The sequence below is a fragment of the Arvicola amphibius genome, chromosome 9 (assembly GCF_903992535.2).
Source record: "Arvicola amphibius chromosome 9, mArvAmp1.2, whole genome shotgun sequence".
In the NCBI taxonomy this organism is placed as follows: Eukaryota; Metazoa; Chordata; class Mammalia; order Rodentia; family Cricetidae; genus Arvicola; species Arvicola amphibius.
Window position 1 is genome coordinate 95,583,512 of NC_052055.2, and position 59,194 is coordinate 95,642,705.

Sequence of the window (59,194 nt, forward strand, 5' to 3'; positions counted from 1 at the left end):
ACGCTTGTACACCAAGGCTGAGCACCAGGTCTCTGTGGTCAGTCTAGAACCCTTGAACTGGGATGGCTTTCTTCTCCCCTGGCACCATGTTTTTTTTACCTGTGACCCCACATGTTGGCCTTTCTTTGGTGGCAGAGCTCTCCATTTCATTGCCAGGAGTCAGGTGCTCTATGCCCTTCTGCTGTGGAACTTTCTAGATCTATGATCCTTTCTCAAGAACATGGCTCTTTCCTAGCCCTGCTCCAGCTGTATTACCATACTTACCCGGTCATCCCCACCATCAGTGTCCCAGGGTTATAGTGAGAATGGTCCTGTCATCATAGGCTCCTCTACATGTGGGTTGCCTTGGGCATTTGAGTGGTCAGAACACTGTACTGCATTCCTTCCTCAGGCTTCAGAAGAGGAGGGACCACTTCCCGAGTGCTTGTGTGGTGGGCAAGTGGGAGGTTCCTAGTCCTGGATCCAGAATGAGGTCACCCAGAGATGAAAGCAGGTAGTTCAGACCACACTAGGGACTGTGCTACAGAGTCTGGACTCTGAAAACTGTCAAAACTTTAGGGCAGTTCTAAAGAATGGCCTGGGAGGAAGCCCTGGCTCAGCTTAACCTCTTTGACATTCTAGCTCTTGTGGGTGGCTGTCCTGTCCTTTGCTCTGTACCATAAACTCAATTGTCCACCCATCTGCCTGTCCATCCATCCTTTCTTCCTTTACCTACTCTAACAAACTTCTTTAGATTTTGGTCTCATACGTGGGTTCTCAATGCGACTGATAAAAATCAGCAAGTCCAGGCTTGGCAGAAGCTCCCTGGGGAATTGGGAACCAAAAAGAGCCCCAGAACATCTGGTTTCTTAATCATGACCTGTCTCCCAGTGGACAGCATATGAGCAGGAGAACAAGGCACACACGCTTAGCTCAGTTCTGAACCTCCCAATAAGGCCCCACATTCCTCTCTTGGAAGAGAGTCCATGTAGAAGCAAGCATCACGCAAGGGGAGCAAGTTCGACTTACTCAAAAGCTAAGCATCTTGCAGCTGTCTCTAGCAATTGTGCCACGGTTTTTCGGTTCCTGTTCTGTTGTTTGTTTCTGTAGCACCTCTTGCCTGGAATGCAGAACCAGGAGAGGTTGGGATGTGGCTTTGAAGTTGGAGTACTGCTGAGCTATCTCTTCGGCGTCCAGACTCTAGGAAATGGGACCGGAGTCTTTACTTATTTATTTTTAAAGATTTATTTATTTATTATGTATCTAGTGTTCTGCCTGCATGTGTGCCTACAGGCCAGAAGAGGGCACCAGATCTCATTACAAGTGGTTGTGAACCACCATGTGGTTGCTGAGAATTAAACTCAGGACCTCTGGAAGAGCAGCCAGTGCTCTTAACCTCTCAGACATCTCTCCAGTCCCCCTACAAGAGCCTTTAAAGAGCACTGTTCACACTCCTGTTCCCCGTGTTCATACCGTGGGGCATTTGTGCTAGAGCCCAGTAGTCTTTCTCTTATGCTTTCAAAAAAGAGGTTTAATAGACAGGTGGCAGTCAACAAGTGTTTATTGGATGCACATACGCATGAACAATGAGGTTTCTGCCCTGAGAGGAAGAGCGAGCTTTTCATTGGCCGTGGGCACCTCTGCAAAGGCTGGGGTCAGGCTCCATCCGGCACTTCACCTGCATCTTCTTGCAGCATCTGTGCTTCCTATGATGGTGATTCTGCTTTCCTTCTTCAGCTCTGGTTGGAGTGTAGGCAAGTTGAGCCCAGGCTCGAGGGTTGCTTATCTTTGCCTCTCAGAACTCGTCCTGTAAGATTTACCAGAGTAAGGACAAGGGACGGGCTCATGTAAAAGCATTGAGGAAGAAGAGAAGAGCTGCAAATGGTCCCCATGATCATATCACTGCCGTGACACAGGAAGAAGGCTGGAAGACACAAACGCCCTCTGACCTGACACACTTCTTCTGAGGAAGCTGACAGATCCGCAGGTCTCTGGTGAGGGATGCAGCCTGTGGGGGATGGGAATGGCCAGCTGAACCAATCAGATACTCGCCTGTGACTCTGAACACTTGAAGAGAGTGAGGGAGGGACACCAATACAACTGTCGAGTGCACCCTAGTCTCACTGTTCCGGGCTGGGTTTGTTTGTGGTAGAGCATCACACTTTCCTGGTCTATTAGGTGACAGCATCTCTTTCCTTCCTCTTTATCCCCCTTTTTCAGCTTCTCTCGTAGGGTAGCTGGAGTGCTCTCTCTAGCCCACATCTGATAGCATCATGCTTCTGCTTCAGACCCCCGAATGTCTGCCTCATGCCCATAGTCTAAATGCCCTAGCTAAGATGATTGCTGTGGAATAGTAGCTGAAGATGTGTTACACTCGTTTAAGCTGTAGAACATTTGTTTAATGATGCAAAGATGTGTTGCATTCTTTTATGTTGCATTTGTTTAACTCTGTGAAGCTGTGTTACTTTGCCTGTCTACACACCTGATTGGCCTAATAAAAAGCTGAGTGGCCCATAGCTAGGCAGGAGAGAGAAATAGGTGGGGCTGGTAGGCACAGAGAATAAATAGGAGAAATCTAGAAAAAAAGGAGTGAGGAGAGAGAATAAGAGGAGAGGAGGATGACAGGGGCCAGTCACACAGCCACACAGCCACACAGCCACACAGTCACACAGCCACACAGCCACACAGTCACACAGCCACACAGCCACACAGTCACACAGCCACACAGCCACACAGCCAGCCACAGAGTAAGATGGAAAGAAAGACATACAGAATAAAGAAAGGTAAAAAGCTCAGAGGTAAAATGTAGTTAAAGTGAAACGGGATAATTTAAATTAGAAAAGCTGGCCAGAAACAAGCCAAGATAAGACCAGGCACTCATAAGTAAGAATAAATCTCTGTGTATTTATTTGGGAGCTAGGTGATAGACCCCCCCCCCCACAAAAAGAGTTTTTTAAAAAAAACAAACCTAACTACAGATGACTTTTTACTTATTCATCTCGTGTATTTGGTCCACTCTGTTTCTTTTAGGATGTAAGATTCCAGGAGAGTTTGCTGCTGCTCTTTCAGCTTGCAGAAGACAATTTGCCACAAAGTCAACATTAGAAAATACTGAATGTGTAGATCAGTTCTCAGCTCTTTGACTTCATCTCTTGCCACAGTGCCGTTCTCTCCTCCAGCCTGTGGCTAGCCATAGACACTGGCACTTCCCCTGGGGTCTCCATTCTTTCTTGTGCTGGGGCCTTGGAAAATGTATTTCTTGCATCTGGAAAGTCATGGACCATTCTGAACCATTCTGTCCATTGACTGATTCCCCATTCCTGTTCATGGTCTACCTGGGAGGTCTTTCTGGATCTGCTTCCATCAATGGACAGAATGGTCTTCTTATTGGGTTTCAGAGCACCAAGCAGCCTCCTCGGCTTGTACTGGTTAATTTTCTTGTCACTGAGACCTCAGACAAACAAGACGAAGAAGGAAATGTGTCAGAGAGAGTCAGCCCACAGTCATTTTGCCCTGTGGACTTTGGCAGACATGGTGGCTGCGAGAGGGAAGGGAGGGGAGAGAGCGGTCCACTTCATGGCCCAGGAAGATGCAGATAAAGCAAAAGTAAGCAGCCAGGGATAGTATATTCCCTAGGAACCCAGGGATTTATGCCCTCCAGCTAGGTCTACTACCTGAAGTTTCTCCAAGCTCTCAATATAATGCCACCAGCTGGGACCAAGACTTCAAAATATGAGCCGTGGACAACACTCAGTTCATAGCAAAGTTAGAATAGTTTCCCTTTATTGAACTGACAGTGGCAGAACCTAACTTTTATTATATAATGCTAGAGGCCATGTTTCTTTTTATGTTTTTCTTTTACATTTTTTCTTTCTTTCTTATTTTATTTTTTGAGTTAGGGTCTTTCTGTGTCATAGCCCAGGCTAGTCTTGAACTTGTGATCTTCCTGAGTGCTGGGACGGTAGGCATGTATCAGCAGCCTCGTCATGTTTACCTATACATATATCTGTGTCTATCTACTTGTACATGGTGTTCATGTATGTGTGAGTGAATATATGTGTTCAGATGCACATGTGTTTGTATGTGTATGTATGTAAGGGTCAGAGGTCAAACTTGGGTGTTGGTTCTTAGGAACCATCCACCGTGTGCTCCCATACTTGGTTCCTGTCCCATTACTCTTCACCTAATTCCTTCGAGACAGTGTCTCTCAATGAACCTGACGTAAGCAGTCAGCCAGCAAGCCCCAGCGATCCTCCTGCCTCTGCCCTCCACAACTCTATGGTTACTGGTGGGTACATGCCCATGCAAGCTTTTTCTGTGGGTGCTGGAGAGTCAAACTCAGGTCCTCATGCCTCCACAGCAAATACTCTTTCTCATTGGACTATATCCTTGGTCCCTGGATTGTTTTTGTAGGCAGGGTCTCTTGCTTCCACCTGGGTCTTGCAGATTGGGCTAAACTGTCTAGCTAGCTATCCCTAGGAATCCGCTGTCTTCAGCTTCCCAACACTGGGACTAAAAATGTGTACCGTCATGCCAGGCTTCCTACATGAGTCGGAAGTTGGGGTGGGGTGTGGGGGGGAAGACTTGATCCAAAGTCCTCATCCTTGCACGGCAAACCCTTGGCTGACTGGGCTGTTGCCTTGATCCCAGATACTGTATTCTTTGCACCTACATATGCTCTGAGGGCACCAACATTACTTGTGGTCTTGTTTCTCTGCTGGACTGTGAGCTTCTTGAGGTTGGGGATTTATCTTACACACCTTTGGACTGTACTTGCTGACTGACTATGTTTAGTGAGTTCTAAGCACTCAACAGCCGTGAATGGATGAACAAACAGAGGGTGGTGTAAGGTTCTAAGGTTCTAGGTTAAAAACCCTGTCTTCTGCTTCCATGTCAATGCAGGATGCTTGGCACTGGATGGCATGTCTATACTGTAAGCCCCTGTGAAAAGATCCATTATCCCTGTATGGACAGGAGAGTGCCACAGGTTTTATAACGTCAAAGATGTGTACAAGCATGAATAAATGAATGAACGAGACATGGCAGACATGGGGGATTTATATTTAGAGAGCTACCAGAGTTTGTTCCCTGTGATAGAGATGTGAGTCCTCTTTCAGGAAACCACCGCTCCCCAGAAGTCAGTCTCTCCCTCTTTCATAGCTAAGCTCCAACCTTTGCTGCCTGTAAGTCCTTCATGTCATTGCAAAAGGAAATTCCCAATCTTCCCTTTTCTTTTTAGACTGAACATATCTCTCAGTGGAGTTGGGGATGCCAGGGAGTCTGCTCTAAGCAGGGCGGGTAGCATTTCCCAGTCACCTCTGGCATGGTTCTAAGTGTTTTTTTGTTCTCTGGACTCAGGGTTTCCTGTTGAAAGGGTCCGAGAGAGAATCACAGTTGGGCACGGAGCACTTGTTGAGCTCTGACTAAATACAGCCTGTGATTAAGTCCTTCAGACTCTAAAGAAAATGTTTTTAGGAGATTCCTTTGGGAGTCATGCCAAGTGCGAGCGCACTTTTCTCGGTAAACATTTGGACTGGCCCGACTTTCTGAGTCAGCTCGTTCTCAGCATGCCCATCCTGAGGAAATTCGGGATACTGATCTTCAAAGCCTAAAGTGGGAGTCAATTTCAGACATCTCCTGGAGATAACGGACCCGATAAGACAGTTCATGCTGCTGCTGTTTTCTGTTTGTGTGTATTGGCCTCTTGATTTAAGGCTTTAAATAAAAATTTCCAGCAACAGACTTGAAATGTCAGCCTGTCAAGAGAAAATACTCAAAGGAATTTTCCATCACCTTTCTGGGTCCCTAGTGTCCCCTAAATCCAGGCCATGTGGGGGCGGACTGGAAGTGACACAGGGAGCATTTTGCCTACAGGTGACAACTCTGACATAGATTGCTTTAATCACATTTTCACCCCCTCTAATAACCAAGACTAATTCTCGAAGCAGAATGGGCATCAGTGTGAGTAGGAGGCCATGTTGGTCAAGGATTGGGAGAAATGTGTCTGTGGGCCTTGTGGTTTTCCAGCAGCAAGGAGTGGGCGGAACAACATCACAGAAGGCAGGTGCTTTCCCCCAGGCTGCATGAACGACATCTTTAGATCAAGGTCTGTAGCAGTTAGGGATTGGTAACAGCAGGTAACAGAAGATGGAGCAGAGTCACTTAAAAGTCAGTCCTGCCAGTTTCTCTCCCGCCACTGGGCACTCAGCAGCTTAGCCATGCCAGGGCTGTGGCTGCTCTCAGTTTTGGTCTTTTCCTTCAAGCCATAGGGGAACTGTTGGGGTGTCATGGAATCTATACTGGAGACACATAATGGGACAATGGAACCTCTACTTTGACTGTTTCAAAAGGCCTCTGCCTCAGTTCCCAGCAGACTTCTGCTTACGTATCGCTGATGAGAACTGTCTCTCAGGGCTCACTTCCCCCAAAGGAGCATAGGAATGTCATACTTAATCTCTCCTGTTCACTTTTTCTCCCTACCATCTTTTCTGAAGGCCACTGATTTTCCAACTACTTATAGGCTAGCTTTCTAGTTTTCAAGTACAGATCAATAATCTTTTTAGGGCCATCTACAAGGCATAGCACTCTGTTTTCTTGGCCTATCATTAGTCCCTATGAAATGTACTGTAAGGACTCTTTGTGTAGCCTGTATACGTGTTGGGTGTTATGATAACCTAGAGATGATTGCGATGTGGAAAGCTCCCTGGGGCTGTATGTGAAGACAGCAGGTGTTGCAGGACCACATGGCTTCCAATATGTCCTTCTGCTCTCACCATTCAGTTGATGATCCCCAGGCTGGCTCCCAGACTGACCTTCATTCTCTTGAAGCAACTTCTTTTCCCATGAGGCCATTATTTTGAAAGTTATGGGGTGTCCAGTGTTCCTGATTTTGGGGAGTGGTGAATCTGGGGCAGGGCTAGATGTCAGACCTGTGAGTGGCTCACCAACTTTAGGGGACTTAAGGATGCAATGGCAATGGGGTGATACAGACACCCTGGAGTTCCTGTTATGCCAGGAAGTAGGGAAGTAGAGGAAGGAAGAAAAAGGAAGGGGAGGGAAGGAGAGGGAAAGGGAGGGAAGGATAAGATAGAACAATGAAAGACAAAAGGAGATCAAAGAAGAAACACAGACCCAGACACATGCACACAGAGACAGAGAATGCACAAGCAAGCCTAAACATGTTAACTGTACTACACACACACACACACACACACACAGAGAGAGATAGAGAGAGACAGAGACAGAGAGAGAGAGACAGAGAGAGAGACAGAGAGACAGAGAGAGACAGAGAGAGAGAGAGAGAGAGAGAGAGAGAGAGAGAGAGAGAGAGAGAGTAAAGAGTCACCACAATGTTAAGTGAGGCAGAGCAGGGAGAAGTGACTCAGAGGAGGAGGGAGGCAAGAGAGAGGATGAAGCCAGTGCATGTATCACAGAAGAAAGAACGTCCCATTCATTTGTCCACTCATTCATTCATTTACTCATTCACAAAATACAAATGTTTCCTCCCTTGACTCCCTTGCCCCAGGGAAGGGGCCTGTCCTGTGTTCTGCCTATGTCTCCCTGGGGACAAAGATAACAGAATGACCCTAAAATGGAAACTGTGAGGAAGAAGAATGTGGTGCGTATTAAGTATAATCAATGACCTCCTCTTGAGGCCAGAGCATGTTCAAAGATGAGTGAGTGGTCTGTGTGTGTATGTGTGTGTGGGGGGAGATTCCGATGAGAAGCAAGAGGCTGAGCAGTGCACAGGGCTCCTGGGGACGGCTGACAGGGTATGGGAAAGGCAAATACCCTGGCTGTCTGAAAATGATATCCCTGAGAGGCATTTTTTAAAGGGAAACAAAAGAATGGATCTGGGGGGAGGTGAAGTAGGGGGAGTGGGACTGGGAGAAGTAGAGGGAGGGAAAACTGTGGTTGGGATGCAATGTGTAAGAGGAAAGGGAGGGAGGGAGAGAGAGAGAGAGAGAGAGAGAGAGAGAGAGAGAGAGAGAGAGAGAGAGAGAGAGAGAGAACAGAGATTGGGATAACTGCCTGTGGCATGAGGCTCGGTGCCAGTTATTTTTCATATTTGGACTTTTCTTATGCCTAGAGCAATGTTCCCTTAGCTCTAGTGCTCTGGATGCTGGTAGCCATGAGAGCGGCAATCCTGGGAAGCAGGAGAAAGGAAGACAGGTGAATGGGCCTGAATGGAGGGTGGTTAAGGGTGACAGATGGGGGTCTTCAACCATGGCAGTGAAGCTCTTGTCTACAGGTATTTTCTGGACACTGCAGTTGGCCCTCAGCGACCCTCAGTCATCAGAGATTCATAGACACATAGATTGTCCTCACACACACACATCATAGACTCAGCCAAGGACAGAGGAACAGGTGGGACCATCTGTGATACATACTGAGCATGTGCAGTGTTTGGTTGTTGTCGTTATTCCCCAAACTCTACAAAGTGACAGCTGTATGACAGCTGTAGCAGGCCTAGATGCTAGGTGCTGCGGTCATCTTGAGACAATCATGTCCAGAGGCTGTCTGCACATCAGTCTTCTTATGGCCAGCGCTCGAGCAGCTGGGGAGTTTGATGTCCACGCCATGGCAGGGTGGCTGCTGGAAAAAATCTCAGATACTCAGAGATGGTTTTATGTTGAGGGCCTCCCCAATTTTTTTCAAAGACACGGACAAAGAAACAGTGGCGGGCCCTTGAAACACCTGCCGTGGATGGAATATTTGTTGTATAGCTGAGGGTCAGGAACCTTTAGCCTCTTGTCCAAATTTCCTTGGCCAGTTAATGACTGACTGAACTGTGGCTACGGAATTCACATTCTTGCCATGATACTCTGAAGACCTCATCACTGTATTAAAACAAGATTACAAAAATGTAACGAGACACCCATGGACATTAACATCAACATTGCTGTGGTATTCTCCTGATAGTCATTGGTTCTTCTAGCCACAGAAGTGTTGGTAAAATTTCAGCTCTGCTGCAGTACTTAAAGAAGGGGGCGCCACGTCATTGGGGTTAATGGACCAGGCTAGTATTCCTCCCAAGCCTAGATTAGTGAGAGGGGTATCAGAAAGACACTATGGTAAGTTAGTGTTCTAATCACAATACTGATCGGATGATTATAACCAGGATATAAAGATGCCCACATATCTCTTGCTACTTCTTCAGTGAAGACGCAGGCACAGGCCCTGAGCATTGTCTCCTCAGCACCACAGATGCATACATAGACAAACTCACAGGCACACACAGAGACACATAGAGACATACACGGACACAGACACACAGATAAACATGCAAACACATGTGAACTCATGAGTGCATGAGCGAGTGAGCAAGAACACACACACACACACACACACACACACACACAAAGTGAACTATAAATCTCCTTCCCTTAATTCTGGTCTGGATTCAATGACTTGCTTGACCAATAAAAAGAGATAGATGTAACTCTGTAGGAGTTCCCAGCTATGTCCACAGGAATCTACAAAGTATAGGACCCAGGCCTCTCTAGTATAACAGTGGTTCTTGGAGTCTCAAGTGACCCCTGAAGATAGCAGTCGGTCAGAGGCTCCATGACGGGGAGGCCCCACTCAGTGCCACCAAGTTCCAGGTCAGCACCTCAGCCAACCTTCCAACTGTCCTCACAGTGCCAACTATATGAGAGGTCCTCCAGATGTCACCCTTTTGTAGCCGAGAGCTCCCAAGTGACCACTGTTGATGCCACACAGAATGGATGAATCAAGCGGGCTGAGACCTGCCCAATTACTGATCCAGAGAAATGAGAGGTTAATAGCGGTCTTGTTAAGCCCGAAGCTTCCTGGTGGTTATTTAACAGTAGGTAAATACAACGTGGCCCCACTTTCTCTACTCATTGCCACAACACACTTGTTAGGAAGATATAGACAGTCTTTACATTTATGATAAATGCTGGGTGGAAACAGCTATTTGGACTAAGTTCTGAAGATCAGACGTTTAAAAACCATTGGGGGAGTTTGTAAGTCTCTCTAAACTATGTCAGGACTTACTTATTTACTATTTTGCTGTGCTGCAGACAGCATTTCTGGCAGCATGCCCTCAAGGCATGCGCTCTATAACTAGCTCCACGTCTGGATCAAGTGCCTGAACAACCCCACCCCCCATAGGTAGGCAGATGCACACTCCATTCTTACGGCTGAGCCTTAATTGGTGGCTGCACTTCCTAAAGTCCACTTACAAATGCAACGCAGGCGGAGCGGTCTAATCTGTCCCTGTGGTCAGCAGCTTCCCATGAGCTCTTGGTAAGGAAAACAGATGGATGTGTTTTCCAAGAAGTCAAGCAGAAAACAGAACAAAATTTCAGGGGATGCTCTCAGAGAAGTAGGCAGAGCTCATGTGGAGATTGGGGGAGGAAGGTTTCTGGAGGAGGCATTGATGTCCTGGGTAGGCAGAGGTCCAAGGGACAGAGATGGAAGTGAAGAGGAGATCATGGCCCCTTGCTTTTCAGGTACCTGCATTTGAGTTCCCTGTGACCTCAGCCACGACTCTGGGTAGTCATATACGTACTGCAGCGGGAAGAACTTTGCTTTCATTGGTTATTATGGTTTAGCGAGGCAGCTTAGCACTTTGGGGGCACAGTTGTGACATGGTTCACTTTTAGTTACCCTCTTCTGATGAGGTCTTTATCTGGGTGGCATCTCCCACAAGCCTATTTGATCTCTTTCTGTGACTTTTCACTTTTTAGTAATGCTGGGTTGTCAGAGCTGTCTGATTCTGATTTTAAGACTGTCCCATTTATTTTAGTGACTATTAGGATGAGTATTTATAACTCAGTGAAGAATTATGCTATTTTAGTAAGCTGGCATTAGTAGGTTCTCCTTTTAGATTCATGACCTCACCAGCCTATAGCAGTTGGCTAGCTTTTCAGTACCCGGCGTGACTTCCCTCCCGTTGAGCAGGTCTTTAGTCTAACTAGACAGTTGTGGCTTCTCCCAAGATGTGAGTACCATTATGGTACTTCTAGGAATGTCTTGCCATGCTGGTCACTGACGTGGTTTATAGACGTCACAACCTGGTAGAGCCTGTGCTCTGTAGACCAGGCACCATGAAGAGCCTTTTCAGCACTGTCTGTTACCCCCTACAGTCCTGTTGGCTCAGGTGGGAACTGAGGTGGGGAGGCAAAAGCCTTCTCTGTTGGAATCTCCCTCAGGGCCAGCGTTCTTGTTGAGTGTCCCCTCGCCCCATGTCTTCTGGTGTTTATTTTCTCGATCCACACTCCACAGTCTTTCTCCATGCTTCTGTGAATCTCTTTCAGCCCCCCCCCATTATGTCATTTTAAAAGATGTGGTCACCTAAAATTCATGCTTTTTTCAAATATGGCCGCCAAAGTGGGTCTGTGGAGACTTGGGACGGTGGTTTGGGGGTGTTTCTGACAATGGCTTCTGCTGCCTCTTGACTCTGATGAGACAGCAAGAGTGTGTGTGGGGTTAGAGGGACATTGCTGTGAAACCACCACGGTTTCTTCAGGTCCATTTTCCGGGCCAAAGTGAGTAGCCTGGAGACCTTTATCGTATGAAAATAGTGCAGACGACTTTCCTGGAAGAAATTTGAAGGGAAAACTGTAATCAGAAAACAGTCTCAGACAAGAGACTCAGGCTGTTGTTTCCTCTCAACTGTTTCTTATATTTTCAGACCTTTCCCAAAGCTTATGACTTGGCATCACCTTATCTGAGGGATGAGCATCATGTCCAGGTCAGAGTTCCTCGTGCACTCCCTTAGCAGAACGCGGAGAAATATTCACTTCTGTCGGAGGTGGGGTTGGCTCCCAACTTCCCATCTAGACTTTCTAGATGTTTGCGTTTCTGTTGGTTCCATTTTGGAGTCGTCAGGCTGGAATGGGAGTGCCTCTGAAGTAGGAGCAGAATTCAAGTTTGGGGCAGGAGGTGTTTTTTCCATTCATGGGTAGTTTATCAAGATCTGGGATTTTCTTCTCAGGCAAATCAGAAATGGGGATATACCTATCATAAATATGTAAAATTATGAGGTATTTTTATATATTGCCAACCCACAAACTCTGTTTGATATTGGTTAAGAAAATAATTCTCAATATTAAGGAAGTCTTTGAAAGCCATTCACAATGAGGCAGTATATTGTCAGGTACCAAAGAATCGCTTAGTGGAATTAGATAACATTAAATTACAGTAATACATGATGCAGTCATTTATAACAGAGGGTATACACCCAAAAGAATTAAATCAGTATCTGTATTCTCATGTTCCTCACAATAGCCAAGATATGAAATTAATTTAAATGTCCATCTATGGGTGAATGGAGTAGGAAAATATAGTATCTCTATACAATAAAATGTGACTAAAAAAAAGGGGCTTTGTCATTGTGAAAGAATGGATGGTATTATGTTATTAGAAATAAACCAGAAACAAAAGACTAATATTACATGATCTCATTTATATAGAGAATCCATTTATTAATTTGAGCTGAGCAAAGACAAGAGAATGACAGTGACCAGAGTCCCTAGAAAGGAGCCATAAGGGTCTGGAGGTTTTAAAATAAATTATGCAAAATTTCTGACAGGAGGAGCAGGGACAGAACACTGACTTGATTAAAATAGCAATTAAACTTATCCTTGGTAGCACTTCCATAACAAATACTTACTTACTGGAGGACCAGGCTCGACAAGTCACCTCTTACCAGGTTAGTGGCTTAGAAACTGAAGAAATATAAGCAAAGGCTATGAAGTTGCATAGAATAACAAGACAGAAACCATAAGACAGTTCTGGGAGGGTATTATAGGGATTACTGAAACCCTGAAATCCTGAAATTCACCCGCGTTTATTTTTCCATAGCTTTTATACCAAATGTAAACTGGAGGAGGAGGTAACAAAAGGCTTTATTAACATGGTACAAAAGGATACTCACACAGTCAACTCTGAGACATCAAATCGTTAGCATTGTCATCTAGGTAGCTAAAGTGCTCCAAGTCATGTTTGTGTGCTGAAGACTGCCCTTCCCTAGGTGACCTCATAGTAACAATAGAAGGAGCAGAAGTACATTTACATATCCCGGTCACCCATCAGGATGGCATTGAACTATCTTAATTTCAAAAGAACCAAGCAATCATCTCTTGAGTTAGGACGTGCAACTATGCTTATCAATCTCCAAACTCTCTGATCCACAAGGTGGAAATGGGCCTGCATTTTTCGGCCACCACAGTGGTTAGTAGCTATGTTTTATACAAAGGCGTACTAGAGAACTCAAGGGTGTCATTTGCTCCAAGGACCCTTTCCTCTATTTTAAATTCATTTTATCTTTCTGGAAAAAAAAAAGAATTTGCAACAATTTTAGTCCATCCTTCACCAGGTCTCCAGTTGCTCTTCAGAATGGCGGGCATCAGACCAGAAGCGATGCAGTAATGTGTGACCAGGATATGTGACCAGGATGTGTGACCAGGATGGCTAGATTCAAATGCCAGCCCAGACCTTAGGATCTGACAGTGACTGGGTCCCCTAAACCCCCACAGGAGGCTGCCTGTCTCATTTGGTTACTCTGGAGACTGAATGAGGTATAGAATGAGGGTCTGTCACAGAAGGGCTTCTTGAGTCAGTTAGGTACATTCGTGACTATGCTCTGGGTCTCATAGGAGAGAATCAGACACCAGTTAAATTTTTAAAGTGTTTAGTGGAACAAGGAAGAAGGTCTAGAATTTTGCAATATTCTGGGCAAAAGTAGGTCTGGAATGCTCTTTTTTACCATACATATAAGCTATAAATAGAGCCAGAGGAAAGGAACAAACAGGAAAACCAACTGCTTGGTTGTAGTCACCATTTGCCTTATATGGGAGTAGTCTGATGTGTTGACAAACTGTCATTGACTCTAGTGCTGTCATTGACTGAGATTCAGTCGTCTTTTGTAATATTGTATTTTTAAAATTACTTTATAGCCTGTTTACACACCAATTTAGACTGTATTTATTTAGTGCCTAAGTAGTTTTGGGTCAAGTTTTACCACCAAAATACAGCAACAAACTTAAGCTGAGTAGCACTTGAATAGTCCCCGTGAATCTTGATGTGTAACAGCTCAGACCACTGTAGGTGGCACCATTCCCTTGGCAGAGAATCTTGGGCCATATAAGAGTAAAGAATTCAAGCTGAGCATAAGGAAATGAGCAAGCGAACCTATATGCCTGGGTTTCTTTCCTTTCTGCTCAAATCTATGGATGTCATGTGGCCAGTTGCTTCAAGCTCTCCCTATTATGGTGGACTGTAACCTGAAACTGTAATTCTTTTCTTTCTAAGTAGCTCTTTGCCAGGGTAATTATCAGAGCAACCCAAATGAAACTAGGATAGCAATGCTTCTGGGTTGGGTACTATAGTACATGTCTCTGAGTTTTAATCAACTGCAAGCATTTCTTTTCCAGTTAGATGAATGGATTAGATTTCTCTCATTCTGTTAGGGATTCTATGTAACCTTACTCACTGTTTGGTTAGAAGCATCACCTCAGTTCCCTAATATCCCTTTATACAAAGAGTCTGGATTGTTTAGTTGGGGGGCTTTATTCCAGCCCCCTGGCATCCATCTTGAAATGTTGGGTGGAAAGTTCCATTTCAAAGCTCCCTCCCCTGGGAGTTGTCTCAGTCCAAACTCCACCTCTGAGAAAGCCCACCAAACGGTGACTCCTCCCCAGGGAGGGTCAAGACCACTCCCACAGGCTATTTAAACTGCCACCAGAGAATGAACACGTGGTCTCCCAGTTTTCCATGGTCATTCCAGTTCTACTTCCCCCTCTCCATGTTTTCCTGGGGGGCCACCCAAGAGCAATGGCATCCATTAAACCTGGGTGTCTTCTAATTCAGTCTGATTTAGTCTTATTGGGATTATTGTGTCGGTGAAGAAGTTTGTCAGCTAAGGAAAAATACTTAACACTCACATATAACAATATGGCTGAATATCATGTTTCTGACTTACAGAACAGTGATTTCAGTTAGAGACCTTATAAACATCTTTTAGAGCATCTTGGGATGACTTTTTAAAGATGAAAATATGCCTGCCTAGAAGTTGTTTGTTTGTATTTATGACTATTTTCTATTTGAGATGCTTAAGTTAGCAAAGACACCTGCCAAGTGCCTCTCACCCTGGGCAAACCTCTTTCCCCAGAGCTAATACAGCCAGCATTTGGAGGGTCGGTCACACATCACTCCCTGTTGATACTTGGGGAAGTGGGAAGTCAGTGCATCACTTCCAGAAACATCAGATGTGACAGATGTCCTGTGGGGACAAGTGAACAGTACGCCCTTTTAAGTCAAGCCAAAAAGTGAGGTTCAGGAAAACAGCTGATAGAAGTTAGCAGCTTGTTTGATCAGGGCACATGGAGTCTTAGTTAATCTTCTCTTCCTGCGGGAAGTTGGCACCAGCCAGGACTCTGAGACACAATGTGGATCGCTGGCTGGTTTGCATTCTCTAGAAAACACTTTAGGATAGAAAGAGTCACATGGTCCCGAATCCAGGAAGCTCAGCAGGTTTGCCATTTCTCTTCTTAGGAGGAGTCAAACACATAAGGGGTTGTTCTCAGCATCCAGCTGGGGAAAATAGATCAAACTGGGTCAGCACAGGGAGCACTGTGCTTACGTGGCTGTGTGTACTCAGTCAGAGTCCAGCCTTCCTAACTGTTTGTTTTCCTATTGCTTCAACAAACACCCTGATCCTGAAACCTCGGGGAACAAAGAGTATTTCATCATAAATGGAAGTCAAGACAGGAACTCTGAGTAGGTAACTCATATAGAAGCCATAGAGGACCATTGATTATTAGCTTGCTCTCTATGGCATGACTTGCTTTGCTCGCTTTCTAATGTTTCTGATTATGAGCCTATCCTTTAATGTCTGGGCCATCTCTCCAGCCCATGAGCTTGGCTTTATACAACCTTTCCAGCAAGGGCACCCCCACAGTGGCCTGGCACCTGCCACATTAATCATTAATCAAGAAAATTTCCCCATAGATTTTCCTATAGGCCAATGCGATGAAGACATTTTCTCAATGGAAGTTTCCTCTCTTCAGATCACTGTGGTTAGTGTCAAGTAGGAAAGTTAAAAAAAAAAAGAAAGAAAGAAAGAAAAAAGAAAAAGAAAAAAGCCAACCAGTACAATGGATTGTGGCTCGAAGAATCCAGGAGGAGGAATCTGAAAACACACAGAGAGCCTGCGCAGTACACCTCTATTCTTGGGTTTCTTCACAAAGGCAGAACTGTCTGGGCCTCTGCAAGGAGCCTGTTTGTCCTCTGATGTTTGTTCATCCAACTTCCAGTATAGAGATGATTTAAACCATCACTGCTAACACACAGAGTAGCTGCTGGAAGCATATAGGGTGACAGGTATATTTGTTCATTGAACAAATGAGGAAAAGCTTATCAGGCAGAAGTAAATACTCAGAAAGGATGGCCCTCTGGCAACATTCAGTGTCTTGATTAAGAGAAACAGTAGAGCCATGCAGTCCTTAGGATGCTCCCCAGGCAGCGTTTGAAGCCAGTGCAAAGCAGCGATACTCACCACGGTACTTGGTCCCTAGAAAGACAAGTCCCTTGTTTGTAAAGATCTATACAGAACTGGGGCCAGGGAACTGTGTGACGATACAAAAGTGGCTCTTTTCTGGTTGGAAGTGGCATTGGATGAGGAGGGCAAGGTTAACAGAGGTCAGGGGTGGTGGCTGCACATTCTATAGTGGGGGGAGGGATAGAGGCTGGGGATAAGACTCCAGGACCACCTACGTTTAATGTGTTTTTATTAATGCTATCATCTCTTGGGTTGTTATTAATCTTTTTAAAGTGAATCTGCTATGACATGGGCTTTATGGAGCTGCTGTGACCAACAGGGCAATTGTGTAGTCTCTGACTGAGGTGAGTTGGGGAAGTGATAATTAGTGAGTCTGTCTGTGTGCGTCTGGACATGCAGCAGTGACCAGGACATGTGAAGTCACATGCTTTTTTCCCACTTTGAACTGGATGGAAACCTCAGTGCTCGTGACTTGGCTCTTGTGTCTACAAATGGAGGCGGTTTTTAAGGCTTGCTCCTTGTACCTGTCACTGTGCTATTCCTTTTCTAGAACAATTACTATTGAGAAAAAAAAGTTTAAAGGAAATGTTCCAGTCACCTGAAATAAATAAACTATGGGAGTGGGTGATACTTAATTCTTAATACAGAGATGACAAGAGGAAAGATTAATGCTCCTTTCAGTACAGGTCGACATTTGGCTTCACTGTTAACCGCATCTCCAGTGTAAAGCCTATTATTTCATTTTTCTTTATGCTTGTGGGTGTCTTGCTTGCATACATGTCTGTGAACCATATGCAGAGGCTAGAAAAGCCTATCAGATGCCTCGGGATGGGGGTTGTGGATGGTTATGAGCCACTATCTGAGTGTTGGAGTTGGAACCTGGGTCCTCTATAAGAGCAGCCAGTGCTCTTGACTGCTGAGCCACCTCTCCCCCTCCATTTTTGAGGTTGTAAAGAACCGCAAGCCTCCCTCCATGCCCACATTTTCAAGCCTTTCTAGTCTGCAATGCAGAGCAGCCAGTGTGGCCTCAGGGACTGCTGCATACCCAACACTCATCTGTGGATTATGATGGCGACAGGAAGACAGGGCTTTTGGTGACATACTCTGGCCAGACACATTTGCAAGCACTGTCCTGAGTGGCATCCCCAGATTTGCCTTTGCCCTTTTAAATGGGAAAACAATGGGAGGGCTCAGTGAGGTTCTTCTGGAGAATTTTGAGGAACCGACTGAGGAAGGATCCTTGGACCTTTGTGTAGGTAGAGCTCATATATAGATCAGACATTCAGGATTGTTCTGTGTTGTCCATCTGTTCCAGCAAACTATAAACCAGAGCCTACATCTCACGGAGACAGGGGTTTCACTTCTTCCTGATGCTAACTAAGCAAGGCAAGTCTCTTCTACTTTACCTCTCTTCCTGTGGGTACGGTATAAGTGAATTTTCTTTTTCTGTGGCAGTGCGTGACAAAAGCACCCTGAGGGAGGGAGGGCTTCTTTCAGCTCCAAGACAGAGTGAGAAGGTGTGACAGCTGGAACATGCAGCTGGTCACGTGGTCACACGGCCTGTGCAATCAGGAAGGAAAGGATAGACAGGAAGTGGGGCTGGCTTATAAAACCTGTGGCTCACCTCAACAACTCGCTTCCTCCAGTGAAGATAGACCTCTCAAAGGCTCTACAACCTTCTAAAACAGGACCGCCCCCTGGGAACCAAGTGTTCAAACATGAGCCTATGGGTGACATTTAACACTCAGACCACAACAGCTACAAATTGCTGTTGGCCGGTTGTTTTCTCCTATCCTGACTTCTTTCATTTTTCACATGAAACCTTAATGCGTTCCTGGTTTCTTTTCTTATTCAGCCCCCCTCAAATGATAAGCCATAGTTACTTAAAAGTTTCTGCTAGTGGGCAGACGTCTTAGAAGGGAATTTTCAAGTGCGGCTGGCCTGTGCTCATTCTCTGAGAGACAGCACCATTGCCATCCCCTTAGAGACATCCAGGACAGACCCAGCTTTCCACCGTCATAGCGAAATGTGACAAAGACAAAGACAAGAGGTCTATTTAGCTCACAGTGTGAGAAGCTGAAAGTCCAGACAACGTGGTCCAGGCCCCGGCGAGAGCTTCTGCTACAGCCTTCTTACTCCACGTTGGGTGGAAACGGTGGGATGATATGGGGGTAGGTAATCACATCCCAACTGAGAAGCCAGAGAGCTGGACAGAGCTAGACTTGGGTTTCTATGGCAACATTATAGACTGACCCCACCCCACTAGGCCCTGCCTTCTGAAGTTTCCACATCAACCAACACCACCACCCTGGGAGCCTTGTTTCAAATTTTGAGGGATACATCATATGTACCCCATCACAATCACACAGAGGGAAGACTGCCGTGCCCTCAGGATGAGTCACGGAAAGGCATGTGAGCAGTGTTTAATGGGGGTGGGGGTCAGAATTGGCTGCAGAAAAGGACAGGATTAAGCTATTATTTCCTTTAACATAATCCTTTTTTGCCTTTTCCCTTCAAGTCTGTGCATGTATCTGTGTGTGTTTATGTATACATACATATGCAAGCCTGTATAGCATATACAGTCTTATTTATGTGCAAACATAAATAAGGCGGTACTTTTAGAGCTCAGTTGTAAAAATGATCTATACAGAATTATTTACCAAAAACTTTAATAAACGAACTTGTAAAACAATAGGAATAGCAGGCCGGGGATGTGGCTTCAGTGTTGGAGGACTTGCCTAGCATGCACAGAGGTCTCTGACCTCTGGTGCTGCAGAAGAAAACAATATCTGCATTTTACAATTATAATGGGCATCTAAAAATTTAGGGAAGCCAGGGTGAGGCAAAGCCCTGTCTGTCCCATTGCCATTGAGTCCTGCAGCTGCCACCTGCAGGACTCCCCACATGGGTGTCCCTACATATTTGGGCACCAGGCTTAGAGAAAGAGCTGGAAAGATTGGAAAGCTCAGAGCCAGCACACTCTGCAGGGCAAGGTCAGGTTCCCGTCTGAGCTCTGTCACCGGATGATGCTCGTGTGAATCACCTTTGCTCTCCAGGCCTCCATTTCTGCTTTGGAAAATAAGGGTTCTCCTAAGTGGTCCTAACAAAGCCCCAAACTTGTGAAATGCACTGTATGACCTCAGTGCAGGGTGAGTCTCAGGCTTGAGTCTATTCTAAAAGTGCAGAGAACATACCTGCTGCATGGGCTCTCTTACACCCTCTCCAGGTGACAGTCACAGGAAACCAGACAGAACACCATGCGAGGAGCTGTAACTCCATCTCTTTCCCTGAGCAGCTTTGACTGTGGGCACAGAAGTTAAGCTCATCTCTGGGTGTTTCTCTGCAATATGGGGACTGTTATTAATTCACAGTGTTGTTCTGTGGCCCGCACCCCCCACAGCCATAGCTCCTTCTAGCTGCTTCAAATTAAGTTGAATCTAGGTCAGGGCTCAGGAGCCTTGACCCTGAGTCACTTATCAGCAATACAGAGCAGAGAGTGAGCAGCAATTAGAGCTTCCAGAGAATATTTGCCTTCAGCTTCTTGGAAGCACTTTTGAGGTTTCTCAATACTACAGCACAATGGTTCTCTTCTTTACTGAAGGTGCTGTGTGAACTGACCATTCTCTCCTGTGCTGATGTTTCCTTTGGATAATATTGACACACAACTCCAGTCCTCATAACTAAACGTCTATATTAGTGGCATTTTTATTTTAGTGACAACTTCAGCTAGAGTGGGAGATTCATAAGTAGAAGAGAATTAAGGCCTGTCTAGATTCAGGGTCTTAGGAGGTCACATCTTAGTATTTTTCTGGCAGGTTCTCTTCAAACGGAAGGGACATTGGTCATGGTTGCTCAAGTTACATTTTCACAGCAACCCACATGAGAATGGAAAACTCTCCCTATACGCCTGACTGAAAGAACCCAGCCCATGGCCTGTGTTCCCCTCTGGACTAGTCCCTAAAGCCAAGGAGATGTTCACATCAGACCGGCAAGGCTGGGGTGGCATGTCCTCATTCATTCTACCGTTCCAACAGTGTGACCTTGTCTTCCTGGCACAGCTTTCTCACTGTTTGTTAGTAGCCAGAAGGATGTTCTAGTTTAGTCCTGGTGGCCGCTGTGTAGGGAGCAGTCACTGGGATTACTTTTGTCTCTCCCATTGACTTACTGGGAGGCAATGCATTATGAAGAGGAATGCCTAGGTGTCCACCATTATGGGAAAGAATCCAAAGTAGAAAACCGGGTTGCAATGAGAAGCTTCCAGCTCATCCTTGAAAGATGCTGAGGCCCTTGCAGGTGGCTCCATGGGCTTCAGACTCCTGTCTGAATGGACCTGCTGCCCTTAACATTCCTTGACACACTTGCCTCCATGGCTCCCAGTGAAGGGTTGTTCACACAAACTCTGAGGTAGGTGCTTGCTTTTCCTCTTCAGTGAAAAGGGGATTGGCATCATGGGGGTGTCACTCTGCTAAAGAAAGCCCCTCAACACTGAAACAAGTCACCCTCACTTTTTTAGGATTGAAGATTCTTTTTTTAATTAAATTTTTTATTCATTTTACATACCAACCTCAGTTTCCTTCCCTCTCCTCCTCCTGCTTCCTCCCAGCTCTTCCCAACTCATTCCCTCCCATTCACTCCTCAGAAAGGGTAAGGCCTCCATTGGTGAGTCAACAAAACCTGGCACATTAAGTTGAGGCAGGACCAAGCCCTGCATGCCCTATCACCCACCCCGCCCCCACCCCCTCATTAAGGCTGAGCAAGGCATCCCACCACCTGGAGCGGGCTTCAGAAAGCCAGCTCATGCACCAGGGATAGATCCTGATCCCTCTGCCAGGGGCCCCTCAAGCAGATCAAGCCACACAACTGTCACCCACATGGAGAGGGCCTAGAAAATTCTATGAATGGTTTTAGGTGAAATTTCCCTTTCTGTGATATTTTGAAGACAGAAAGAAAGAAAGAAAGAAAGAAAGAAAGAAAGAAAGAAAGAAAGAAAAAGAGAAAAGAAGAGAAAACAAAGGTTGGGAGAAAATGAGTATCCTGGTGTCTTGAGTATTGAAAGCCTTACAATGATTCCATCCACGCTGTCTCACTTTGGGTGGTGGGCAGCCTCCAACTCTGATGGGAAGGCTGAGGGGGCCACTGAGCCACTAAGTGTCTTGTACTAGCTGGGGTCTAAGACTGTGACTTTTTGAAATTTTGTAACTTTGGATGCCTTTCTGTCCGGATTCAGTCTGGGATTTCTCCTTAGGCTTTTAGAATCCCAAGACTCTGTGATCCATAGAACTCTCCCCAATACACCCTGATGTTTAGGGCTAAATAAAGATCTGACACCCTTTCTCCCCTCAAAACAGGTTTGTATCTTTCTTCAGAACTTTCAGGTCACACACTCCTGATTGGGAACAAACAGTCTCTCCTCTGTTTTCAAATGTCCTTTGACCCTTTTTCAGGTGACACTGACCTCCCTTCAAATGCTCATTATCAGTTTTCCCCCTTCCAAAAAGGCCTTTGAAGCTCTGTTCCCGGCAACTGCCAGGCAGCCGTGTCTACTCCCTGCGGCATTTACTGGAAGGTTGGCGGGAACTGGCCCTTGCTTTGTGTTAGTGCCAACCTATAAACAGGTGGGCTAAGGACAGCGGCGCCGCCACAGGGTTCTGGCCTCTAGCTGCAGGTGGCTTCCCCATTGCTTCTTGTATGAGGATCTCCTAGAAATACACAAGGAAACATTTCCAAACTCCTAGTCTGTTGTGCTTACACACAACTTTCTGGATCCCATCTCTGTGAGTGGGTTCCCTCTCCTTGGCATTGAGTGTCAGCTGAGTGTGATGTTGGAGACATTAGGATCCTCTCGTATCTGAGAGAGGTCTTCACCAGAGCCTGTCCCGGACCTGAGGAGTTATTTAAGTCTGCGCTCCCTAGCCTCTGAGGTTTAATTTTAGGCTTTGGGTCTCTTTCTGATCAGATTCAGTCTGTGACCCCAAACTTGCTTTACCAAACTTTCAGCTTCTGGCCTAGAAGCCAGATGATGGGTTGTTTTCACCCATGTAGACATGGAGCATCAAGGAAAAGAACACCACAGAACAGAGAGCCCCACCCCTCTTATGCCAGCCTCTTCACCAGTATCAGAGGGTGATGGAGGCTGCCCATGGTAGCGATGTTACCCAGATCCCAGACCTCGGAGGACCCTCTCATCATCCCCTGTGGAACTAAGCTTGCTGGTCTATTTTCACAACAAAGAATCAAAGTTAGAGGAAAAGGTGCAACCACAAAAGGATCTCTCATTCCATACATCCTTTGGAGGGATGGTCCTGGACAAACTTAAGAGTTCTTCTGCCACGAAGAAAGGGGAAATCAGACTAGGCAAGGCATCATTTGTGGGACCCAGGCTAGATTAAGCGGATTCAGGAGGAAGGATGGATGGATGCATTAGGATGATGGATATGTCAACATGACACAAGTTAAAGTCATCTGAGGGGGGGAACCTCAATTAAGACAATGCCTCCATAAGATCTGTGCTGTAAGCAAGCCTGTAGAACATTTTCTTAATTAGTAATTGATGGGGGAGGGCCCAGTCCATTGTGGGTGGGTCCATCCTTGGGCTGGTGGTCCTGGATTCCATAACAAAGCAGGCTGAGCAAGTTAGGATGAGCAAGACAATAAGCAGCACCCCTCCGTGGCCTCTGCAGCAGCTCCTGCCCCCAAGTTCCTGTCCTGTTTGAGCTCCTGTCCTGACTTCCCTCAGTAAAGGACTACAATATGAAAGTGTAAACCAAATAAATCTTTTTGTCTCCAACTTGCTTTTGCCGACGGTTTTTCATCACAGCAGTAGAAACCCTAACTAAGATAGGGTGGCTTACCAAGCTAGAACCTGGAGAAGGATATGGGAAGTCTGGGTACCAAGTAGGAAGCTGTGCGAACGGACCTGTGGATGTTTTCAGGTTCCACAAATCCAGGTAGAAGCCTAGAGGCAGGCTGCAATGTAGACTTGGGTAGCCAGGCTAAGCCAGGACACTGGATATGGGACCTAGGCCAAACTGGGTGGCTTGCATAAAAGGCTTGAATGGGTAGGTCAGGGAGACTCACCAGGCTAGATCCTGGAGGAGGAAGTGAGAAATCTGAGTACCAAGTTCAATGCTGGAAGCAGCACAAAAGACACCCATGGGTGCACTTGTTTAATTTTCAGCAAATGTTGGCAGTGCCTGCTCAGGTGCTCTTCTCGCAAGGCATGCATGAGTTATGTTCGAGGATGCACAGTGGACTGTTCTCTATCTCCCTGCTTGCCGAATCTGGGTCATATTCATGCCACTCATGCTACTTTGAGGATTAGCATGCATAGATCAGTGGTCAGGGGAGGTAACCATTGGGGGCACCAAGGTCCTTGTGTCCACAGATCACTAGGGAAAAAACAGGAATGGTAATCATGCAGGGGTGCTTCCTCAAACGACAACATACCTGTTTTCCATCCAGAAGGCTGGGAAGGGATGTTCATGACCTAATGACCTTTCACTATCTGTGGAGGCAGACCTCACCCCAACCTTGCCTCCCCCAATGATTATGCCAGGCTCTCCATCCCTAGACCTTTATCTTTAGTTCCAGTTAATAGAACTCATCGTTAGGGGAGATGACTCATGCATTTTATGGCCTGCTGACCACTGTGCTATCTCGGTCAGAGACAACGCTAGATTCTAGGCTTTTTATCTGTAGAACCCACCTTCAAGGTCACATGTACTTTGTCAAAGAGTTTCTATGGAGTCAGACTTTAATCTTTATTGTGTACCTGGGATTAGGATGATTGCTGCCTGGAAAATTTCTCCCACATTCTATTGTGTCAAAATATGCTATCTATAAACCACCTGGCATTAGACTCCCTGAAGTCTGATCCAGGTTGACTAAGTCAGTCTGAACTGAGTTTTCTTTCTCACTTCTTTGCAGTTCCTTTCCCTGCCTGCGGTGACATCTGCAGGGACCCCGTCAGGTAGCCACCATCTTCTCCCTATGTTTACAGGGCTCAAGGGCTTAAAGACAGCACCGTGAGCAAGGATGCCAAACTCCTCCATTCCCTACTGTTGTACAGGAGGATGCTCTGAGCCAAACTGCCACCATCTTCAGGAGTTCTACCTCCCTCTGGGGAGGAAGGGTGTGGAGAGCCACAGACTCTCACCTGAGTATCCAAACCACCTCCTCAACCAATTGTATGTAATTCTTCCCTAATTGAATGAGGCTGTGGGTTCTCTGGGAAGGACTAGAGGATTCAGGGGAGGAAGAAGGATGAGAGGGGACTCAGTCTACACAGCTACGGTGGAGGCCTCATCCACACCAAATACAGACCTTCCAGTATTGCTGTTCTATGGCCCAACATGCTCTTGTCCACTAACCCTTCATCCATTGCCTTGTTAAAAAAAATAAAAACCAAAACACCTGTGGGTTCCCTAAAGTAAACTTAGGTGGAATTTTATGTAGGTAGAGACTGTTTGTTTGTTTCCCGGTTGTCTAGACCCAAATAATCACATAGAAGCTATATTAATTACAATACTGTTTGGTCAATAGTTCATGCATATTCCTAGCTAGCTCTTACATCTTAAATTAACCAATTTCTATTAATCTGTGTATTACCTTGAGACTGTGGCCTACCACTAAGGTTCCACCGTCTGTCTCCTTTGGCAGCTACATGGTGTCTGTCTGATTCTGCCTACTCTCTGTTCAGATTTCCTGCCTGAGTTTACTCTGCTAAGCCATTGACCAAAACAGCTTTATTCATTATCCAATAAAAGCAATACATATATAGAAGGACATCCCACATCAATCTTTCCTTGGTTTGTTGAGAGTTTAGGAGGAGAGGGTAGATGGTGTTTATGTCCCCTCAAGGAAAGACATTTAGCAATTCCAGTTCAGCATCCAGCACTGGTTTCTAGCCAGAGGGATGATCTTCTGTCTGCCAAGGCTCCTGAGGGACACATTTCAGAATGTCAGTCTAGAAAATGGTGACTGCAGCCTTAGGGACAGGATGGGGAGGCCTACTCAAGCAGATATGGCAGGCGGACTGGGCTGGTGTGTTTTCTCTTGTGATAAAGGGGCCTATGCTATCCACACCTGGTCAACTCTCCAAATTCGTGGTGTTTGTCCCAGTACCCTTCTCAGTACCCAAATCTGCACATGTTCAAAGCCCAGAGCTGAAACGGTGCACGAACATCATAGAACCTGTGTCTATAATTTATCTTCCCATACTATTTTCAAACATCTTTAGAATCGTCATAGTATGTGTGATGATATAATGCTGCATAAATAATTGTACTGTTTGGGAAATGAGACGAAAAAGGTCTCTGTATATATGCCATACAGATGCAGTTTTTCCATTAATCTTTTTCTTGGTGTGGGAATTGAACCCAGGGCCTTGTAGATGCTAAGCAAGTGCTTGACACTGAGTCACAATCCATGCCATTTTCCCTAATATTTTAAAATATAATATTAATGGATGAAGAATTTGCATAAAGAAAGCCAACTGAACGCCATCTATTTCTATACATATAGCATATTATAAACACATTGCAAACATAATATACTTCCTGATTCACAATGTTTAACATATTTCCCATTGGTCTCTGCAGACAGTCTATCTACCCTGGTGCTATGGCATAATGATTAGTTATAAATTATCCTATAAGGAGGCAGTTATTTTTCAATAATGATGATATTGTTAGCTATTATTTATTGTGGTTCAAAAAGCTTCTGTGATTTACCTGAGGTTGCCCAGTTAGTAAGTAACAGAGTGGGAATTTTCTGTTTGGGAAAAGACAGTCCATGACAAACTTCATTTTTGCCCCTGGAAATAGGTACAGGTTTCTGGTCTTCAGTCTCTGCAGGAGACATTTCCATTCCAGAGCTATCAGGCAGGGCTGGGACCTCTCCTGTCTCATGAGCTCACTGGGATTTCTGCCAAGATCTTTTAATTATTAAGGTTTCGCGTGAGAACACTTTGGTGGGGAGCGCCTGTCTTTCTGAGCCTTTCCTGTGTGGCCTCCCAACTTCAGCCATTCCATTGTAGCTGGCAAGCTGCCCTCTGGAAACGGAGACTTCCTCATCGATTTCACCCTGTGGGCGTACAGAGCACACCTCTGTTATCAGTGCTCCAGCTTCCAGGGCTGCCTCCCGCCTCCCCATGACTCAACCGGGAGAGCAGTCTCAGCTCACTGAGATGCACCATTTAGAAATGTGCTGCTCCCTGCAGCTTCCAGGAATCCGGAGATTTAACACCAACCAGGCTTTGGAAACTTGTGACAGCTTTGCATATTGCTTTAAAAATGAACCAATATTTCATAAATTCTTTGAGAATTTCACACAACGCATTTTGAACATATTCACCCCTCCTCTTCCCATATCCACCCTCGCTCACCTCCTACCTACTCAACTTTGACTCTTCTCCCCCCCACCCCCCATCGAGTTCCATACACTTCCCAAAAACTAGGGAGTGGGACCTGCTCTGAAGAATGGCTGACCTACGGGGGGGGGGGGTCACATAATTAAAGAAAACAGCGGTTCTTTTCCCAAGAAGCATTTAACGCCAGCGGCTTCTCAACTCGGGAAGGGATTTATTTCCTGCCTCCCTAGCTTCATGTTGGGGTTTCTGTTTGCACAGACCTGGCACATACTGTCACCACTGGGAGCTCATTCTTGTAACTGCCCTGTTGTGTCTGGAAAACACTGTTTCCTTGAAATTATCAGCCACCTCTGGCTCTTAGATTCTTCCTGGACCCTCTTCCATGAAGAGCCCTGAACCCTGGAGGGCTGTGTGGGATGTTTATATTCCATTTAAGCCTGACCACTTTCCAGTCTCTTGTTCTCTGCAGGTTGACCAGTTGAAGGTCTCTGCCATCTACTCTCTGATGAGGGTTGAGAGATGCTACACTTATCTATTATTATATCAATAATAAAATCAAGTCCTTCTAATACTATAATCACTGAGTAGAAAAATAGTATTGGTTTCTCCCCTAAGGCCTGGGGCCTATTTAGCCACAGGTTCTTGATACCTTTAATAGTATCAGGGATGGGTTCCATCTCATGGACTGGGCCTTAGAGGCAATCAAAAAGTGTAGCCAGTCATTCATCCTTCCATATTTGTCAGCAGTGGGACCCATTCAAATACCCATAATCCATGAGTGCTCTAGTTCCTTAGAGGAAAAAAAGCACTTGGGTAGACTGCATATATCTTGTCTTTTCAAAATTACCTTTATCTCATTTGTGATCTCTGAAGTAATATAAATAGGTACCACATTGTAATGTTTAGGAAGTAACAACAGGAACAAAAGGCCATTCATATTTAGTGCAGATAAATATTTTCCTTTGTAATTTTTTGAGTCCAAGTCTATGTAGTTCAGTTTAGCCTTAAATTTATACTCCTCCCTGCCTCTGTCACCCATGTGCTAGAGTTACAGGAATGTGCTATAGGGCCTCAACTCTTCCCTTATAATTTTGATCTGTGGTCGGTCGAATCTGCAGAGGCAGATATAGCTACTACTAGGAGAGGAAAATGCAACAAGCCACTTAAAGCCCCTGCAGGAGGACAGACCTTCAGACCAGCACGTGGGCTGCACATACTGTGGCTGCTGGCTGGAGATGGCTGTAATGAGTCACGTGCTCCTGGGTTTCAGCACTGTTGCTGGGTTTGGTCCTCTGCAGGGGTATTTTGAACACTCTCCGGAGCTCCTATGACCCTGGCTGAGCCTTTATCTCATGGGCCTCAGTGCCTCTGGTGGGCCTGGCATTTGTCCAAGCCGAGTTGCAGGAAGAATGATCTTTGGCTTCCAGTTGTGCCCAGATATGCACCCCAACTCTCTGTGGCTATATCCTAGTAACGCTGTTCGGCACTTGGCTTGCCTCAATTAATTAATTGCTTTGGAAGTTGTCCCTGTCCCACCTGTATCAAGTCCCAAGTACCTCTGGGTTATTTAGTGCTCACAGTGTGCTTGCTACCTTAAAGTCTGAATCCTTGTAATTTCTTGGAAGCTCCTGCTCTGGTTTTTCTCCAGTCATGGTGTTTTATCACAACAATGGAAGTCTAACTATGACACCAGCAATTATGCTTGCATATAGCATGTATACATCCATGTATAGGTCAGCCAGGGCTCCTCAGAGGAAGCCCAATCCTCATGGCAGACCCATTTATCACCCCCTTTGTATGTACAGAAAGGCTGGATAGCTTGGCCAAGGTCCCAGGGAAGAGGGTGCTCAGACCTGGGTCTGAAGTCTTGCTTTGTAGACTACTTCCAGATGCCACCTCCTCACCAGAGACACTGTCGACTATGGAGAAGAGAGCTGGTCCAGGAAAATAGCTGATGCATTGGAAAAAATTAATTGTACGATGAGTTGGCAGGCCCTAAGTGGCTGGGAAATCTTATTTCCCTCTCTCTTCCTGACAGTGAGGGGCCAGTTAGTTTCTTTCCAACAGATAAACCTGATCTGTTAGCCCAGGAAGGTTGAAGTTCCCCTTTCCCTTCTTGATTCATGCCCCGTTTCTATTACCACCACAGTAGAGTTTGGCACCTCCCCCCACCCCCACCCCAAAGGGATGACAGCCTCTCCTGGCTCAAAAGTGTCTGACTGGGGTGGGGTTACTGCCAGATTGTGACCCTGCACTTCCAAGAGTATCTGGTTCCTGCTCCAGTAGGAAGCTAAAGCCTCCAGAGTGGTGTGTGGGGTGTGCGGCTTGGTAAGAGGCTCTGATTGGGACAGCTTCTTCTGGGCCCAGAATCCCTGGGTGACTGCTCGTTAAGCGTTGCTCCCCAGAGGTGAAGGCTGAGTCAAGGGGACTGAGAGCTACTGCCTTCTCAGAAGCCAGAACACACCGTGACTCATGTCCAGTTTGAGATCATTTGCCAAAGGTGCTTACAGGCTTGGCACTGAGCTATGGATAGCTCCTAACTTCCTAGCTCCCCACTATCCTTCCCCCGCAAGTCATCTCCTCTTGGAATTTTCTTCCTAGTGTGTAGTTCCTGTATGGCTCTCTACCACACAGACCCTGTAGCAAGGTGCCAGATTTCCCTAGACACCTCTGACCGAAAGCTGTGGCTTTCTGCTGATGCCTGTATTATTGTACTCAGAGAGAACTTAATTCTGTTGCAAATATATTGACTGGGCTGTGTATGGTTCCAAGAGGCAGAGCTGTCTCCCACTGATGGGGAAATAGCAGTGTGACTGTTTGGACATTGATCTGAGTTCCAGTAAACTTGAGCTGGGAGGGTGTGATTGTGCCATCCCAGGGTAGCAGGGTTTGTTCATACGCAGCCTGAAACAAGAGCCTGTGCTTTAGTGTCCTGCATAATTGCTTGTTTTTAATCATTGGGACCTGATGCCCGCCACTGAGGATGTACCTTAGAGGCCCTTTACATTGGCTTGTTAGAGGCGTGCTGGGCTAGATCCAAACAGTATAGACTTGGGGGGGTCATTTGGGGCTAACCACTCATGTGCAGGGAAGAGGTGATGGTCTCAGGTCAGAGAGAGGCCTCCTTGTCCTAGAGACAGCTCCTCATTGGGCCTCTGACTCGAGGCATAGAGAGGAAAGAGTTAAGAGGTGACATCTGAAAGAATTTTTGGGAGTCTTGAAATAATGCTTGCAGGCCACAGGGAGATATGGAGGTGGTGCTTTGGTAGAGTTGCTGAGCATGAACCTGCTCCCCTGTGCCTCTGTCCACTTGATTTTGTCATGACTTTGGCCTCTTAATAAGTCAATGCTTCCTGGTTGAGTCCAGCATTCTACAGCATATGACCTTAATGTTCCCACAGCCTTAAGTTCCAACTCTGTCGTTCTGTTATGTGACAAGATTCTTCCTAAGGAGACAGTACACACACATCTAGCCACCCAGATAGCAAGCCCATGACAGAGTATGGATACCATTTAAATCCTGCTCGTAAACTAATGTGTTTTATGGGGTTACTTTTAGGAATATTGGTGAGGGGTTCCTTACATGAACAGAAATGACTCAAAAACATGCATCACCTCAGCATGGGCGACAGACAGCTCATAAACAGAACCTGAACAACTGCACAGCCTTCAGACATCCCCAGGTTGGAGAGCGTTATTTCCCAGTGACTCAGTTGGGTTAACCCTCTTCCAGGCAGCTCAGCTGGTCTCTGCTTCTTCCAGGTTGCTGGTCTCACCTCAGAGTCTTTGCAGCTTGTCTTGTCTGACAGTGACTATCAGCCACCTTTATGGCTTACTATTGGAGGGAGGGGCTTGGTAAATCTGGTCAGTTTCAGGGATTTCTAGAAGCTGTTTTGTGTTGTTTACCTTCTTTCTCGTCGAGCTTCCCAACAGGATGGAGTGTTTCAATCTTGGAGGACACTGCCATATGACACATTCTTTCAGTCTCTTGACCTTACCTATTGCTTTGTCTTCTTGCTTCCAGAGTTGCACCGCTGTGATTCTCTCCCAGATCTGGATGCAAAATTTTTCTGAAGCGCGCATCTCTTCCAGACAGACTCCTCTGGGGGAGGAGAGAGATAACAACGCATTGTTGACATCATGTCCCTGACCCTTTGTTACCCTGCAGCACCTACACTTGGCTTACCCCAGGGATCACCTCCATCAGGTCCTAATTAGTCATGTATTACCTGTGTCATACTGCCCAGCTGTGCTCATGGAGGATCCAGATGCCACAGCTGAGCAACATGAGGCCAGAGACAGAGTCCCCTGGAAGGCTTTTCTCAGTCTCTCCCAACTCAGCCTCCTGATTCTCAGTTTTTATGTGGTTTCCACCCTTCCCCCTCTCTTTATGTTATCCCTTGATCTTACAGTCTGTTTCTTTCTTCAGCATCTGTCTCATCCGCTGGCAGCCTGACTGGCCAATAGTCTCCTCACTTCTCCATCTGTTCAGTTCCTTTGGGCTCAGCAGTCCCAGCCCGAGGGAAACCTTCACTGGCTTGTTGGGCTCATCCTGTGCTTCTTTGTTACAGTATTTCTTATACCATAAGTTAGCTTGTCTTGGTGTTTTGAAAAATCAGCTTCTTTACTAATAATCTAGGTTAGAAACAAGAAAATGTATCTATTGAAAGTATGATTCTTGATGCATTCTGATATTTATTCCTGTACCAATTAGCAGGCCAAGACAGAGGTTATTTATAACACCGCCTTGGGCCATTCTCCTTCTCCCAGCCCTGTGACCACTGCTCTGATTTCCTTCACTCAGTATGACATTGTAAGGTTTTCTGTGTGTGATGTGCACACTGGAGGCCATCCAACCTTTTGACAACTCCACTGTGTGAACACACCGTTGGTGGCTCACCCGGAGCTAGATCCTTTCTAGTTTTTGGTTACTTTGTCTAAAGCTGCCATGCACTACAATCTTAGATGCTCACACATTTTATTTCTTGAGTAAATTCTTCATAATAGAATCATCCAGTTAAAGAGTAGGTGTGTATTTAGATGTTTTTAAAGGGCCGACATGCCCCTAGGTGGATACATGCATGTATATTCCTATCAGCAGTGTATATGTATTAGAGCTCCAGCGTCTCATGCTCCTGTCAACATTTGTGATTATCTAAATGTAGTCATTCTAGTAGGTGCACAGAGCTTTCTTGTGGCATTAGCTTTCACTTTGTTTTATTCTGCTGTGTTTTAATATTTTTCGTTAGATTTCATGCTCAGACATTAGAATTCAGTGCAGTGGTACAGTGTTCCCTTTTCCTGATTGAGTGAACCCAGTCTGAATATCACAAGTCCCTTGTCTTCACTCCACTTAAAATCAAAATAGGACGTGTAGGAAGATGCTACCCACGTAGCAGGTGGAGTGGCTAACAGTCCTCTGGGACTGAGGAACTCTCAGGCTGTAGGGGGCCCTTAGTGCCTGAACTAACACGGCTTCACGCACCACGCTAATTCTCAACTGGAAGATTTGAGGGTCAGTCTCAAGAAGCAGGGTTATATGCAGTTTCCAAAATGGTATTTGATTTTTCTATAACCGGTACTCTGGATTCTGTCTTCTGATAATGGTAGGGGAAAAAAAAAAACAAGCCTTTCGTTCCAGTTGTCCTAGTCCTGTTCTGTTGCTGGAATAAAGCACTGTGAAAAAAAACAACTTTGGGGAAAATGGGTTTATTTGGTGTCCTGGGAGGTTGTGACACACATAAAGAAGCCAGAGGTCTCTTTATGAGGCTACAAGACATTTTTGAAACATCTGTCCCTGTACGTACTCAGGAACAAGATAAAGCAAAGGAAACTTGCAAAGATCAACAAGATTTGGTGGCCTAGAGGAGTTGGCCACAGGTCAAATCGCGAGCCTCTTCCCGCTCTACACTTAAGCCATTACGTGGCATATACAGCAACCAAGTTAGATTAGCTGAAGTCTGTCCTACACAGAGACTTATGCTGATGGGCAGAGAACGATGTAGAAAGATGATAAAAGTATCCTATAAAGATAAGAAATATAAACATTGTGTTATGCCAGAATTTGAATAATAACTGCAGCAGCTTGTGCCTGAGGAGATTTCTTGGGCACTCTGACCATTAAGAGTTAGTAATGCAGTGTGCCTGGAATTGGTAAAGATGGTGTTGGCCTAATGTCTTTGTAGCCACAAAAGCAACTAGCCTGAGAACAGCTTGTCAGATACCTCTAAATCTTTAAAAAATTGGATTATAGGGTTGATGAGTAAAAATGGTTGTGAAAGATAACTGTTTATCAGTGATGTCAAAACTTGAAGGATAATGATTGGAAATGAGAACTCTGTTCTGTCATAGTTTATTAATGATTACTAAAAGGTGAGGGAAAGGAAGTGAAACACATGGTCAAAACCAAAAGTGATAGGATCTATGTTTTGGAACAACATAAACGTATCCATACTTATTAAATTCTGTATAAATAAAGAGGCACTCCAGCTGCCGGTCAGTCAGGCTGCATGAGATTCTCCCGACCACCATGGCCTGGCTCCCTCCATCACCAACTCCTTACATCCTCTGCTGGGACTGTCCACTGTAGGAGATGGCAATGTCCAGTTTCAGGAGAGTCCATTTTTATGGCGAACTCTGGGCAGGAATGTGAAGCCGCGCATCCACAGTCAAGAACGGAGGAAGAATAAATGTGTGGGTGCTGGGTCGGTCGTTTAGCACTCAGCTGGTTCTCTCTGCTCTCACACAGTCCAGGACTGCAAAGGAGGGAACGATGCTGTTCACAATGTGTTGGTGTCTGCTATGTCAACAATCAAGACACCCCCCACAGACACATCTATGGACCACCCTTATCTAGACAGCTCCTCAGCTGAGCTCTCTTTTCAGGGGATACAAGGCCCTAGCAGACTGACTGTTATAATTACCCAGCACATCAGTTCCAGGAAACGCAGGTCCTTTCAGTCCTGCACATGGTCAATCAGGGATTTAAGCAAATTCAATGTTTTCTTCCCTTCGTCTTTCCTTTCCTCCCTTATCCCCACTCCTTTCTCCCTCCCTCTTTCCCTTCTTTTAATCCTGTTTCTCAACATTGTCCACACAGTAGCTCCCAGGTGATGGCTGTTAACTTGGGCCCTGGGCATTGTATTGTTAATTACCAGGTGTCCCACTTGGTCCTTGATCTTGGGGCAGGGATGGGAGGGGAGGCTTGTTCTACAGAAGGATCCCAGAAACTTTTCAGAGGTCCCTATAGCTTTCTTGGCTTCCTGTAGGTCTATATGTTCTGGTGGAAGCTCCACCTCAGTCCCTGGCATCCTACACCCAAGGAGTCTGGGATGTTTAGATGGAAACCATACCTACCATCATCTATCTATCTATCTATCTATCTATCTATCTATCTATCTATCTATCTATCATCTATCTATATCCAAAAAGGTTGGAATATTGAGGATCTCCAGCTAGGGGCCCCATTCCACACTCTGGTCTCACTCCTGCCATTTCAAACCCGACCCCTGACCACGCCTACAGGCTATATAAGACCTGGTAGGCTATGCAGGATATATATATTGAGAGAGAGAGAGAGAGAGAGAGAGAGAGAGAGAGAGAGAGAGAGAGAGAGAGAGAGAGAGAGAGAGAGAGAGACCCGGTAGCCACATTTTCCATGCAGTTCCTCTCCTAACTTCCCAAGGGTTACTTACCCAGGAGTTACTTTGCTCGGTTCAGATTAAACCTGGATTTACAAACTCAACATGATCTGACTTGTTACATCAGCAATAGCATTACTACCGGGGGACTTAAACTTTTCACCACGTTCTCAGGCATTCCTCCTACCTGTCCGGTCTCCACTGTGAAAGAGGACTCTCAATAAGAGGTTTTAGTCCCTTGGATTACATCCTGGAATTGGAGGCCCAGATTCTCCATCCGCTGTTCCACTGCGGTCTTAAACCCAGACATTCTCCCACGGTGCTTGCATTACACATTAGCTCTGATGTGTGCTTCTGTGAAATACAAATTCGACTTTAAGACACACTCCCGTGTTACTTTTATTACCTGCTAACTCTGTCTTGGGGGTTCCATTGCTGTGAAGAGGCAGCATGACCATGGCAACTCTTACAAAGGAAAACATTTATTTGGGGTAACTTACTTTCCATTCCAGAGGTTCAGTCCGTTATCATCGTGGCGGGGAACATGGCTGCATGCACGCACAGGCAGACATGGTGCTGGCTACATCTTGATCAGAAGGCAACAGGAAGTGGACAGTGATACTGAGTGAAGCTGAAGCAAGAGAGACCTCAAAGCCCGCCCCTACAGTGACACACTTCCTTCAACAAGGCCACACCTCCTTATGAGCTTAGGGAAGCCAAGAGCATCCAAATTACTACAAGTTCTGATGTGTGTGGTTTTTTAAAATAAAACTCTACTCTGTCTAAGCTCTATGCTCTTAACTTTCAGATGTGTGACTCTTAATATATAGGGATGTTTTCCAACAAATACAAGCAAAAAAATAAATAAATAAATAAACCCCACAAACCAATGTGTTTTGGATAGCTAGTTAAAAGTCAAGCCTTTTCAGATTTGAGTTTTGAAAATCAATGATTGATTTTTGACACAATTCCGTCCCTTTCCTCCTAAGAGTAGTATGCAAGGAATGTTGCCTGTCATCTTGGGGAAGGGGGTAGGGGCTGGCCGGAGCAGGGGACACTGGGGAAGAAGGAAGGGAGAGGAACTCTAGCCACCTCTTTAGAGAGGTGAGACAGGAGGTGGACTTTCAAGAAAGGGTAAAGTTTCTTAAGAGGGTTCAGGAGCTAGAAAGCCCTTTCGGACCAAGAGCCTAGAATAAATCAAAGCATGAAGTTGCCCCAGCCTGATGCACAGGTCACTGATCGGGCAGTCAGACCACACAGAGGAGGATGTGTGTTCCAGGGTAGATAAGACTGGGGGAAGTTGCTGAGGAGCTTTCTCCGTATACCTCAGAACCCGGAGGGGTTTCTGACAGCCCAGCTGTGTGCCAAGGAAACCCAGCCCTCCATTCCCGTTTTCTTCCCTTCTGCTGACACAGCACCACCGGGGGAGTAGGCAGGGTTGCCTTTAGTCACTGAGAAGAAACGGTTCCCAACAAAGGCAAGTCATTTCGTTAAAACCCCAAGCAAAGGGTAGTTCTCATTTCTCATTCCATAAAGCACCTGTCTTCAATGTTGCACTGACGGTCAAGAGCTGCTGGGAAGGGAGACTCGGTTTGCTTGAAGGGTTTGGTAGAAAGATCTTGGCAGATCAGTCATGCTCCAGGGGTGGGGGGCACACACCCCAGAGTATATGAGCAGCAAAAAGTATATTTGATAACTTTTTTTAAAGAAAGTATATATTACATTTTGTCGGTAGGAAAGGGGGTGTATTTTGGGGGGATATATTTAAATATGCTTTACAAAATTCTCAAGGAACTAGGAAAATAAGAAAGATAACATTCTTCAAACAATAGCAAACATGCCCTGTAGCGTCTAACTGCCGAGGATGTATACTACAAATATTCATTTCTTTCGTACTTAATAATGCTTTAACACAACATGATGACTTTGCATCCTTAACTGAAAAGCCTGTGAAGAGTCCGAACCTTCCCTAAGTCTCCTCAGAGCATTTGTATACCTCGCCATAGGGCTCTGTCGTCCCTGTGTGTCTGCAGGTACCTTAACCATGGACTCAACTAAACCCAGATGGGAAATATCTTTTCAATGTTGCACCCATGCTGGACTTGCACAGATCCTGGTCACTCTTTCCTAACAGTTTATAGCACCTTTCCTCGTAGCATTTAGAGTGTGAGGTATTCTGAGTCACTCAAAGATGATCTGAAATGTAGGGGATGAGTGTATGCCGGTTATACGAGTGTGGTGTACTGTTCTACATGAAGACTTGAACATCTGAAGATCTGGACACTCTGAGGGGTTGTGGGACCAATATTCTGTGGATGGGAAGGGATGATAATGCTTCCAAAGACATATGACTCTTAAGACGCTGTGCCACTTGTTAACATTTCACTTAGAGCTGGTAACCTGATAAAGAACCGTAGCTGGTGATTTAATGAAGATGCTTAAAAACATCCAGTGTGTGTGTGTGTGTGTGTGTGTGTGTGTGTGTGTGGTGTGTGCATCTGTGTACCTCTGTGTGTGTAATATTCTTTACTGATAATTGCAACAGAGTCTAGGGAGGACATGGAAGGCTGCCCAGAAGTGGGGCACAAAGCCAGAGTTACCGGATGCCAGGATAACGTATCCCCGGCTGGATTGCTCCTCCCGTCTCTGCCTCTGGAGAATCGCATCAACCAGAGCATCCTGAGAACCGGTGCCCAAGGCATCACCCCTCTTCACTTGTATCTTTTCTAAAAATTGATTTTTTTAATTACAATAGTGTTGCAGAATGTTTGCGTACACTGTAAAGATGTACCTCTGCCTATGGCACCTTCTGATTGGTTTAATAAAGAACTGTTTGGCCAGTAGCTAGGCAGGAGAGGATGGGTGGGACTTCCGGACACAGAGAGAGAAACTGAGAGGAGAAATCTATTTTGCCAGCAGGCTCAGAGAGCCATGTGCCAGAACAGATTATCAAAAAATTTGGATTAATTAAGTTATAAGAGCTAGTTGGAAACGAGCCTAAGGTAAACGCCAAGCTTTCCATAATTAATAATAAGTCTCCGTGCCATTATTTGCAGCTGGTGGTTCCAGTGAGAAAGTATTGACACACAGCAGACTTGCAACACTTTCCTTACTTCGTTTCCCCCCTCTAACGTTCCCAGTCAGCCTCCTTTGAGTTCCTTCCATGTCCCCCTTTCTCAAGTTGATAGCTTCTTTTTCTTTATCATTCTTACACATATATATGTGTGTAATATTTTAAATATATATATATGTGTGTACACCTATGTACACACACGTTTAAAAAGTTCTGAGTCTGTTTTTACTGGTGCTATGTATATGGTTTCAGGGATGACCACTTTGCATTGGACCACCAAAAGGAAGCAGACTCCTGGTATTTTGGCTCTTACAATCTCCACTCCCCCATCTTCCTTGATGTTCCCCAAGCTGTAGATGCAAGAGCTGTGTTGTAAATGTATTAAATCTGTGATCTCTGAATTGTTCCAGTTATGGTTTTCTGAAATGGTTTTCATTTAGAAGTGGGGGAGGGTTCTTTGAGGAGGGATGGTAGCTACATAGAAGATATGATTTAGAGCACAGAAAGGAATGATGCTGATCTAACAAAGTGGTCTTAGTAGATTCTTCTCTAAGACCCATGATATCACTAGCCCAGGGAAGCTGGCTAGGTTTCTAATATCAGGCATGGCTTCCCTTCTGTTGGGTGGGCCTCAAGTGCAAACTTGTGAATGCCACTTAATACACCTTTATGGATATCTTTCCATGCTGGTAATTGCTGTGGGTTATAGGTATGGCAGCTGTGTAGGATTATTTAACTACTTCCCTCCCTTGTCAGCTTGCATAGTATTTTCTGTAACCGTGAAAGTTAGACCACAGGAGAGAGACATTCGGGTCAGATTCAGCTTGAATTATCCAAGTCCTGTGTCCCAAGGGTATCAGGAGAAGCCTACCCTCACCTGCAGAGTGGTCATCAAGGGTTACATTGATAATTCTGCTCTAAAGACAAGTGAAACCAATTAGCAGATAAATGGATGGTCCTTGAAAAGATTATATTGAGTGAGGAAATAAAGAGCCAGAAAGACAAACACCACAAGTTCTCATCTGTGACTCCTAACTCCAAATCTTAAGATGAGAGTTTATAACGTGGAGAAACAGCAGAAACCAGGAAACTATAAAGGGACCATGAAGAAACATCACCAAAATCGAGTTGGGGAGGACAGGGTTTATTTGGATTACACTTCTATATCAGTGTTCATCACTGAAGGAAGTCAGGACAGGAACTCAAACAGGGAAGAAACCTGGAGGCGGGAGCTGATGCAGAGGCCATGGAGGGGTACTGCTTCTACTGGTTTGCTCCTCATGTCCGGCTCAGCCTGCTCTCTTATAGAACCCAGGACCATCAGCCAGGTATGGCTATAGTGTGCTGGGACTTCCCACATCAATCCCTAATTTTAAATAATGCTCCATAGGTTTGTCCACAGTCCAACCTTAGAGAAGCATTTTCAAAATCGAGGTTCCCTCCTCTCTGATGTCGTCAGTTTGTGTCAGGTTGACACAACACCAGCCAGCACGGGCACCGTAGGTGGGGGAGTAGAACTTTGAGAGGGGGAGAGTAGAACACAGGTGATATGTAGTGAGGCATGGAAGAAAAAGGGAAGAGGGAGGGGCTTCATCTGGGGAGGAGGGAGGTTGTTCTCACAAAAGGAGAAAGAGGGTCAAGGGATAAGTCACACCAAGGTTGTTCGTTAGAGTCTCAAGTAATCAAAGTAGTTTATGTTTACCTAAAAATCATGTACATTATGTATAAGATATATGTATATACATCTTAAAGAAAGTTAAGCCACTTGGGCTGACAATGTGTCCAACAAAAACCACGGACTAACAAAAGCCCCACTACCAAACATGAATCACAGTAGTCCAAGTGGTCCCCCAAACAATATATTTTCAATATTGAAAAATGAGGTATGATACTAGTTTAGGAGAAATTCCAAATCACTTCTCTTGACTAATTGTGAGAAAGCAGAAGACAGACTGTTGCATTCCTAACAGTTCTTTCCGGGGACATGCATGACCGGAACTGAGCTTCCTGCATGACTTTCTTGTTCCGGTCAGTGTTTAATATCTTCCCATTTCCGGGATCTGATGACCCAGAGCTTGCAACCACTGCGGTTTACAGCATTTGAAGACATGTAATCCCAGAAGGAAGAGACACAGGAACCCTAAGCTTAAAGGAACATCAGAAGGCCCCTTTGCTCCACGAAAGCGAAGTGACAAGAAACATCATGGCTGAGCCTTTCTGTGTTTGTCTTGTGTTTGCTTCTCCCCGGGACCACACAGACACACTGTGCAATTCATTTTCTAGGTGGGTTCTCAGATCTGAAACATGGCTTCTAGAGAGTGTACAGCTGAGGCATGGCTCTTACTTATTTTTACTAATTTTATAAATAAAAACATCCGTTCTCTAAGGACCGACAGCTAACTGAGCTTAATGGCTCTCGCATGACTAAGCAACCATTTATAACTATGACATTAATAGCTACTATTCTGATAATTTTTAATGGATATTATCAAGATCACTTCACCATTCTAGACCTGAAATGCCTTACTATGCACGTATATTGTATATAAAAATCTCACCCCCAAAGGTTCAGGGGCTGAGGACTTGGTCCCTCACTGGTGGCCACAAACATTGAGAGGTGATTGGGCCAGAAGAGATCTGCTCATTCTCAGTGGATTTTTCCAGTGACAGATTCATAATTTGAAGGTATTGTTGGAAGATGATGGGAATTCAGAGGTGGTTTCTAGCTGGAAGAAGTGGGTCGCTAGAGGCGTGGAGGGGGTCCTGTAGAAATTTACATAGAAGGCTGTGCTTGAATCCTTTTGTCTTTTTTTCTTGAGACAGGGTTTCTCTGTAGCTTTGATGCCTGTCCTGGAACTCACTCTGTAGACCAGGCTGGCCTTGAACTAACAGAGACCTGCCTGCCTCTGCCTCTGGAGTGCTGGGATTAAACACTTGTCAAACCATCACCAAGCACTTGAATCTTTTATACTTAACTTACCTGGATATTAGAATACTTTTGGTCCCTGACAAATTGCAGTGTTTACCATATTTTAACTTTTACACCATTGAGTATTGGTAATACTGAACATATATTTTATATAAATTCACATTATCTTCTATGGATAGCACAACCCTATCTTTTGCTGCATTTGTTGTATGAAGATTGTTAACTACAATAAACATTGATTCTGTGTTGGTAATTCCTGTTGCAAATATTTCCTCTAAGTTTTCCTAACTTCTCAATCTTTTTTAAAAATGTATTTTATGTATATGAATGCTCTGTCTGCGTGTTTGCCTGCACACCAGAAGAGGGCATCAGATCCCACTAGAGATGGCTGTGAACTACCATGTGGATTCTGGGAATTGAACTCAGGACCTCTGGAAGAGCAGCAGTTCTCTTAACCTCTGAGCCATCTCTCCAGCCCGTGACATTTTTATTTTATCCAACTCATCTTTCCTATACAAAGATTCTCACTTTCGGATCATTGAAATCATGTTTTCTTATTATGCTAAGGTGTCCTCCTATCAAGGGTTATAAAAACCACATTCTTGCGTGCACGCACACAAATACACACACACGAGAGAGAGAGAGAGAGAGAGAGAGAGAGAGAGAGAGAGAGAGATACAGAGTGAGAGAGACAGACAGACATGCACACACAAAAAGAGAAAGATACAGAGATAGACAGAGACAGAAACACACAGTGAGTGTGTGTGTGTGTGTGTGTGAGAGAGAGAAGAGAGAGAGAGAGAGAGAGAGAGAGAGAGAGAGAGAGAGACAAAGACATTGGGTGGGGTGGGGTGGGATGGGGCAGACATCATTGGTTTTACTTGTTGGGGTAAGATCAGAGCTTGCTAGCTGACCCAGCATGTGTTGGTTGCAGTTTTCAAGAGCAGCGGCGAGGACTCACTGTCTGAAGGCCTTTCTTGGTCACCCTGGAGCCTGAGTGAAGCGAGAGGCTCATGCTATAAATAGCTCCTTGGTATGTATGGAATTTTTCTTTCTTATTGTGTCTGAAATACCATGGTGATTTCTCTTGATGCTTGTGGTTTCGGGTCTAGATTAAGTGTTTCTTGATTTTAAGTGCCCTAAGAGAAGCCACTTGCCACAGTCAATAAGAGGAAAACTCCCCAGCCCCACTCCAGATGTGGTAGATCTGCTGCACAGAGTGTGTGAGACTCTGTTCTTACTCATTGCACAGATGTTACACAAGTGTTCAGGACACCACCGTAAGGTCACGGACACAGTGATGGCAAGGCGTGCACTTCGTGCTCTACTGAAGGGCAGGGCTGATATGAAGGAGAAAATTAAGACTGCTGGGTGAGATGATTCAGCTTGAAAGATGCTTGCATCCAAGTTCAACGATCCAAGTTCAATCCCAAGGACCTACATGGTGGGAGGAGAGAACTAACTCCAGCAAGTTGTCCTCTGTGCATTGGACACACATCCCTCACACACAAATAAGTAAGTGTAATATAAACATTCAAAGATGCAAATAAATAAACAATTTGGTACCCTTTCTGGGATGGAAGAAGGAGCCATGGCACTGACCAGATGGAACAGAGACAGGGAAAGCTTGTGTCTTTGTCCCTCTCCTCCCTTCATCCTCTACCTCACTAAGCTGACAGAGCAGAGAGGACACCAGGAACAATAAAAAACAATTAAAAAGAGAAATGACTTTTGCAGGAGCTTATGATGTACCTGCACTGCCATTGCCACATTTTAATCCCAATTTTCACTGTCCCCTTAATGAAATTGCTTAAGACTTGGAGCACAGGAGAGTCCCCTGCCGGGCTCTGTTCTTGGATGCCAAACACACAAAACACTTTTGTTGAATAAACTAACCACCTTTCTGAAGGAGGGGAGTAACCACACTCTTAAAATGTCAAAGGTCTTGGAAAATAACTCTCTTTAAGTTCAAAGAGAAGAGATGAAAACCAACATTACCTACCCACTGAAAAGCACCATTAGTTCAAAGCCAACTGTCCCTTTCCTGGATGTAACAAGGCTTGTCTTTTATGAGAAAATGAAGGAGCTGTAGTGGAGGATTGCATTCTAGGTCAAGTCTAATGCAGACCAAAATCACGGCACATTTGTTGAACGCATGTTTCCTTGAGTACATTGATTAACAGAGATTTAGTAAACACGTATTCGTCTGGATTGAACGAGAACCAAGATTTGGGAGATGGCCTCTGTAGGATCCTGAGAGGTCATTCAACCGGTCGCAATAGTCTTTTCGTGGACAAGCCCTGTGCATGTCACCTGACTGGGCAAAAATAAAACAGGATGTTTGGAATACAGCTACTATTCTTGAGAACTTGTTCTCTGGGGGAAGAGATGCCCAAAATTATAACTACTGTAAAACACACAGCTATTGGCTTTAACACTATCAATAGATCACCCATGCATGGTAGGATTTACTAAGTCACTTGTCCCAGTGAAGTGGTTTATTCTCTGATTTAAAAACCTATTGCAATGGAAATATCCTATGATGTGTACGGTATAGTAATGCTTAATTACTAATAACTTTCATTTCTCTCATCCCTGTCTTTGTGCCAATGGCTGCTGTGTATTCCTCTTCCTCAGATATTCCCCATAATGCATTTTCTGTTATTTTGAGGGTAAAGGGGAATAGCAGAGTTCAAGGGGAAATAGGAATGGGAGGCTCCTTAGGGATGGGGGAAGGAAGGTAAATACAAAAGAAGGAGCAGGGTAAAAATTTTAAAAGAATCTCTTTTTTAAAAAGTCATAAGGGATCATTATTAACTATCTAAAAAACCATAATGCAGGGAAATCTGTGTATAAAAATACATATACAGTTTAAACCTGGGCTGACAATGTTCCCTCTCTAAAGACCACTAACAACAACTCCAGTACCAAACACAGGAAACCCCTTTTTTGAGTTGCTGGTCAGGGCTGTCCAAGAGAACCCCCAAATAAACAACCTATTATTGTTGCCCTTGGTCACCCCCCAGATGTGGAAGATAACATGCACTTTAGAAACACGATCTGGAGGCCCCGAGGGAGCCAACCAACAGCCCTTAACCAGCTGTGATGCCCATGAAACACATCAACGACCATCATGGGCTCTAGGGGTGAAGTAGTGGCATGCATACCCTGGCTGCTCGCTACTTGAACCGAAGACCAGCTGGACAACCAACGATTGCTTGAGTTTACCAAGGCTTGTGATGGCAAAATGTCCAGCACAAGCTATGTGAAATCATTATGACTAAAACAGTGTCTTTTGGCCCTTGAGTTGTACGTCTGAAGCAAGCAGCTGGAGTTACAATGCAACTTCTTCAGGGCATTTGCAATGTTCGAAGCAGTCTAATGTTTAGGAAGGCAGACTGACTTTTCGGCTCATACTTTACCGCTCATGTTAGCCAAGGAACCAGGAAGGGTGTGCCAGCTCTCAATTAAAAAGTTAAATAGCTCCCTAACCCTTATTTTATTTAAATAAAAGCAAACATTAAAAGAGATGTTTACAATAGAGGCCTGTCTTTAATACTGACGCTTTTATTCTTAGTTAAATACCCTTGGAGAAGAGCTGGATAATGTTACGCTTCATGGAAACTTCAGAAGAAAAAGGTTTATTTTGCTCTCAGCTTTGGAGATTAAAAGCTTAACCAGTGTGGTGCTGGTTTTAGTTGAGGGTTCTCCCTGGGTGTATCACGTGATGGTAGATGGGATCATGGAGAAAGACTGTACAAGAAGAATTGGATGGTAAATCAGGAAGCTGGAGAATAAAAAGGGGCCAGGGTTGCCCCTTTGTGCCAGTTCTTATGAGAGCTGACCATTGCCCCCAAAGAATTCTTGAAATTTCTTTCAAGGGCAACGCTTCTGCTGACTTAGTCCCCTCTCAACAGGCTCCACTTTTCAAGTGTCCCAGCACCGACAGTGAGGATGAAGCTTCTGATGAATGAACTCCTCAACACAGTTAACATTCAAACCACTCTGTAGGAACATTGATTTTTCTTGCTTTCATCATCCAATTTGTTCCACTAAAAAGAACACCAGGTGGCAAGCCGTAATCATTCCCGTGAGCTTCTGCCATGCCACTAGTGGGCATGCCATCAGCAGGGCTGTCTACACAGGAGATCTTGAGCATGGCCAGATGTTGCAGACGCTGCATGACGAGCCCGAGTGAGAGACTATATGTAGCATAGGTGATAGGAATGGCTGGCTGGAGACTGTATTTGAGTTTTCCAATGTTTTCAATAACCAGCCAAAATTATGAAACTTGAGCTCAGTGTTTGAAGAGTAACTTCCTCCCAGGAACTGCCTTTGGGACTTGGTTTGGGCCCCAGCCAACCTTCTGAGTCAACTGAATTCTGCCAGAAGCATCGGGATTCCTGGGCATGGGAGTTAGAAGAGGGCCTTGTAGGAGGGCAGGAATATGACACAGCACCTAGGGACTCCTCCAAAAGGGACACTCTGTACCTAATGATGCACAGTGATGGGCTTCCCGAGGACATCAAGGCCTGTTCTGGACTCTGAGAAGCTCTGCTGCTGACTCAGGAAAGTCAGCTTTGTGCACTGACTCATTTCCACACTTTACAAGATGCGTCCTTTCTGTATTCAGAAAGAATACGGAGGCTAGACGTCATGCGCTAATGACTTACATGACCAGTGTCTAGAACAGTCTCCCCCTGACTCCTCAGGGATGGTCATCTCCTCCTTTATGGTTGGTTGGTTTTCCAAAGGGCTGGTGCAATTTAGGTAAAGTCATCTCAATCCCTGTGTAAGATCCTCTTATTTCTTTTAATGAAAAATCTGGAAGTCCTAACTGGTGATGAATAAGCTCTGAAGGGTCTTTTATTTTGTTTTTTGGGTTTTTTTTTTTGGTGTTTTTTTTTTCAAGACAGAGTTTCTTTGTAGCTTTGGATCCTGTCTTGGAACTAGCTCTTGTAGACCAGGCTGGCCTCAAACTCACGAAGATCCACCTGCCTCTGCTTCCTGAGTGCTGGGATTAAAGGCGTGCACCACCACCACCTGGCTAGCTCTGAAGGGTCTTAACACAAGCCAATATGGGCATCTCCACTCAGATCATACTGTTTTGATAAGTTGTGAAAGATCAGAGTAGTTCAACTGGTCTGACCATGGCTAATGATGGATCAAGCTCTTTTCCTGAAATACCTAAGACTGTAATTGGTAGTTATTTAAGAAAGATTGCAAGTATTATGGATGCCTCATAAAAGGGGAAGTATCACTGCGCACTTGGGTGGAATGCTAGTTTTGGGTCTTGTTCTGCTGCTTAGCTCTGTGGTCATGACAGACCTCAGAGACTCGGATTCTCAGTTCCTTGACATCAAACTGAGATATTACATCTGTAACAGGAGGCATGAGTGAGAAAGGGCGTGTCAGTATTGGAGTTCACTCAAACAAAGCCGTGTTTGGGAGAGCCTGGCTCACTGATGGGGCTGTGCATATGTGTTTGGTTCCCAGGAGTTTTAGAGAAGGAGACATTTGTTTGAGGCACAGAAGTACAGTAAATAATGATTGCATGATTCTTTGAGGACCAAGGTGGGATATTTTCACAGAAGTTAGCCTATTGGCTGGCTTGACACAGTCGTAAATTGAATGAAGTGCAGTTTCCAGTGCAATCTGATATTAAGGGTTAACAGCAAAGAACTGGCAATATACCCTAGTTAAGGAAGTTCTCCCAAAGCAGGTGTGATTGTACTGCCCTGTACATACTAGCCAGTCTTACGTGCTACATGGAATAAACCATCCTTCTAAATGACCTGCTGCATAGAGAGAAATTCGGAGTCATCATGAAAAACTCAATGGATTTCATGAGGTAAAATTCTGTGAGCATATCTATGTGTACACTGTACTGCTGAGGGAGTGGTTTCCAGTTTGAATTTATTCAATGTAGACCAGCTATCAGTGTTATTGGATGTGCTTTCTGATAAGCACTGCAACACTTTCACATTGATCATAAATCAGGAGTGAAATTAGTAAGTCACAGGCTGTAGTCATGTTTTTATTATATCATATTTTTCATTATTTGTTCCTTAGAATGATGTAATGTGTATGCTAGACAGTTCTAGATGCTTGTTGAGTCTTCATCAACCCAGGATCTTACTTTCCATTTTAACTGTGGTATATAGATGTGTCCTGATACTTCATTCTAGTTTAGTTACATTTGTTTTATGGCTAATGAGGTTGAAGTAGTTAAGTTTTTGTTCCAATATTTATTGGTGATCCATTCAAATGTTCTCTTTTTAAGTATCTGTTCTATATTTTGTTCATATCTTTATTGAGCTACCTACACCTTTCTTATTGATATTCAGACATTTTTAATATATCGTGGATATGAATAGTTTCCCAAGGATGTGACTGATATTTTATTTTAAAGTTTCAAAGGACAGGATGGCTCTCTTGTAAGAATCTAAAGCAGTCGGTGACTTCGAGTTGAAGTCTATGTTCGTTTGTAATCTCAAATGTTAGGGTCTGTTAGAACTAAGCTGCCTGCTCTATACACATACAACAACCAAGCACACACAAGAACACATCTGTTAAACCTGCCTTTGTCTGGGTGGTGTTGGTGATTAAATCCAGGGCTTTTGCATATGCTAGATGAGTTCTCTATCACTGACTAATGTCATCATGTGGTAGGTAGTTTCTTTTTAAAGCAACACGGCCAGGATTTCAGTGATGAATTGGTTGATAAAGTGCTGGTTGCTGCGGGAGCGCCTTCCGCTCCTTCAGCCAATAGCAGCTGAAATACCAGCCCACTGGGGCGTGGTCTATTTATCTTTAAAAAAGAGCCACAAGCCTTGGCCTGCTCTCTTGGTTCCGGGCGCTTGGTTCCCGCTCCTGCTCCAGCGTCTAGGCTCCCTTCCTGACGGTTGGTGTATTGTGAGTTTTACCCCCCAAAATAAGTACCCCTTTAAATCCTAACTGGTGTGGGATTGTTTCACGCATTAGCTGGTCACACAAGCATGAGGTCTGGAGTTTGGATCAGCATAAGCCATGCAAAATCCAAGTAGGCAAGGTGGCTGCCAGTGTCTCAGCTCTTGGGAGGTAGAGGCAGAGAATCTCTGAAGTCTCTGGATAGATAGATGATGGAAAATTGGTGAACTTTAGATTCAGCAAGAGACCTTGCATTGATGTGGGAAGTCCTTCAGTATAAGTGTTGCTTTTATTGGTTAATGAATAAAGAAACTGCTTTGGACCTATATAGCAGGGCAAAACTTAGGTGTGAAAAAACTAAAGTGAATGCTGGGAGAAAGGAGGCAAAATCAGAGAGACACTGTGGAGCTGCAGCCAGAGTCAGACATGCTGAAACTTTGCTGGTAAGCCACTGCCACATGGTGTTACCAGATTAATGGAGATGGGTTAAATTAATATGTAAGAGTTAGCCAATAAGAAGCTAGAGATAATGGTCCAAACAGTGATTTAATTAATAGAGTTTGTGTGATTATTTCAGGTCTAAGCTAGCCAGGCGACTAGGAAGAAACAAGTGGCCCCCTCTGCCAGCATTGCAGTAGTCAATTTTGAGCTCCTCATGTGTATGCATGTATGTTGTACATGTACCTACATACGAATATATAAACACACATGTATACAAAAACAAAATAAATAAAAACCAACACTGTATGTTGACAATTAACTAGCCATCCAAGAGCTCAGATGGACGTGAACATTGAGATGAATATTTTTATGGTTGTCAATACAACATCCCTTCTGGGCCCACAGAGCAAGAAGAAATTTTGATTTTCAAGTCAATATAAATTACTAACTGCCATAGGCTGAGATTCATCTAGTTGATCTGAGCAATGGGGGCGGGAGGTCAGCACAACTCTAGCAACCCAGGAAACTGAGGCAGGAAGATGAAAGTTTGAAGTCTTTCTGAGAAGCTATGCAAGTTCTTGTCTAAAAATTAAAGTAACAAAGAGATGGAGGTGCAGTTTGCTTGGCAGAAGGATTACCTAGCATACAGTGTCTTACGTTCATTCTCCAGTACTGACATATTAAACTAACAGGCATGACAGCTGTGGGTCCTGGGTAGAGAGCTGTTCTGTGAAGTGGCAGGGAATCACAAGAGTGGCCTAGAAGGAATGGATGAAAGGGGTGGTGGGAAGAACTAGGGAAACCCAGGACCTCTGGGACCATACAAAGGGGTAGAATTTATTTTTGAAGGGTAGAGTGATGGCTCATTATCTTTGTCAGTCTGACTGGATTTAAGAGGAGTGCTTTGGACATGTCTGTGAAGGTATGTAGAAACACAGCAGAAGTTTTGAATGAAAATCCAACACGTGCTTAAGGCAAATTCTTCAAGTTTTTATTTCTAATTAAGATTTCAGGAAGTTTCCGGCATTTGAGGGGTTTTCAGCTTTCGTTTCTCAGTTCCCTGCACTTTCACAGTAAAGCATAACCTCTCATTTTATAAAATACATTGAGTTATTTTTTTTTATCTGAACAGCCCCGTGTAAAGATGGAAAGCATTATTGATTGCTTTCCTCAGCAAAGGTTGTCTGTCTTGACCAAGTCAAATTCTCAGCATGCAGCTGGAATGGTGACCATCTTCTAAGAATCCAAAGTCGGGGGTGGGGTGGGGTGGGGTGGTGCTGGCAGTCGTCAGAGGATATCCTGGTATGTTGTCTTGTGAAAATTTTGTGCTGTCTCCATGGCAGCTTTCTGATGCTTTGCAAAACACAAACACAACTTCTTCTTCTTCTTCTTCTTCTTCTTCTTCTTCTTCTTCTTCTTCTTCTTCTTCTTCTTCTTCTTCTTCTTCTTCTTCTTCTTCTTCTTCTTCTTCTCCTCCTTCTTCTCCTCCTCCTCCTCCTCCTCCTCCTCCTCCTCCTCCTCCGCTTCCTCCTTCTTCCTCTTCTTCAAAAAACTTTTTAAAATTGATTTTATTGAGCTATACATTTTGCTCTGCTCCCCTACTTTCCTCTCCCCTCCCCTTCTACCCTTTCCCATGGTACCCATGCTCCCAATTTACTTAGATCTTATTTTTTTCTACTTCCCATATAGATTAGATCCATGTATGTCTCTCTTAGAGTCCTCTTTGTTATCTAGGTTCTCTGGGATTGTGAATTGCAGGCTAGTTTTTCTTTGCTTTATGTCTAAAAACCACTTATGAGTGACTACATATGATATTTGTCTTTCTGGGTCTGGGTTACCTCACTAAATATAATGTTTTCTAGATCCATCCATTTGCCTGCAAATCTCAAGATGTCATTATTTTTTTCTGCTATGTAGTACTCCATTGTGTAAATGTACCACATTTTCTTTATCTATTCTTCATCAGAGAGGCATTTAGGTTGTTTCCAGGTTCAGGCTATGACAAACAATGCTGCTATGAACATAGATGAGCACATGTCCTTGTGGTACGATTAAGCATCCTTTTGGTATATACCCAAAAATGGTATTTCTGGGTCTTGAGGAAAGCTGTTCCCTAATTTTATGGAGAAATCGCCACACTGACATTCAGAGGGGCTGTACCAGTTTGCACTTGCACCAGCAATGCAGGAGTGTTCCCTTTCCCCCACAACCTCTCCAGCATAAGTTGTCATCAGTATTTTTGATCTTGGTCATTCTTACAGGTGTATTTAGATGCCTCTGTTGAGACTTCTCTGTTTATGTCTGTATTCCATTTTTTATTGGATTATTTGTTCTTTTGATGACCAATTTCTTGAGTTCTTTGTATACTTTGGAGATCAGCCCTCTGTCTGATGTGGGGTTGGTGAGGATCCTTTCCCATTCTGTAGGCTGTCATTTTGTCTTGTTGACTGTGTTCTTTGGCAAAGCACAACTTACGTTCATTTGTTTGTACAATGGTGGCAAGTCTGGTATATCTTGTGCCTGTTATTTAGGTGTGAAAAGATTTTTGGACCATTTAGAAAGGATTGACTGGAGGCACGGGCTAGAGATGGATATAAGTGTTATCAAGACATCGCCAATTTGGATCATTTCAAAACCTAGTGATTTATTTATCTGAAGTTGACCCCTGGGTTCTCTTTGAAGAGAATGTGTCAGTCCTTGACTTAAGCTCCAAATGGCTCTCTTGTATCTCACCTTGTGCTCTTTTTGGAAAATAAGGTTTTATGTCATGCACGGTGTCTTAGTTAGGGTTTCTGTTGCTGTTTAGAGACACCATGACCACGGCAATGCTTATAAAGGAAAACATTTAATTAAGAACTTGTTTACAGTTTCAGAGGTTCAGTCCATTATCATCATGGTGGTGAGCATGACAGCATGTAGTCAGACATGGTACTGGGGAAGTAGCTGAGAGTCCTACATCTTACAGGAAACAGGAAGTCAACTGAGACACTGAACAGTATCCTGAGCATAGGAAACCTCAAAGCTCATCCCTACAGTGATACCCTTCCTCTGACAAGGCCATACTTACTCCAACAAAGCCATACCTCCTAAGGAGCTTATAGGGGCCAATTACGTTCAAACTACCACACAGCTGAACTAAGTTACCATTCTCTGGAGTCTGGCCTTGGGAGAATTTAATAAGCCCATATAAGGTCCTTTGTAAACTGGTGAAAGCAGGGTGTGTGAAGGACGTTCTTGTCGGCGTTTTGGAGAGCCAGGTTCTCAACTGAACAAAGAACAGTGGGAAACTTGCTAAGGCACAGACAGAATGTAGTTCTGTGATATTTCTAACTATCTTTCTTGCTGGGTGTTTGAGAGAATGGAAATGGAAAAACACCCCCTCCCCCTTTTTCAGGACACTCGAGACTCACTGGGTGTCGTACGTAAGAATCTAGAGGGAGCTCCTTGGTGTTTTAAATTGTTTTCTTTACCAGCTGCCCATCTGCTGGGATGAGTCAGTTTCATGCTGCCTACGTGGCTCCCAATCAAAGCACACAATTCGTTTTCCCTTCTAAAGATGATCTGTTTTGTAGGATATATTTAAAGTCCAACCTCTGGGGTCTCCAAGGCCTCTTTGCCAAGAGGAGAGGAGATTCAGCATTTCCTTATCCTGGAGAGCAAGGGTCAAAATATCAGCTCTCTCTTTAGCCATTTAACCTCGTGGCTTTAGGTTTCCCAGGTTGATGAACATACAGAAAATATGCCATCTTCAGCCAGGCCTTCAGTAAAAACAAAAACAAAAAAACAAGCAAACAAACAAACCAAAAAACCCCCAAATGTATTTCTAAATAAATCCTGATAATGCTATGACTCAGGTGCCTTCACAATTAAAAGCCTTAGCAGAAAACATTGCATTATTTTGATAGCACATAAACTCTGTTTTTATTTTAAAGCCAGTTTTTATAAATGTTACTAGGAACAGATCAGTATCTTAAGAAAACTTCATTGTTTTAATTTGTTTTCACCATAAGTTTTGTTCTTTGAGAATCCATGCATGTTTGTAGGGAAATGTGCTCATGTCTACCTCCTAGGCTCCTCCCTCCACCTCTTTCTCAGTAAGTTGTTAGTACTGTTCATATGTGTAGGAATGTGAGGTCATCCACTAGGGCATGGGCAAACCTACCAGTGGCCATGCCCTTAGAGAAGAATGACCGTCTCTTCCCCGGGAGCTGCTAACTGACAAGAGCCCCTTAGTGCAGGGTGGGTACTGGCGAGCCCCTCTCCCACCTACGCTAGCATTTCTGCTGGCTCCCTCTTGTGTGGGTCTTGTGCTGCTACCGCGGCTGATGGGAGTTACAGAGGGCAATAGCTTCTCACTGAGTTCCTCCTCGGTGCCTTCTTTCTGCCTCCTCTTGCTCAATGTTCCTGGAGCCTTGGTGTGGGCTTTGGGGGTGGTTCCCGATGATGGTTCATTTAGGGCTAAGCTTCATAGTTTCTAATGCTCAGCCTTATGACCAGTTAACCTCATTGTCTGAAGTGGAGGACTGCATTTTAGTTTCATAACAGTGCTCTGGAGTTTGACCTTTGGAATTCAAACAGTGCAATTATTATATACCTTTTGTAAACTCCCTGTGACTCACTGGGATCTTCTATTATGTGGTTAAGAATTTTGTTTTGTTTTTGTTTCTCATCTTTCTCATTTTGGAGATATCTAATAATTTTATTTTACAACAAAACCTTATTTTACCATGAAAAAATTTTTCTTATGCAAAAAACAAACAAACAAAAGCAAAACAAAAAAGAAAAGAAAAAAAACCTCTCTTTACTTTCCTTCTTACTTCTTATTGGTCCTATCTAGTAAAAGAATTGAATCTAATTTATATTATGATATAATGTAACAGGTTAAGATTGTTTGATTACACTTTAAACTCCAGGGTTTTATTTGCTGTCAGTCTTAGGTAGACTTTATGGTTACTTTTTTTTTTTTTTAAGGCTCTTTACCAAAATGTCTTTTTTGGTTTTTTAAGAATCTAAGTTTTAGAATGATACATTTTGTGAGAAATGGCCCAGATAAAAAGACTTTTTAATGATTTTAGTCATCAAATCAGGCAGGAAAATACAAAGAGTTAAAGTCATTATATGTTCTCCTTGTAACTGTAGCTCGGGTAACAAGGACACGTGTTTTCCAGAGGACCTGGAGGAGGCAGCAAATGGTTGTTTTTCCTTTTATAATATCCTCTACTCAAAGTTTCAACAGAAAACAAATGACAGCAACAACAAAAGCAAGCTGTTCATGTTTGAGATTGTGCATAGGGTCAGTATTGTAAAAGAATATATACTGTTTCATTTTGAGGGTTTATGGATCCAATTTAGAGAAGGACCCCCCCTCCTGTGTATGTGTGTGTTATTCTCCAGAAACTGCCCTGCATTGTCTATTATTATTAGTCTTTTTGATATGGGTCTCATTGGTCCAAAACTTGTCAAGTTGGCTGGGCTGGCAGGATCGTGAGCCTCAGGGGTGTGCCAGTTTGTGCCTCTCGCTGGGATCTTAAGCGTATGCCACCACTCCTGCTTTTGTTTTCTTCAAGATTGATTTACTTTTATACTAGGTGTTTCAATGTCTGGTCTACAAGAGCCTGCAAATGCCCGTGGAGGCCAGACAGGATGTCAGATCCCCGGGAACCAGAGTGGCTGATGGTTGTGAACTGCCACATGGGTACTGAGAACAAAACCCCTGCTCTCTCAAGAGCCACGGTGCTCTTAATCACTGAGCCATCTCTCCAACCTCAAACACCTGCCTTTTTCATGTGGCTTTTTGAGGATCGAATTTAGATCTTTGGGCTTGCAAGGTAAACACTTTGCCAACTAGGCTATGTTTTCTGGCCATGTTTATAGCAATGTGTCGAGACTACTTCCCAAAGGCAAGTTGGTGGCAACGGACAGTGTGTGGGTCTACTTGTGCACTGGCTGAAGGCAGTGGGCAATGGACCTCTCAATCATCCTCCATAGAACAGAGGCAATGCCCTCTTCTGGGGAATCCCCCGCGAGGAGAGGGCCTCATGTCTGTGAATGTGAAACCCGTTTGCCGTCTGTTGCCACCCACAGTGGCACTGGACCCAAATGTCTGGCAGGTTATGCCAGACTAACCCTGAGGTCACAAACTGAAACATGACCCCAGATTGGATGTGAGAGCAAGGAAAGACTTGCTGTCTAGGAAGAAGCAAACACGCTGTCACCATTAAGTTTCTCAAATCAGGCTGCCAGGGGAGCATCCGGCACACAAATTCTAGGCGCGTATGCTCTGCTCACTCCTGCTGAGGAACTGCAGCCACAGAAGCGTGACTGAGGAGTGAGACAAACACCAGCAAGGCCAAGTGGGGGTGAGGAGCGAGGTTCCCATTCGCAGCTCACTGAGGACTCCCAAGTCAGGAGAAACGGACAGGCAATGAAATACCAACACTGTGAGCTGCAGCAGGGCCCACAGAGGGATGTTGACTGATGTCACTACCTCCCATCTCACAGAGAGCTGTCTGACTAAGGCTGTGGTGTGACCCCATCTGCATGCACTAAACTAAAGTATTTGTGGGCATTTACCTGCAGTTGCTTCCGTTGGCCCAACAGCCCTTTATTTTCAGGCTCTGGGCTGTCCCGTCCATTTTCAACTCTAAGAGGTCTGTGGAGGAAAAAGGAAGTCCCTTGTCATTTTAGTCAGGCCTTGGTAGCCTCTGCTGGGAAGGCAGGAGCCCTGGGAAGGACTGGGGGCATGGGGAAAGAACGGGCTACATGGGCACCATACAGAAGCCTCATGGAGGAGGTTGTGTGGATTGGGACTAAGCAAGCAATTGCGTCTCTCTTTGTATAGCTGAGCCAAAGTCCTTAGAAACCAAACTGTCAATAACAGTGAGCACCACTTTGGAAGTCTTTACCAGCTTTTGCTTTGCCTCCTTTGGTGCTAGAAAAGCAGAAGGCTAGAAACACGTGACCAGGTGCCTATCCTTCAAAATGGCAGCAAGAGCAGCCCCATTTATGGTTCAGTACAGTGCCCATGCCCTCGTTTTGCTCTGGGGCTTTTGGGTGAACCCATCATGGCTGGAGCATGCCGGAAAGGAGGTTATGTATACACTCTGTTCCTATCCCATTCCCCCGGTGCTCAACGACCTCCAGTCACGTTGCTGGTTCTCTCCCCTCCCCTCAGTTTGAGCCAGGGTTTGCCATCGGCTCTGTAGGAATGGTGGTGAGGGAAAGGGGCTCAGGGGGAGTCCAGGCACCAAGGAAAGGTGAGAGTAGCTCCTGAGTTCCCTGCCTTACGACCTTGAACAATGATGAGCTGTGATAGGAGAAGGGGAGGCAGATTTCCCTGGGTAGAGAAGCAGCTCCCTATAGCAGGGAAGGGGACTCAAAAGTGTCTGTCACCCTGACCTCCTTGGCTGGGTACCTTAATACCCAGTTTATGAGCCCAAGTGGCTCATGACTGTATGGACACTAGAGACTGAGTTGAAAGGCTTCAGCTTGGCTGAACTGAATGGGTATCAGGACTTCTACTGGTGAGAGCTAAGGTAGGCCAGCACAATCCCAGGGAAACCTGCCAGAGAGAGGAAAACCTCACCCAAAGTTACAAGAGGATAAAGAACCAGGAAGTGGGAGGAGCAAGGGCTGTGGCCCACCATTATTAAAGACCAGTCGTCAGCCATTACCTTGGGAAGCAGGACCTTTTAAAATTTACAGCTTCCAGGGCTGGCAAGATGGCTCACTACTTAAGAATGCTTGCTGCTTTTGAAGAGGAACTAAGTTCAGTCCCCAGGGCCCAGGGTGGGTGTCACAATCACCTTTGAATCTAGCTCTAGATGATATGATGCCCTCTTCTGGCCTCCTTGTGAGTGCGCACTCACGGATTAAAAAATAAGAACATGGAGAGATGAAAGTGAAATCAAATCCACAGCTCCTAAACCGCAATTTAAACTCACAGCTCTTGAGCTCAATTTGCAAGTTTTGAGCTCAGGTCCTGCACCTGATCAGGATCGGGTTCTTCCGGTTGGCAGATGTTTCCTTCTGATAAAGCTGAGTGTGCTGGTTAGGTGACCCAGAGAGACAGAACCTTAATTGATGAATTGTTCCATCAGCTGACCTGTGGGCAAGTCTGCTGAGCATTTTCTTGATTAATGATTGATGTGGGAGGGCTCAGGCCACCTTAGGTGGTGCCAGTCAGGGGCCTGGGTTATATGAGAAAGCAGGCTGTGCAAGCCACAGGAGCAAGTCAGGAAGTAGCATGACTTCATGGTCTCTGCTTCAATTCCTGCCTTGTTTGCATTCCTGCCCTGACTTCTCAGTGAGTTATAAGCGGTAAGGTGAAATAGTCCCTTCCTTCCCAACTTGCTTTTTGTGATGGTCTTTATCACACCGATAGAAAGCAAGCTAGGACACTCCAGACTTCTGCTGGTGTAGACCTCAATGGGGAACTCTCTGTGCCAGTGGCCTCCCTTTCCTATCTAGAAGTCTGAAAGAGAAGCTGGCTTACTCTGAATCCTTATCATCATAGGTGATAACCTTTGAGAGTTGTTTCTCTTGAGACTAGAAATTTGTGGACGGCACCATAGGTCCTTAAAATTTAAGACTCCACATATCTACATGAAACATAGTGACCACTACAGGTTCAGGCCCCAAATGGACTGGGCCTAATTATTAAAAGGGTGGGAAGGGTAGGAATTTGGTTTTTGTTTTTGACTGATTATTTTGCTAAATAGTCATGGTATCAAACTGCCTTCTAAAGATTTACCTTTTAATATCCATAGATTAGTAGTTCCCAGCCTTCATCAGAGAAGCTTCCTCTTCCTCCTTTTCCTCCATCTCCTTCTCCTCCTCCTCCTCCTCCTCCTGCTGCTCCTCCTCCTCCTCCTGCTGCTGCTGCTCCTCCTGCTCCTCCTCCTCCTCCTTCTCCTCCTCCTCCTCCAATGACCACCCTGGCAAGATGTGTGCCCATTAGGCAATAGCATCATGAATGTTATAGGGGTAACCAATTGCTTTCTGATTGAATTTAAGGCCCACTCCAAAGGAGATAACAGTTTCCTTTCTTTCCTTTTTGCTTTTTTAAAATATAAACTTGATCAAGAACCTGTGGCTGTGATTATGGAGCCCAGGATCCTAAATAGAACATGTGTATCACCCCTACCTCTGCAAGGCTCAGTGACCATCTTGGAAGAGAGGGTAGGTAGAACGTAAGAGCCAGAGGTCAGGGAGAAGTGCCACAGAGGAATGTGTTCTAGACATGACACCACCACCACATACATGCACTCACTGCAGCTGCGGTCACTTGCACAAGACTGGGCCCGGCAGCATTTCATCATAGAAGGGGAAAGGACTTCTAAGGCCCTAACCTTCCTTGAGGCACCACTGACAGCTTGCGTTGACTGGAGAAAAGTGTGTCTTTCTTGAGAGTTGTACCCAGCAATACGTCATCTGTGTTCCAGTAAACAACCTCCTACCCGCCCTCATGCAGGCTGCCCTAACTCAACTCAGTGGGTCACACATGAAAAGAGATGTGAAAACAGGAGGGGATCTTGTTGAGAAGAAGAAAGGTTTCCCTGGAAGAAGAAAGAGGAATGAGCCAGGATAACCGGGATGAGAAGGATTAAAATCTCTTATATACGTGTATGAAATGGTCTGGAGGATTCAAGTAGCTGCTCCCCAATGGGTTATACCAGCACTAACTGATGGTGGGGGAGGAGACTCTCCTACCCCTGACACAGTCCCTAGCAAGTTGAGCAGGGGGTTCCGGTGATACAGCTTCTGTAGTTTCTCACTGGTTCTGGGCTCTTTAGCAGCTGTCTTTGAGTTATCTGTGCTCCTGTAAGCCACCCCCTCGCTCTTAACCCTGTGAGTTACCCTAGTAAGCTCATGGGAACCATTAATCAAGATTTGATAGACTCGCTCTTTGGTCTGCAACCAGTGCCCTATTTGGAGTAAACAGATATTGCCCATGTGTCCCTAGTAAAAGTCATGCAACAGAAATACCCTAGAGAGTAGAAGAAAATGATCATACATTTCAAAACTCTGATAAGATTATTGGCGATTAGGTGACAAGATCTTGAATGACTTTTAAATCTCCTCTTTACCTTACTTCTCCATATCTTAAGTATCATGGTTATATATTTTATAATAAAGGTAATCATATTCTCTGTACTTTTGAATTGCTTTAAAAATCTAGTGACACCATTTAAGTCCTGCCAGAGAACGGCTGGGAAGAATGCAATTTCACGTAACATTTAGAAGTACAGCAATTCAGACATGTTTATTGGTCCGTGACTCATATTTAGTGGTTAAACATAATGAATACCATAAAAGATTGCAAACAGTATTTATTACAAACAGTAAGCTCCTAATCCACTAATCCACTGTCAGAACTGAAGATGCCATCCAAAGTTCACAGAAATGTAGATCTAGGTACCTAGAAGAAAGAGAGAAAAAAGGAGGTAAGTCTATAGGCCCCGATTCTTACTTAAGATTTGCCCCTGTTGACTGTGGTTTCTTACTTCAAGTCACATGGTGTGAACATTCCTTCTCTAGTGCCTTGATTTACCATGCAATCAAAACAAAATAAAGAACCCGACAAACAGCCCCAATCACAGGGCCTGAAGGAGATAGCAGAAGCTGTAGAAGGAGCGGCAGGCTGTGTCCCGCCACCCAGCTAGCTTTACCCAAAATAATTACACGGAAACTGTATTCTTTTAAACACTGCCTGGCCCATTAGTTTCAGCATCTTATTGGTTAATTCTCACATTTTGATTAACCCATATTTAGTAGTGTGTATAGCACCACGAGGTGGTTGCTTACCAGGAGAGATCTTAACCTGCGTCCATCTCAGAGAGGAGAGGCATGGCAACTAACTATGGCGACTGCCTGAAGCTTCTCCCCAACTCTGCTTCCTTTCTCACACAAGTCTGTTCTGTCTACTCCGCCTACCTAATTTTCTGTTCTCTTAAAGGGCCAAGGCAGTTTTTGTTTTTTTTTTTTAATTAATCAATGAAAGTAACACATAGACACTCCTCCATCAAGAAGCAATTGTGGCGTGGAAACCAACGTGAAAGCTTTTGTTTGGGTTCTTCAAGGACAGGAAGGTGCTGTCTTTGGGTCTGGCCTGTCACTGCTGAGGCCTGCACAGTTTCAGATTCTGGCTTCATTGCTTTCCCAAAAGCTCTAGCTTGCTGTTTAGTTCCACTGCTGAAGTCCATCACTTGGGCTGTTTTGAGTTTGCTGGGACCCTTCTTGCCTCGGTTGTGCTTGACTTAGGGACCTAACATGCCAGAAACTCAGTGGCCATCAAAAGCCAACCCAAGACAGTGGTCCTTGA

At 44.8% G+C, this 59,194-nt stretch overlaps 2 long non-coding RNA genes across 2 annotated transcripts; both read right to left on the reverse strand.

The window, feature by feature from the left end:
• Window positions 1-26,017: 26,017 nt before the first annotated feature.
• LOC119823375 lies at window positions 26,018-30,924 on the reverse strand. The gene is made up of 3 exons (XR_005286942.1): window positions 30,786-30,924; window positions 28,733-28,830; window positions 26,018-26,593 (listed from the first exon to the last, which is right to left on the reverse strand). It is a non-coding gene; the product is annotated as an uncharacterized LOC119823375 (long non-coding RNA).
• Window positions 30,925-33,384: 2,460 nt separating this feature from the next.
• LOC119823376 lies at window positions 33,385-35,145 on the reverse strand. The gene is made up of 3 exons (XR_005286943.1): window positions 35,020-35,145; window positions 34,707-34,873; window positions 33,385-33,634 (listed from the first exon to the last, which is right to left on the reverse strand). It is a non-coding gene; the product is annotated as an uncharacterized LOC119823376 (long non-coding RNA).
• Window positions 35,146-59,194: the final 24,049 nt, after the last annotated feature.